Here is a 60,427-nt window from a genome sequence, read left to right as displayed (position 1 = left end):
ACAAATTTTCTGCTGTCTATACTACTGTGTATAGCTTGCTGTAAGTGAGATCCTGCAATGTAATTCTGCATCATTTAATGAGTGATGTTAATATGCTTTGCTTTGGATCTGTCTCTTAGATTTCTGATTGGTTCCACAACCCTAATCCTATCACACAACTGAATTGATCCTGTTGATGGACTTGCTCTGGGTTATCCACTTGAGTCACAGTGAGAAAGATGGACTATATATATTTAAATATAAATCAATGTTAAACATGGCCAGTGTGGCATGGGACCCAGAAGACCCGAGTTCAAATTTGCCCTCAGCTATGAAGTCCCCCCCTCCGTCCCTCTGTCTACCCTACCTCATAGGGCTGTTCTATGGATAAAACAGAGGAGGGGAGATCCTCCTATGCCCCTCGGAGTTCTTGGAAGAGGCGCAGGATTTATATGCAAGAATCATGGCAGCCAAGTTAACCAAATAAAAGATGAATGTGCGTTCAGATATTGCGCATGTGCCAAATGGAGGTTATGTAGAGAACTCAAAAGTAGCTACATGCGGTGTTAGCCTCTTCTCAGAGATTCTTCTCAATTTATTGGAAAGGTAACAAATTCCCCTGTGCTATCAACTCAGAACTGCAGAAAGTATAACAATAATTATTCCTAGAATTTATTTAATATATTTCTGAGACTGAAAGCATATGTGCATTCTCTCTGTCATCCCAACAGCAGCCCTGCGAGGTAGGCTGTTTTGCCATCCTCACCTTGCAGAGGGGTGGGGAGGAAATAACACAGGAAGCTGCCTTGTATGGAGTCAGACCCTTGGTCTATCGAGGTCAGGACTAGCAGAGGCTGGCCAGGGTTGCGAGGTCTTTAACATCACAGCTGCTTGGGGGGGGGGGTGTCACTCAGTGAGGTCATGGCTGAGGTGAGATTTAAACTGTGGCTCATGGCCTGAACCACCATGAGCCATCCTACACAAAGGACTGAGCATTGAGCATCAGTTTTACTTTGCAGAACAGGGAGGGGGTTGTGGCCCATACTGGTCCAGGTGGACCGGCTGCCTGACTCAGTGGACGTGAGCTTTGTATGTGGCCAGTGAAGACACCCCCAGGGTGTCTCCCATGCTCAAGTCTTCTGCAAGGCCAAAACATTTTGTTTAATCGGGCCACGGACTTTTAAAAATATGCCCCTGCTAAGCCACAGATTTTCTAGGGCACACTTCTGACCCATACCTTCCAGTGTTTCACAGGTGGCTTTAAGAGATGTATTTTAATGGTTTTCTATTATTATCTTGCCCTAACCTGGATGGCCCAGGCTAGCCTGATCTCGTCAGATCTCAGAAGCTAAGCAGGGTCAGCCCTGGTTAGTATTTGGATGGGAGACCACCAAGGAATACCAGGGTTGCTGTGCAGAGAAAGGCACTGGCAAACCACCTCTGTTAGTCTCTTGCCATGAAAACCCCAAAAAAGGGGTCGCCATAAGTCTGCTGCGACTTGACGGCACTTTACACACACACCTCTGAGCAGATCTCTGGGGAGGCGGCATATTTTATTTATTTTTAGTTACGTTATTTATAGTCTGCCTTTCTCACTGGGACTCAAGGCGGGTTACACAGAGTGAGTGGATGCTATTGACGGGACAGGACAGTCAGTAAACAAGGAAATAGGATTAGGGTTGTAGAACCAACTAGAAGTCTAAAAACAAAAGAATCAAAGCATATGTATTAATATTTATTCATTTATTTTATTTATACTCCACCTTTCATACTGGCACTCAAGGCGGATTACACAGAGCGAGTCAGTACAATAAAAAGGGATGTTCAATAAACAATGCATTAGGATTGTAGAAGTCTAGAACCACCAGAAAGAAGTGAAGCATATCATAAGTATTAACATGACACATTGTGCAAAAATTACATAACAGGATCCTACTTACAGTAAGCTATACACAGCAGTATAGACCATAGTTAGGGTTGCCAGCTCTGGGTTGAGAAATACCTGGAGATTTTGGGGATGGAGACTGAGGAGGGTGGGGTTTAGGGAGTAGAGGAACTTCAATGGGGTGTAATGCCATAGAGGCAACTTCCAGAAAAGCCATTTTCTTCAGGTGAACTGATTTCTGTTGCATGTAGATCAGTTGTAATAGCGGGAGATCTCCAGCTACCACTTGGAGGCTGGCAACCCTAGTGGGACCAGTCCCTAATCCTTGATCCGTATGTTTGTGAACCATTTTGTACAGTGCAACCCTATTACCTGTGCAGAAAAGATGCAAAATTCCATAGTGGGATCCTACTTACAGCAAGCTATATACAGTAGTATAGACCACAGTTTCTAATCATTTTAGGCATATACATTTCCTAAATAAAATAATAATAATAACTGACCTGTTCCTCTATCCAGAATCACTGCATACACCACCCAGGAACCTTGGAAGAAAGGCAGGATGAAAATATAAAGGGCAAAATTATGAGCCCCTTTTTGCTCCATTGCTGACAGGGCTATTCCACCTGTTATATGCTCTATACTGCAGTTTTAAAAACAAAGAGGGTGTTTGTTTTTCCGGTTAAAGTTATTCTGGGAAAAGATAATTGTCCTCCAAGAATGCTATCAGCAGTTAAAAACATACCACTGCATAGAATAATAGAACACAAGCACAGAGCATGCAATGGCTCTTAGCATTCACGCATGGCCATTTACTTGCATGTATAGCAGTGGTTCCCAACCTTTTTTTGACCAGGGACCACTAGGACTTTTTTGTTCGGTGCAGGGACCCCAAGGTTCAAAATAAAAATTCCGGGAATTTGAAAATAAACTTTAATCATAACTGTTAGTTAAACATTAAACTCAGAATTATATTTGAATATATATATTTTATACTAGAGAACTTTTAACTGAAAATATTAATTTATTATAGGTTTATAACTTTGTTTCGCGGACCTTAATTTAGTTCTCGCAGACCCCTGGGGGTCCATGGACCCCTGGTTGGGAACCAGTGATGTATAGTAAGGGCAACCTTTTCTAGAGACTGCTCCAAAATTTGGAGGGGTGGTTGAACCTGCAGACTGACAAGTTAAATGACATTTGAACAAGGCATCCCTCCTCATGTAAAGGGGGGTAAATTGGGATCAGGTGCCAAAAAAACAAAGCCTCTCCTTGCTCAACAAGGGTAGGAGTCTCTCAACCAGAGTGGTGTTAGAAGCCTAACCAGCCCCGTCTAGCCAGAGCCTTGGAGGTGAGCAGGGGTTGGTCATGGTTAGTGCTTGGATGGGAGGCCACCAAGGAAGACCAGGCTTGCTATGCAGAGGAAGGTAATGGCAAACCTCCTCTGTTGCAATCAGTTGGTCGCAATTTGACAACATTTAATTATTATTGTCAGAGCTGTATAGTGGCTACAATGTTAAATTAGACCAGAGTTCAACTCCCAGCTTGGCATGAACCTTACTGGGTGACCTTTGGCAAGTCTCTTTCTTTCAGCCTAAGCTACCTTACAGGGTGGTTGTAAGGATCACGTTATTTTAAAATATTGATGCCTGACATTATCTCCTTAGAGGAGACAAAATCCATATATACTATGTATCTGACAAAGGGAGCTTTGACTGCAGATAGGGTTGCCAACCACCAGGTACTAGTTGGAGATCTGCTGCTATTACAACTGATCTCCAGCCGATAGAGATCAGTTCACCTGGAGAAAAAGGCTGCTTTGGCAATTGGACTCTATGACATTGAAGTCCCCTCTCCCCAAACCCCACCCTCCTCAGGCTCCACCCCAAAAACCTCCCGCCGGTTACAAAGAGGGACCTGGTAACCCTAACTGCAGACCAACGTGGCTACCCACCTAGGGTTGCCACCTTTGGGCTAGGAAATTCCTGGAGATTTAAGGGGTGGAACCTGGAGAGAGACGGCAGCGGGGTGTAGATAATGCCATAGAGTCCACTCTCCAAAGAAGCCATTTTCCCCCAGAGGAAGTGATCTCTGTAGCCTGGCGATCCACTGTAATTCTAGTAGATCGCCAGGCTCCACCTGGAGGTTGGCAACCCTTCGCCAAAGCCATGTAGTCCCCTCTGGTGGAAAAGCGGGATAAAAAGGCAGTAACTAATAATATAATATGCTGTGGTTTTTATTTCACAAGGGTCTGGGAAAGAGGCAGCTGAAGCTCTCTACATATACATGAAGATGATACTTCAATTAACGCATTAATTTAATTAGTATATGCAAGTTAATATTTTTCTTCACCCTCCTCAGGAGACCAAGCCACAGCCTCTACCCACCCTCGTTTCCAATCATCTTTTCCCTTCTGAGAGCACCCCTCTCTGCCCTAGCCGACTTTCCCCCTCAAGGCCTACTAGGCCTTTCCGAGCCCGGGGCTAAAGTGAGGCTCTGACGGCGCCCGGAGTGAGAGGCAGTCGGCTTCATTCCGCCGGACAACTCCCCGGCTTTGCGCCGCAGCCACGTAGCACGAGCGCCCCTTGCTGGAGGCAGTGAGTAGCCCTGGGCCTTACTTTTTCCCCCGGCGGCCCTCGAAGAAACTACAACTCCCGGCGTGCAGCGCAATTACCATGTGCAAGCCACTTTCATCCTTATCGGGTACTACAATTACCGGCATACTGGTGGGCGGGGAAGGGACGCTTAGCCGGATATCCGGTGGGAAGTGTCAGTAAAGTACTGGGGGGGTGGAAAGCAGTGGCCCCTGTTCTCATCCTGGACGTAAAGATACTATTGCCATGGTAAGCTCTGGGGAGGGAGAGGGTCTTCTCTTGGAAAGGGGGGGCCACTGGGGAGTAAAATAAGGGGGTGCGCATGGGGTCTTCAATTTTTGGGAAAGGGAGGAAGTGGGTGCTTTGGAAGACCCTCAGGTAGGAAGTGGATTGAATAACCAGGCGGTACTTGTTAGTATTGGTATGAATTCACTATGTTTGCTAGCTGTCCTTAATTAACAATAACGTTGCTGGTAGCATATATAAAGTGCATTAGCGTTTGCAACCTGCTTGGCGTATTATCTCTATTGCTGTAAAGAAATAATTATAAATGAGGTGGCTGGCAGCATATTGTTTTTTTGTTTTGTTTTTTAAACCTTAATTCGTTAAGCCCTTTCTGACAAAAAGGGAAATTGAATACTACAAAACGAGAGTATAACATCAATCTACAATTTTGGATTGTTTTGTAAGCAGACTTATAATTTTTTTTTTGTTTAAATAGTGGCACTAAAAGGGCAGAGGCAAAGGGTTTGTGGCGCAGGTAATACAGTTTCTGTGATATCCCTCTCTGTGAGTGTGATAGTTGAATTGTCTGCATCTTGGCCCATCACATTAATGAATTAGCACTTTTACAGCTGATTTCCTATTTTATGCTACATTATAGCAGCCTGAATTGCTCAGACTAGCCCAACCTCGGCAGTGCTTGGGAACTAAGCAGGGTCAGCCCTGCTTAGTACTTGGAAAGGAGACCACCAAGGAAGTCCAGGGTCATGATGCAGAGGCAGGCAATGGCAAACCACCTCTGAACGTCTCTTGCCTTGAAAACCCCATGAGGTGTTGCCATAAGTTGGTTGCAACTTGATGTAACTTTATTATTATTTATAATAATTATTATTTATAATATAGTTAAATATTTTAAAATGTTATTGTGAGCCATCTTGAATACAGTCTCTTCAGTAGAAGAGCAGGGTAAAAAATATTGTCACTGGATTGAGGGAGGGTCTCGTCAGATCTGGGAAGCTAAGCAAGGTTGGTACTTGGAAGGGAGACCGCTGAGGAAGACTCTGCAGAGGAAGATGATAGCAAACCACCTCCACTTCTCACTTGCCTTGAAAACCTTTTGCTAGGGTTGCCATAAGTTGGCTGTGACTTGATAGTACTTTACACACGCATACATTATAAGTGGAGTAAACATTACAGCTAACAGTAAGAAAGTAGATTCCTTTGAAATGTGGTGTTGGAAGAGAGTGTGATGGGTAGTGTGGATCACCAAAAAAACAAATAAGTGGATTCTACATCAAATCAAGCCGGAACTGTCCCTAGAAGATAAAATGACTAAACTGAGGCTATCGTACTTTGGTCGCATTATGAGAAGACAAGAGTAATTGGAAAAGAAAATAATACTAGGAAAAGTTGAAGGCAGCAGGAAAAGAAGAAAACCCAACATGAGGTGGATTGACTCTGTAAAGGAAGCCACAGAGCTCAGTTTGCAAGACCTGAGCAAGGTTTGAATGGCAGGCATTTTGAATGGCAGGGCATTTTAAAGGACATTGATTCACAGGGTCGCCATGAATCGGAAGCAACTTGACAGCACTTAACACACACAAACATTACAGCTTTTAAAAACCATCTTTTGGGGGGAAGGGTTGCAAGTTTTATTAATCAATTTACTCATTAAAGCTTTCCTTGTGGCTCGAGATGACTTACAATAAAAGTAAAAAACATTCTAGTTAAAAAACAATGAAGTAGCAAACTTCAAATCTCTCCCCACCCCCTTAAAAGATGCCTGCCATTCAAACCCCCTCAAAAGTCTTGGCGAACACACAGGCCTTGCAGCATCTCCTGAAGATCTCCCCATACCTCTTCAGGGAGCCCACCTCATGGAGCCAGAGCCATGATGGGAAAGGCCCCGGGCTCCGGTCGATGCCAGATGGGCCACCCTGAGTGGTGGGATAACCAACAGATGGGGACCTGAAGGCTGTAATTGGCGCACAGGGACTTATGGAAGGTGACCGTCTTTCAAATATGTGGGTCCCAGATCATGAAGGGCTTTCAAGGTCATAGCCAGCACCTTAAATTGAAAGTGGAAACAGACTGGCAGCCAATATAGCTGTTTCAAGAAGGGCAACATGCATTCCTGGCAGCTAGCCCCTGTCAATAGGTTGCCTCATTCTGGACCAGCTGTAGTTTCCGGGTTGTTTTTGGGGCAGCCCCACGTAGAGGACATTGCAGTAATCCAACGGTGAGATTACAGAAGCATTGATCGGCATGGCCGGATAAACTGAGTCTAGGTAATGAGAGAGTCAGTGAATCAGATGCAGCTGATAGAAGACCCTCCTGGCCACCATGTCAGCCTGCTTTATAAAGGGCAGGGTCCATGAGCACCCCCAAGCTCTTAACCCTCTGAAAAAAGCCAGTGTCACTCCATCTAGGACAAGTTGTTTCAACCCCTCTAGAATATCAGTCTTCCAGACAGCTTTGCCTCTGTCTTGTCTGAATTCAGCTTCAGGTCAGTAGATGGATTTTGCACAAAGTTGGACTTTTGAGTTTGTTATATGGGGAGGGAGGCAGGCTCTCCCATGGATCCACTGTGACTGTCTTGCAGCAGAGTTTTGTACAAGACTTCTTTTCTTGGCCACTTGGCTTCTAGAATAATGTACAAAATGTTTGTTTTTTTGGCCAAAATATTGAGGGACTTTCACAAGTTTAAGCAAACACTCCAGGATTTGCTTAATAGTATAATTTTAATTTCACCTTCCCCCCCCCCCCCACACACACACACAACACTAAAACTCTACTCTGACCTCGCCACTGAATTGCTAGGGGAGTCTGACAGTCCATAAAGCTGTGGGATTTCTTCTGCAGCAAATTCTTGTGGGGAAAGATCAAGGCCATTTTTGGCTTGAGGATGAGGCCGTTGCGCAACTCCCGCTTCCCTTATCGCTTTTCCGTAGAAGTGCCCCCCTCTGTTACTTGGGTCCAGCAGTTAAACCAGAACAGCTATCTGCAGTGACATTTTATTTTTAATTCAGCCAAATGCAATAGCTTCACTTGCAATTTTAACCCAAGAAGTGAGGCAATTTACTCCCTATATATAGGTCCAAGGCCTATATTTTAAGACTCTTCCATGAGGACTTTTTTTGCTTCTGGAAAGCGGGTGCCATCTGCAATTTCCAAAGAAGAAACTGCATAATTCAAGTAGGGTGGAATGCTGGAGTTGTGTGGCCGGCGCCTGCTTGCCTCTCTAATATTACACGTCTGTTGAGACCCATGGCCCCCCAGCGCCTTTGCTTTTCCCTACTCAAATCTAGTGGAAGGGAGAGATGTATCGAGGATTGTGGGAATGTTAATCCTAGAGTTGGGGCAAATCTCCAATCCTTGCCCTGGGGCAGAAAAAAACTGGAACTGGCCATCTGGACTGCAATCTCATGATCTGCCTGTTAAAAATAACAGATGCTGACATTTCAGAATGACTAAATTCTTGTTTTTATTTTTTGTGGCTCTCGGGGTGGAGAGGGTTTACGTATGTGTCAATTGCATGTAAAATTTTCTGAAATGGCCCAGGCCTTAAGATCTTGGGGTTAGGGGGATAGACTTGGATGTGTTGGCTTGTGTGCATGTGCAGATGTGTGCATCCTGTGTTTATAAAGGTGTGTCTTGATTACCTTGCCAATTCTAATGCATTAATGAACCTATTCTGATGGCTGAAATTGTAGTGCATGGATGATTAGTCTACACATGTGCCAAAAGGGGCACAGGCAGTGAGATTGTAACTGTGAGGAAGTGGTCTCTTGTGTGGCTGTCTTTGGACTGGAGATAAAAAAAAATAAGACCAAGGCTGATGGAATAAATTGGCCTTGGCCTTATTTTTTTTATCTCCTGTGACTGGTGCAGCCCTTTTATTCCTCCTTGTCTTTGGACTGGCACATGAAAGCCTGAGTTATGACATATAATCAGGCTTGCGTGGGCAAGTGGTCATTTTTTTTAATCCAAGGTTGGCTCATTGGAACTAGACATAAAAGTTTGCTAGGGTATAGCTTTCAAGTCTTAACATGTGGCCTCTTTCCCAAAAAGTTACTACCACGAGCACATTCTCTCTGTTCACATGGATGTGTCCCCTGATTAATCAGAAGGTTCATCCACATAAAAGGCACTTGAAAATAATGGTTACTGCAATGACTTTTGTTCATGTTTGTTGGAGCAGATAATGAGTCACTAGTTGCTTTCTCTGCGGATTTTGCTGGGGTGGGTCATTTCCATGTCTTATTAACAGCAAAGCAGAAAGAAGAGCTCTGCACGGAAACCAGTCAGGGAAGTGAAGGCTGTTCGATCCTTCAGAGAATGCTAGAGTATCCCTAGTATGTCCAGGCAATGAATCATGCAGTAAGGGGAAGGAAGCTGTTAAGTTTGGAAAGAGAAGCAAAGGGAGGCAGGAGAGGCATTTTTAATCTGTTTGTTTTTTTACAGCTGTATATTTCCCCCTATTCTTAAGCAGGAATTTCACCTCTGCATATTTTGCGCTGAAAAGACTTTAATTTCTAAAGCTGCAATTCTGTGCCATTGTGGTATAGTGGTCAAGAGTGGCGGACTCTTAATCTGGAGATCCGGGTTTGATTCCCCACTCTTCCACATGAAGCCTGCTGGGTGACTTTGGGCTAGTCACAGCTCTCTTACAGCTCTCTCAGCCCTACCTATCTCACAAGGGGAAGGTGATTGTAAGCAGTTTTGAGACTCCTTAAAGGTAGAGAAAAATCGGAGTATAAAAACCAACTCTTCTTCGCTTGCTTTGTGGTTAGATCCATTGAACTTGGTGGGATTCCTTTTTGGAGTAAATAGGCATGAGATCAACTGCAAGCCAGTAGTTCTTGAAGAGTGGTCTCTGGCACAGTTGGGTGGAATCCATTAATCAAAGAATTAAAGGCTTCTGCAAGCACAAAATGTATACACACATCCATAAAGAAGGCAGCCTGTTCTATCTATGCATGACTTGCTGCTCCAATCTGCTTTGCTGGATACTTCCATGTATTGGGAGTGGTTTGGCTGATTCAGTCAGTGCAGAAATTCAACAGAATTACCAGGAGGCTGACCTTTGTGTCTCTGAATGAGTAATTAATCTGGACTTCTAATCAGTGATGCATGATCAGAACATAGTTTCAGGAGGGTAGCCATGTCAGTCTGCAGTAGAATATCTGACAAAGGGAGCTTTGACTCCCAAAAGCTTAATCCCCCAAAATCTCATTGGTCTCTAAGGTACTACTGGACTTGAATCACAATCAGAATAACTGAGTAGGCTTCCCTGAGGGCAGGTTATTTGGTTCTCTTATGCACTGAGTTTAAAATAAAACCCTTTTGGCTGAAAGAGATAAACAGGGTTTCCTGTTGTAAAAGTGTACCTCCATCATTGCTAGTTTGGAGAAGGAGGGAGGAGCCATGCCTCGGTAGAATATCTGCTTGGCATGCAGAAGGTTCTAGGTTCAATCCCTCCCACCTTCAGTTAAAAGGACCAGGTGAGTAGGTGATTCTCCAGGGTCTCAGGCTGAGACCCTGGAGAGCCGCTGCTAGTCGGAGTAGACAGTACTGACCTTGATGGACCAGAGGTCTGATTCAGTATAAGGCAGCTTCATGTGTGTTCAAAGTGACGTTCTTTTTGTCTTATCCGTATGTTTCCTTTCTCTTTCAGATTCGCTTTATTCTGATTCAGAATCGGGCTGGCAAGACACGTCTGGCCAAGTGGTATATGCAGTTTGATGACGACGAGAAGCAGAAGCTTATTGAAGAAGTCCATGCGGTTGTTACCGTGCGGGATGCAAAGCACACCAACTTTGTCGAGGTAACTTTTGCTGACATTGGTCCCTTCCCATTTCATCGGGGAAGGGGGGTGCTTCTTCCGGCTGCCTCAGGGCCTACCCTTTCCTTCTTAGGTTCTCCAAATTCTTGCTGTGAATGGTCCGTATTCTCAAAATCTGAATCCTAGGAGACCTAACCTATTAAAATCTTGACCAGTCACTCTCTGGTTCCAGCGACTTCCTCAGTCACTGTCCACAGAGTCAAGTTTTTCCTGCATTTCACTTGCTTTGGGGGAGCAAAAATAAAAATGAAGATATTCTGGTGGCAAAGCTGTGCTTTTGTCACTGGAATTCACTGTTGCAGAGCAAGCAAGTCTAACCCTGGCCCTCTTCATGGAGAGCTTCTTGGAACCTTTGGAGAGGTGGAAAATTTGTTGACCAAACAGCTACAATTTATTTCCCCTGCCAGGAAAGTAGCCTCTGCCATCTTGCATGACTTGAGCCTTCTGTCCAAGTCTGGTCTTCTGCAGCAGGCCCCGGCAAGGACCTCTGTACAGTGATGACAACTTTCACCACCACCTCCTTTCTTACAGTTCCGCAACTTCAAAATAATCTACAGACGCTACGCGGGGCTCTACTTCTGCATTTGTGTGGATGTGAATGACAATAATCTGGCCTACCTGGAAGCCATTCACAATTTTGTGGAGGTGAGTATCATCTTGGACTGTGTATCCCTGCATGCACCCACATGATCCAATGCTTCTGCATGTTAGAAGAAAGCCAGCACACGAACCCATCTCCCTGAGAACCCACAGCCAATTCCTGGGGGCATGTTTCCAGTTCCACGTTCTTCCTGACGTGCTGGTTCCTCATGAGCAGAGAATTTTCCTTCCCTACGGAAGCTTTCAAGCCATGTGAATTTTCCCCACCAGTAGCCTGAACAGTAGCAGTCCAGTTGAGACCTGACAAGCTCATTGGTGCTGAATAAAAGAGCAAAGCCCTCAGCAGGCAGAATGGACCATGCCGCTTCAGACTGCAGGTGGTGATCTCTAGCTTTAAAGTTCCCTCTTTCAGAAAAACCGCACTGCAAACAAGAAAAGTATAGGAAGGTTTTGCCCTCTTGCTTGGTGGCTTTCTGCTTGCCGGGAGCGTTTAACGGAGAGCTGGGTGTGCAATGCTCTGTCTGTAGCCAGAAGAAGCGGTGTCTGTTCTACCACTGCATTTCCCCACAAGTGTGAAGGAGGCTGCAGTCACGGCTCCCAAATGTATTATATGTTTGTTTGAAATATGTTAATGTTGCCTTTCCACCCAATCAGGGTCTACAAGGCGGTCCACAAATGTTGCCCTTGCAAGGGCCATTTGGGCTGCTGACTATAAAACCCCAACGTGCCACGCCCTCTTCTACTGTCCTGTTGAATTCTTTAATGGAAAGCCTGTGAATATTGTAGAAGGGGGTCCATCTTTGTGCCGGGCAGACATGCATGGGCACGTCGGCTAGTGTTCCTCATAGGCACACGCGGTTGTTGGTTCCATCAGCTCTTCAGAAATCTGAGTTGCGGTAGCCAGATCTCCTGCAGGAAGATCTCCTGTGTGCAGACCCCTTTCTGCCCGTGGCCCTTCTCTTCTTCACCCAGGCTCACGTCCTTCTCTTTTGTCCAGGTTTTGAATGAATATTTCCACAACGTCTGTGAACTCGACCTGGTCTTCAACTTCTACAAGGTGGGTTTCTACGCCCGGTCCTTCTGTCACATTGGAGTAAGGAGGGAACAATACCCAGTTCCTGTGGCGTGACCTTTTTAAGGCCAGCCCTACCACTAGGCTGCTGCCTCAAGGCAGTGTTTTGCAGAGGGCAGAGCATTTGATTCCGCAGCAGATGGGAGAAGCTTCCCTTTCGTTGGCATTTTCTTGCACCTGAGAGCAGCAGAGGGTGAAAGACGGGTACTGGAAAGGCAGAAGGTAGAGGGCAGGGCACCCATTCAGCAGTGAGAACAGGAAGAGAGAGCTGAGTCGTGGAAGCAGAAATCCCCTAGAACTTGGCCAGGCCTCATACCTGGGAAGGGTGCATGCAGCGGACAGTTCAGCTAAGAAAGCGCTCGTCTGCTGGAGTATGAGGCCTTCCTGGGGTGCCAGAGGCCTGGCAGGATATGTGCAGCAGGGCCTCTAAGCCAGGATTGAAGCCAGCCTGGTCCATGCTGTAGCCAGCAGAACACGCTGAGCAATATCCATAATCTGCCAATACACCACAGGGAGGACACCACGTTGATCCGTTTTCCTTGGGACTAGGGCCAGAGGCTGACTCTGCCTCGCCTCTTGCTGCTTAGAAAGGCTCCCCTAGAAATGAGGACGAGGAGTCCAAATGCATCTTGCTCCTGTCGTCTGCTTCCTTTTGGTTGCCACTTGCTCAGAAGAAACTTTTTCTCACTGCAGGTTTACACCGTGGTAGATGAGATGTTCTTAGCCGGTGAGATCCGGGAGACCAGCCAAACGAAGGTCTTGAAGCAGCTGCTTATGTTGCAGTCCCTAGAATGAGAGACGGAGAAAGAAACCGATCAAGGCCGACCACTCCTTGGCGAGATCCTGCCGCTTACTCCTCCAAGCTCATCTTTCACCCAGTTCCCTGAATCAGTGACTTGCACAATGCAAAATTGGCCACTTACTTCATAGTTGGGAGTGAGGGGGATAAAGCATCTAAAATTGGACGCTGGTCCACATTTCCTGGCTCGCTTTGCCTCTCTCCTCACATGGAGGAAGGCGGAGGATGGAAAGCAGCCAAGGTGGGGTAGGTCTCTTTTTCTCACCGGGGTGGGGGTGGAGATCAGAAGAGGAAGGAGCCCCCGCGATACCACTGCTGACACAACCCCAGCAAACCCCTTTCTGTACAACCAGTTCCCTGCCCCCTTCCCATTCCTGTTAACATGTTATGCCGTGTCCATTGTGGAAGAGGGACCATAACTCTGTGTATGTCGTGAGTGGTGGCAAACGCTTGTGCTGCCAGTGAAGTGATGTACTGAAATAAAGTGTCCATTAATACTTAAAAAAAGACACCTGCCTCTCCATTGTCTCTGGAAGGACAGTGTTTCATGTAGAAGAAGAAGAGTTGGTTTTTATATGCCGACTTTCTCTACCACTTAAGGAAGAATCAAACCGGCTTACAATCCCCAGCCTTCTTGGAATTTTGAGAGTGGGTGATGGGCGCCACTCCAAAATGGCTGCCTCAGGAGGCGGAGCCAAACCAAAATGGCTGCCTCAGGAGGCATTGCTGAGAGCCAGCGTGGTGTGGTGGTTTGGAGTGGTGGAGTCTAATTTGGAGAACCGGGTTCTATTCCCCACTCCTTCACATGAGCGGTGGCCGCTAATCTGGTGAGCTGGGTTGGTTTCCCCACCTGAAGTCAGCTCGGTGACCTTGGGCTAGTCACAGCTCTCTTAGAGCTCTCTCAGCCCCACCTACCTCACAAGGTGCCTGTTGTGGGGAGGGGAAGGGAAGGTTTGCCGGTTTGATTCTTAAGTGGTAGAGAAAGTCAGTGTATAAAAACCAACTCTTCTTTTGAATAGAAGGTCTCCCTCCTCACACTTATGGCACGAAGGGGATCCTGAAGGGGGAATGGAATCATACACGGACTAAGGAAACCTCAGGTGCCTGCCAGTCTTCCTCATCCTCCAGTGGAAAATCCTTTTATTTGAATGAGGGAAGCTGGTAACAACTCCTGTCTTACAATGGCCCTGCGCACTTCTGGAAAGCTCAGTTGGTGGCATGGCACCCACAAGCACCACGTTGGGGAACCCCGGCTTAGACGAAGGAATCTGCCGCTGGAGGCCCTTGGGCCTGAGCGAGGTCAACGGGAGACTGCTGCCTGGTGCTCAGGTGGGCCGAACTGCTGCATCTGTGCCAACAGGACTTGCAGACGGGTCACTCAGTGAGGTAGAAATTGGTGGCCTTAATCTTACAGCTCAGCTCCGTTCTCAAAGCAGCAGGCTTATTGCACACTGGGAACTGAAAGGAGGGGTCTTTGCTCTGAAATCAGTTCATGGAAGTTACCACCCTTCAGAAAACCTTTATTAGCCTGGCTGCCCGCACCGGCTCTTTTTGGTTGTTGACTCTGGGGGGGTGGGATATCTCCTTCCTACCTGTTAAAGAGGACTCTCTTACCGCTGGCGGCCCATGCCTGTCATAGGCATCCCTTCTTCTCCACATGAAGAGCAACAGGTGTTTTGGTACAGCTCGCTCCTTGGGCACGTTAATATAGAAGGCTTGTAGTAAGTTTTGTACAGTGATCCTTTCGCTTCACTAATGGCTTCTGTGTGCAAGGCAGGAGGAAATCACTGTCACGCACCCAGTGCTGGGCAGCTTTGGTTACACCTCTGCTCAATTCCCGTGCAATTCTAGAACGCTTCAAGGTGAGGCTCTCCTGAATTTTTTGCCTTTGTATTTCCAAGCCCTGTCTAAACAGGAAGGTCACGAGGCCCTCCAAATTGCCCCTGATTGCTCCTCTAATGCCCTGTAAAGGGCAGGCTCGCTTGTTATTATTCTATCCTCTTGATGTTCTGCTGTACTGAAGCTATGGCCCAGTCTAAGAGACAGCTGCCCTGAGCTACCGGGGGACCAATGCTAGCTGTGCCACTTGTGCTCTTGCTGACCAACGATGGAGAAAAGCTCCAAGCGGCTGAGCAGTTTCTGTCGGTGGCCACGAGGGGTCAGGATTCTAGTACTAAAATCGACGCCTTAGGAACTTCCCGGGAAGAAAGAATCTTTGCAACGAGGGTCTGTGTGGGATGCTGAACTCCGGGGGTGGGGGGCTTGGTTCAGAAGAGGGACGTGCCAGTATGCCCTTTTCCATAGTTTGTTTTCGTACAGGGTCATTGATGACTTTTTATTTTGCCAGTTTTAGCTGCTGCCACTCTGTCCACTTCTATGCCTTTGGTGTAAAGAAATCAAAATTAAAAAGTGTTTAACAAGGATAACTTGGCACAAGTGATCAGGTGCAGAACCGTAAGATCTTTCCTCACCATCGGGTGGCACGGCCTGCCGCCCAACGGACCTACTGAAGGGTCACATCCAGGAGGTAACAAGTCATCATTTGGTCATCTGTATGGTCCTAAAGGTAAAGGTCCCCTGTGCAAGCACCGGGTCATTCCTGACCCATGGGGTGACGTCACATCCAGACGTTTCCTAGGCAGACTTTTGTTTTATGGGGTGGTTTGCCAGTACCTTCCCCAGTCATCTTCCCTTTACCCCCAGCAAGCTGGGTACTCATTTCACCGACCTCGGAAGGATGGAAGGCTGAGCCAACCTTGAGCCGGCTACCTGGAACCAACTTCCATCAGGATCGAACTCAGGTCGTGAGTAGAGCTTTGGACTGCAGTACTGCAGCTCATCACTCTGCGCCACAGGGGTCCTACCAATTAGGAACAATTATTGGGAGAGAAGCTCACAACTTCATGAGACCTGGGTTCAACACCTGTTTTAAGTTTCTGGAGTAATTTTTCTGCAAAATAATGCTTCTGAGAATGTGCAGGGTGCCTTTCCCGAGTAACCACAAGTGCCCTCTGTGTATGTATGATGAGGGAAGGGCAGGGTTTGCAGAGAGGCAGGCCATGTACACTGGCATTTTCTTATTTTAGAAAACAAGTATTTGAGTGATACTGGATATATACGATTCTTCTAAGAAAGGGGCCCTGGTCCCACCTGCTGCACTGCAGCCACCACCACCCCCGTTATTTCTTTCCAGGATCCTGCCGTTGAGAAGTGGCCCTACTCTTACAACGTCACTCAGGCAGATCTAGCTGAAAGACGGTGACGCTGGTTCTGTTGACAGAGCGCTCCACCTTTGACGCTCCACCTTTGACGTGGGACAAAAGCGTGCTCTTTATCAAGCAGACCGGTTGCGGCTGGGGGAAAGTGATTGGTTCTGCTTCCTTTATCTTCCCTCTGCCCTCCTTGGTCCTGAAGCCAGGGGCTCCTGCAGCTGCTGGTTTGCTGCTTCTGCAGATTGGCAGCCTCCTCCCACCCTGCGAGACTGCATAGGAGTTGAGGCTGAAATGCAACACATCTTTCAAGAGGAGATGTTGAAATTAGGATGTCATCTCATCTTCCTGCCCTGGTTCTTGTTTCCTTTTGAACAGCCTGCCATTCGAACATTAAACAGGTGACGCTGTCCCTATTTATCTCCAGGCCAGGAGTCCTTTCTCTGATAGACAGCTGTGAATGCTACAGGATCTAGAAACTTTGTTTACAACATCTGTATCCTGCCTTTCTGCCCTTACAAGGGCCACCGAGCAGCTAACAATTTAAAACATGCATGATAAAATCACATTTAAAACCATTAAAATTGACACACATCATTAAAATAAAACCAAACACACATCATTAAAATATTTAAAAACAATTAAAATAAGTACAAAACATAAAAACAGCAGTCAAAACATTGGCTAGGAAAGAGGGATCACTGAAGGTATGCCAAAGCAAACAAAGTCTTCTCCCACTGGCGGAACACAGCAACAGAAGGGGACAGATGAATCTCCCTGGGGAGAGCGTTCCGGACCAAGAAGGCCCTCTCCTGGGTTGCCACCCACCTAATCTCAGAAGGCAGGGACACCCAAAGCAGGGCCTCTGAAGATGGCCATAGTGTCGGGCAGGTTCATAAGGGAGTACGCGGTACTTCAGGTATGTTAGTTGCCAACTGTATAGGGCTCTGAAGGTCAAGACCAATAGAAAGCCTATAGCCATGTACCAACTGCAATGTGGACACCAGCTCCTAGTTCGGGTTAGTTGCCTTTTTCACTGTGTCTTTAACAGCATCCTGAAGTTTTATTCCCCCTCCCATAAAAGAATAGGAGGGGGAAGCTTAATCTTCAGTTCAACTTATCTGGCAGCTATTAAAGACACAGAATAGCCCCCTCCCCACCCCCCAAAAAAGTTTCCACCCTTTCTATAACATGCAAACACAATTTTCCCCCTTCTGTTACCAGCCCTGCTTTGTTTTGCGCTCATCATACAGGCAGCCTCAGGGCATGGAATGAACAAACCAAGACTGGAACTGACTCCTTTCCTCCCCCCCCCCAAACTTCTGACCCCAAAGGAAGAAGAGCGAACTTAGCACCAGCTGGTTTGAGCCAGAGAAGCTGTCCAGAGGGCAGAAGACGGATTTGCATGATTGCCTCTCTTGACAGCGTTGCTGCTGCTTCAGCTACTGATGCAATCTGGCCTGGGATTTCGTTCCTGCACTGAGACCAAAAGAAGGCTTCCCCCCCTTTTGCTTTTAAGGCATTGTGCTTCCAAGTAGCCCAGCCCTTCTGCAAAAAAACCCACTTCCTTGATCGGCTGACGCAACTTGCCTGTGATATAACAGCAGCCGCTGCTTCTCAGAAGTGGCCAAAAAGACACCTGAGGGGCAAATGTGAAACGTCTCTTGGCCACAAACTTTCTGCCTCTTATCTTGTGTGCTCTTGTGTAACTATCCAGTGGCCCATTCAAGAACCTGAGTACTGACAACCTTCAACTTCTAGAGGGGCTGAAAGCATTAATACCCAATGCCAAAGCATTGCCAAGGAAATTATTCCCAGTGGTTTACTTAAGGGACGTTGTACGAGTTCCAGAGAGCCAGTGTGGTGTAGTGGTTACGAGTGTCGGACTAGTATCTGAAAGACCCAGGTTTTAATCCACACGTCATGGAAGCTAACTGGGTGACCTTGGGCCAGTCACACTCTTTCAGCCTAACCCACCCCACAGAGTTGTTGTGAGGATAAAATGGAGAAGAGGAGAATGATGTAAACCGCTTTGGGTCCCCACCGGGGAGCAAGGCGGAGTATAAATGAATTAAATAACGAAATAAATTCCAGCAACCTTATTTAACGGGAAATCCTGATGTAGGGGCACCTGTTCTTTATAAACTGCTCAGCTCTGTTACTTCTTAGAGTTGTCATACTGTAGATTCAACTCCTCCTACATCTCTAGAAATTAAATCTCTGTGTGACACCAGCGTTATGCAGCAGTTAGAGTATTGGATTAGGAGCTGAAAGACCCAGGTTCATATCCCCGCTGTGCCTTGGGTGCTTGCTAGGTGACCTTCAAACTGTTGCGCGCTCTCTCGGCGTAGCCTACCTCACAGTGTCATTGTGAGGATAAAAATGGAGGAGTGGAGAACAATAGAAGCCACTCTGGATCCCCACAGGGAAGAAAGGCAGGGCATAAATGAAGTAAATAAAAAAATAATAATGGCACCATTCAATCCAGCATGAGCCAGTGTGGTGTAGTAGTTAAGAGCCATGGACTCTACTCTGGAGACCCGGGTTCGATTCCCCACTCGTCCACATGAGTGGCAGACTCTAATCTGGTGGACGGGGTTCAATTCCCCACTCCTCCACATGAAGCCTGCTGGGTGACCTTGGGCCAGTCACAGTTCTCTCCGAACTCTCTCCGTCCCGCCTACCTCACAATAAAATTGGGGTGTAAGAAACAACTCTTCTTCTTCCAAAGAGGGCATATTTGAATCTGATAATTCAAAGGGACAAGACTCTGATCTGTAGGCGTTTTGCAGTAATCCACAGATGCATTCAAATGTTAGGTACGATGCTACCTATAAACCCAGCATCAGTTGCAAAGCCTACAGGTGGTTCCAGGCAGAGACTGGTTCATTGTTCACCTAACCCAGAGCTGGTCCCTTTATCAGGAAGGCAGAAGTGCCTGGAATGGAAAACAAGGCCCTGCGGAGGGACAGAGCCAAGGTTACGAACACCCTTTTCCACAGTTCAAACTCAAAGACAAAGAGCCTGAGTCATGATTAAAACTAAGCAACCGAGCAAACAGCGTTAGGTGCCAAATGCCCTCCTTTAATACTATCACCACGTATGTCAGCATGGTTTATCTGTAATGTATTTAACGTTTTCCCATTAATGTCTTTGGAGAAAGGTTGTTTTCAAAGGAACAAGACCAGACAAGCTGGACAATGTCCTCTTTTTCCTGGCTGCCGAGGTAGCATGATTGCTAGTGATGAAAAGTTCTCGGTAGCTGGACATGCTGGTCGATAAAGCAAGAGTTGGACGGACTTTGGAGGAAGGATTTGGAAAACTGGGGGTTGTGGATGGTAGCAGAGCTTACCTTTCCTTTTAAAAAGGGGGTGGATTGCTTGGGATGTTTTTTTTTCTCCTTTTGTGCCACCAGCATGCGTATAGGTTTGAATGCCAACACAGGCCCTGTGGATCTTTGAGACCCCCATGCTGAACTGAGCCGCATGTGAGGTGACTTGACAAAACAAAATAGGTTTGTTTGTTTATTTTTATACCCCACCTTTTTCCCTAATGGGGACCCAAAGCGACTTACATCCTTCTCCTCTTCTCCATTTTATCCACACAACAACCCTGTGAGGTAGGTTAAGCTGAGCGAGTGCGACTGGCCAAAGGTTCCATGGCATGACCTTCCACAGCACGAACGGGGATTAGAACCTGTGTCTTCCAGATACTAGTCCGACAAGCGTAACCACTGCACCACATTTATCACGCTCCTCTTGTGTCTCCACACCTGGACGGTGATGGATCACAAGTTCTACTGGCCTGCGGTAACACACACCCACCCACACACACACACACACATGCACGGGTCCCTGATCCAAAGAGAATACATGCCACATTTTGACTGGAGCAGGAGAGAAGGAGGATAACAAAACAGCAAAAGGAGGGAGGGATGTGAGGAAATACAGAGGCAAATACTTTTGACTTTTGCTCAGTAGTGGATAAGTCTGTGTGTGTGTGTGGAGGGGGGGTGGTTGGATGAAATCTCACCTGCAATTGCAAAACAGGAAAGCTGAAACGGGATTGCAAATCTACCTTCCTGAACTGCCAGGGATCAGTTCAGAAAGATGGTGCAGCCCTTTGGAACTGCTTTTTGGCTTTTTACGTGTATGCGTCGACAGCAGGAGACGTTCTCAGAAGGGCATTAAATGGCACAGAAGACTTTGGCTGGAGCCAAAGCTTTCATGGAACTGGTCCCCACAGCTGTCTGCAATGTCTTCGCCTCGATCCTAAAATGTGTAGGGAGTGTACAGGCTACAGTTATTTGCTGTGGGAAAAGCCAAGTACACATACTCAGACATGTTCCCTGATTTCCCCCCCTTTGACATGTTCAGAGATGCGATCTGCCTCGATTAAGTCCTAAAGAAGGCTTTGCTATTGTTAATTATAGAGGTGCTCCATCCACAGCCCCTTTGGACATTGGCATTCTTCTGAGGATGATCACATCCACCCAGCCCCTCGGAAGTGGGGCAAGTCTCAGCATGGCAATATGACAAGGGGACCAAGGTTCTCAAGTTATAAAGAATCCTCGGCCCTCCTCTCCCCCCCCCCCCACACCACGTTTTTCAGGAAGAGGCTTGTAAGATCAAGCATCTGTGCTGAGCCTCAGTTTTAATAACTTTTTATTATGAAAAAACAACAACTTTCAATTAAAGGGATTTAATTTGCTCTCCACATCCCGTTGGTGCCTGAGCATTAGGGAACTGCAAGGCCAGGGGTGAGGCGGCCACGAATGAACGCGCTCGTTTGTGGGTTGCAGCAAAGAAGAGCCGTGTCCTAGCAAGAAAGGGAATGCTATTGCGGCCATTGTGTGGTGGGTGTGCATTTTTTCATTATTAAATTAGAAATAATTAGGGGGGGGAACACTTCTTGCTCTGTCTTGTGGAGAAAATTTCCTTGTCCCCGGAGCTAGGGCAAAGCTGGCAATTATGAAGGGGTTGTGTAATTATTGTGAGAATGTGGGCAATTAGGCAAGTGGAGGCCTTTTCGGAGCTCTTGGCAATCATGCCTTGATGAAACGGTCTGGCAAGGTTCACTGTGGACTAAGGGGAAGATGTCCCAGAGAAACCCATTACAATCCCATCGCTCCCCCCCCCCCCCCCCGCAATTTGCTAAGAATTCAGATTCTTTCCCTCAAAGCTTTGGGTCTCAGGGCTTGCCAGGTAACAAGAGGCGACCCCAGGTGGTTTAAAGGTTGAAAGTTGCAACTAATTAAATGGAAGAGTTGCATGGCCGGAGTTGTAAAAGGAATAGCTGTTTTTCTAACACTTGTCATAAGAACATCTGAAGAGTCCTGCTGGATCAGACCGGTGGTCCATCCAGTTCAGCATCCCGTTTCACATGGTCGCCAACCGGTTCCTCTGGAGGGCCGTCATCACAGTGCAGAGGCAGAGGCCTTCCCCTGATGCTGCCTCTGAGGGAGACACATGTTCGCCTATGGCAAAATAATGCAAACATATATAAGTATATATACTGAGCTTTGCATTTAGATAACAATCAGTTAAACTCCTGTCGGGGAATCCCGGGAGAAGAGAGAATAAGGAAGCTGGAAACAGGCTAAAAAGCATCACAAGACCTACAAACATACCCCAAATGTTGTCGAAGGCTTTCACGGTCAGAGTTCATTGGTTCTTGTAGGTTATCCGGGCTGTGTAACCGTGGTCTTGGAATTTTCTTTCCTGACGTTTCGCCAGCAACTGTGGCAGGCATCTTCAGAGTAGTAACACTGAAGGACAGTGTCTCTCAGTGTCAAGTGTGTAGGAAGAGTCAGAGAGGGGTTGGGTTTGAGCTGAGTACTGTCCTGCAGACATAATGTGCTAATCATTGTCCTGTAAGTATCAAGATAATGTCCTAATGAGAGTGTGGTATGTTAATATGGAAGCATTGTATCCTGAAATGATCTGGTAATGTGTGAAATCCAAAGCTAATCTGCATGGTTATTGTTGACGGTAGCCTTTGTTAGTCTGGAGGTTTTGGCTTCCTGCCTTGAAAAACCTCCAGACTAACAAAGGCTACAGTCAACAATAACCATGCAGATTAGCTTTGGATTTCACACATTACCAGATCATTTCAGGATACAATGCTTCCATATTAACATACCACACTCTCATTAGGACATTATCTTGATACTTACAGGACAATGATTAGCACATTACGTCTGCAGGACAGTACTCAGCTCAAACCCAACCCCTCTCTGACTCTTCCTACACACTTGACACTGAGAGACACTGTCCTTCAGTGTTACTACTCTGAAGATGCCTGCCACAGCTGCTGGCGAAACGTCAGGAAAGAAAATTCCAAGACCACGGTTACATAGCCCGGATAACCTACAAGAACCAATACCCCAAATGTTTCGGTAACAGGCTTTTTGCAAAGGTTAGCACAATTAACCACAAGATAACAGGTCAAGAACAGTGCAACTGCAAAAGGGACCTGCACAGAAAACATATGAAACATTCATCAATAAAACCAATGAAATAAGGGGGTGGGATAAGGGATGGGACCGGCCGGGAAGGTGTGACCTTTTTCTTCTAACCTATAAAGGGGAGGGACTAGCAAGTCAGGACTTTGTAGGAGATAAAAGACAGCCTGTCTGAACCCCTCGAGCTGATTGATGGAAAGGTCAGCTCCCTCGTTTCATTGATCAATAAACTTGTTAAACAGATTTCTCTGGTCTCCAGCGTCTCTATTCTCAGGTAATGGCTATTTATAGAAGAGAATAAGAGTGCTGATTATTCCTGACACCTCCTGTCACTGGGATTCAGAGGCTGACTGCCTTTGAATGTGGAGGTTCCCTTTACTCACCATGGCTAGAGGCCACTTACAGGCCTCTCCTCCACGAATCTGTCTAATCCCTTTTTAAAGCTGTTTGTCCCTGTGGTCATCTCTACATCCTCTGGCAGCCTGTTCCACATTTGGTCAAACTAGTAAACGCTACAAAGAATTCGAGGAAGGCAGAACGATGGACAGCGAGCAAGAGGAAGACAAGGGGAGAGAAAAGAAAAAGAAGTAGAGAGATGGGCAGATGAAAGCTAACGGGCAAGATATAAAATTAACAGGGGGGCAGGGCCCGTTGAAGTCCACTGGTTTAAATCACACTATGATTCCAACGAACCTCATGCTGTTTCCAAATAGCAGATCGAGGAATGACGGGGTTGCCAGGATCTTTCGGAGGCCGCTGAGCCCCTTGGAACTGTGCGTGCCCCGCCCTCAGGGGTCTCTTTCGGCACCAAAGGGAAGAGTGTTGGGCAACATCAGAGCCTGCGATCGACAGGCACCACGAAACCTCGGTTGGCCAGGCTTGTGCTACCTTCCTTCAGACCCCAGGACAAGGTGCTGACCCTGGGATGGAGTCAGAAGGTTGCCGACTCTGGCTCGGGAAAATCTGGAGATTTGGGCTGTGGGGGGTGGCTACGGAGAGCAGAGCTCGAGGCGGGAGCTCAGCAGAAATGCCATTCCCTCTAAAGTTACCCTTTCCTGTAGTCTGGAAATCGGTTGTAATTCTGCGAGAACTCCAGTCCCCACCTTGAGATTGGTAACCCTAGCCGGAGAACATAGCCACTGCAAGTTCAGAAACTCTCCGTCCCAGATTTATATGGGCAGCGCAACAAGGGAACTTCAAAGGCAGGATGGTGGAGTCAGCCAGTTCTGGAGAGCAAAAGGGGCCAAAGCTACGTGCCCAGAAAGTGTTTGCCTGGCATGGGCTGCAAGTATTAATTAATGAACAATTAACTCTTCTTGTTAATGCCTAATGGTCCCTCTTTGCCACTAGCAGGAGGTTTTTTAGGCAGAGCCTGAGGAGGGCAGGGTTTGGAGAGGGACTTCAATATCATAGAGTCCACTTGGCAAAGAGGCCAGGGGAATTGATCTCTATCGGCTGGAGATCAGTTGTAATAGCAGGAGATCTCCAGTTAGTACCTGGAGCTTGGCAACCCTACTGCACAGCCTTGCTGGGCAAAAGCCCCACCTGGCCCTGCCCACTTTCTAAAAGCAGTGGGCAGGCACCAGGAAAGGTGTCGGCAGACACATGGCGCCCACAGGCACCATGTTGGGGGTCCCTTGGATTTAGAGAGTGAGAGATTGCTGAAGATATAATACAACCAAACAACTGAGGAACTAGCAATGCCACAAACCTGTCAGGGTCTGACTAAAGTCACCTGAAGAAGGTGTAATGTATGGGCATCAGTTAAGACCATAGCGAAGGAAGCCCAGGAGCTTGAGTCTTCAGGTCAAGTTCCTGGTTCACAAACTCTGTGTATAGTTTCTCATCCTGCTATCCTGTTATTCACTCAGCCTGCAATCCACAGCTGTTGTATTGTCTACCTTGCCCTGGGAACGGTTATCTCGGAATTGTTTCACTTTGTTTTCCTTTCTCTGGCTGGAGTGCTTTTAACCATGTCTTCTACCCGTATCGTGCCATTAGCAGCCGTCTTCGTTCTGTAGACAGTCAGTCCTTTTATCTACCTGAATGCTCCTAATAAAGTATTAGGCTCAGTGGCATCTTCACGCTACAAACGGTGACATTCTGCAAGTGCAGAAAAGTGGAAACCAGCCGGGAGCCCAACAAAACCTTTCTTGTAAAGAGGGCCTTTGAACTCTGCGGAAGTAGAATGAAGCCCTCTCTGCTCCCTCCCATTGAAGCCATTGTCTCTTGGGTGGGGGGATGGAAAGCGGTAAGGCAAGAGGGGTCTTGGCAATGTCACAAAGACTTTTGAATTGCTTTCTCAGTGGGCTCTGCTGGGAGCCATCAAGTGATGAGTGACCCAACAACTAAAATTCCACTCATGTACAAGCACATGATCGCCAGCTCTTTGCTGATGTGTCTTAGGCTGGGATTCCCAGGTGCTTTTCTTTCTATTGTCTTTTATTTCAAGATGCCCTCTGTGTCCTTGTGATACTGTTGTGTGTTTTGTGCACACGTGCAAAGATCAGCCCAGGAATAAGTTTACTCCTGCCCATGACTTTAAACAGCAAGCTGGGATAGCAGATTTCGGTGCAGCCAGCTGCTCCAGCCTCGCTTTAAACATCGGGCTTTGGTGCGAATTTAATTAGGAGCCGGCAGGGTCAACCTGAGAAAAAAATAATAATTGCCTTGCTGGATCTGACCAAAGAGCCACGTAGTTCTGCACTTGGTCTCCATCAGTGGGTAGGCTGTATGACTCTTTAAAGGGAAAGCATAATGTTTATTTCCAGGGCCTGGAGCTCAAGTACACTACCTTTGAACATGGAGGTTCCATTTAGCAATCATAGCAAATAGCCTGTAACTGGCATATCAACCATTCACTTGTCTTACCTTTTTTTTAATAAGCCATTTGAGACAGTGGCTGTAATCTAGTGGCAATTAATTCCATAAATTAATCAGGCTTTGTGTGAAGGATGCATGGTAATGCCTGTCCAGCAGTATGTGTAATCCATGGGGTTTTTTTGCTCTGATATTCCATGAAAATGTTCATACCACATGGCTAACACAGAGGCCTTGAAAACCAGCTCTCCAGTCTGCTCACCCCATCTGCCACAAGGCACCATTTCATGTCTTCTTGCTCGCATCTCACGGCAGAGAAGAAAGCGCACCTGCAGGATCTGGATCGGATGGTTTCTTCTGTCAGCACCTGCTGCTGGTTGAAATGGGGTCTCCATGGCAACATGCGCTGAACCTCTCGGCTCATGTTTCTCCGCTTGGTTTTGCTTTCTCCCTGCGGAGAAGCATCTGAACTGCTTGGGCGCATCTAAGATAAATACATTTTTGCAATAGAAATACCATTTATTTGTCTTAACCTACAGACTAGCCTCTATTCCTGCACCGAGATCAACACAACTGGGTCTCAAACAAAGACATCCAGAATGTCTCCACTGCTGGAGAGGCCTTATTGGAAACCCACCCTCTGTTATCTGATGGTTTGCAACTCCGTTCAATACCTGTTCTCCTGTGCTGCTTCTTGAACCGGGAAAAGGCTCCCACCCTTAAACATCTATGGAAAGCCACCTCTTACTTGCCTCAAAAACCCTTCATGCCAATTCACATTTTCTTTTAAACCTGTGGAACCCCTAGGGCTGCCAACCTCCAGATATTAGCTGGAGATCTCCTGCTATTACAACTGATCTCCATCTATGTACAAGTACAGGAGCCGCAGCTAGAGTTGCCAGCTCCAGGTTGGAGATTTTGGAGGTGGAGCTTAAGGAGGGTGGGGTTTGGAGAAGGGAGGGACTTCAATGCCATAGAGTCCAATTGCCAAAGTGGCCATTTTCTAACGGGGAACTGATCTCTGTCACCTGGAGATCAGTTGAAATAGCGGGAGATCTCCAGCCACCACCTGGAGATTGACAACCAGGTGAACTGATAGAGATCAGTTCACCTGGAGAAAATGGCCGCTTTGGCAATTGGACTCTATGGCATTGAAGCAATCCTACCCTTCCCGTTACAATCTCCCCATGAAGCAATCAGGTTTGTGTACCAATATGACAAAGAATCCGATGTTGACATCGAAGGCAGATGCATGAATCACTTGCGTTTTATGCTAACAAAACTAAGCTAAGCAAGCTTAACAAAACAAAGTTCAGGCTCGCCCGTCTTCACAGTCTTTCTATGCTGGCAAGTCACCAGAACAACATCAGGAGAGCATGACATGTTAGCATAGGGCCAACTTGGTGCCCATGGGCATCATGGGGCAGGCTGAGGCCTTTCCTAGTGGTGCCTGCCAAGTGTTTTTAGAAAATAGGTGGGGCTTTTACCCAGCAAGGTTTCTGATTGGCCTTTGGAGATTTGATTGGCTGTGCAAATGTCTTAAAACATTGCTTTGACAGCAGCTGCCACCACAGCACAAGGATCTTCACTGGGTAACTGAAAGTATGCTGCAGCAGCCATTTTGTGGCTGGCTCCGCCTCCTGGGGCAGCCATTTTGTGGCTGTGTCCACCATTGCTGAGTTCGAATTACAAAGGTGCCTGCGGGCACAAAAAGGTTGGGGACGCCTGACATGACAAAAAGGGGGCTTGCTTGTCCTGCTCTGACACAGGAGTTCTGCATAGGGACAAATTCCTTTTTGCCTTTGGGGGCTCAGTTGTACTAGGGTAATTCATAGGGTTGCCAGCTCCGGGTTGGGAAATACCTGGAGATTTTTGGGGCGGAGCCTGAGGAGGGCGGGGTTTGGGGAGGGACTTCAATGCCATAGAGTCCAATTGCCAAAGTGGCCATTTTCTCCAGGGGAACTGATCTCTATCGGCTGGAGATCAGTCGTAATAGCGGGAGATCTCCAGCTACCACCTGGAGGTTGGCAATCCTAGTAATCCATCCCTTCCTTAATGAAACTTGGCCTAAGTATGTGTTACTGGGCATGTGCATGTTCTTCTTGTCAACTGTGCCTTGGTCTTCCCTTCTTTCAAAACCGAAAGCTTCCCAAAACAGGAATCCCCTCGCTCTCTCTCTCTGTAAAACACCACCTATATCAGTGATGGCGAATCTTTTAGAGACCGAGTGCCCAAACTGCAACCCAAAACCCACTTATTTATCGCAAAGTGCCAACACCGCAATTTAACCTGAATACTGAGGTTTTCGTTTAGAAAACTAAAAAGTCCTGCGATGGACTTTTCCTCCAGAAATTTGTCCGATCCCCTCTTAAAGGCATCTAGGCTAGATGCCATCACCACATCCTGTGGCAAGGAGTTCCACAGGTTAATTACATGCTGGGTAAGTGGGTGTTCCTCTTTTAGTAGGGGATTTTCCTGAAAGGTGGACGCGCCACAAAGCCCGTGCTGTGGCCCGAGCGCTCTGCTCCCCTCCAGCGATGCCACGCTGTGAGCTATGCTCCCCTCCAACCTAGCTCCTCTCCAACCCCAGCACGGGAATCACCTTCGCCACAGACTCAACAGGCTGCCGTCCGTGCCGCACCCTCACGCCGCACGTGAGCTGCCCGGCACGTGAGCCGCCCTGCCGCATGTGACAGGGGAGGGAGGAAGCGCTCCCATTGGGCTGCTGGGCAGAGGGGCAGGTGAGGTGAGAAATGCCGTCAGGCACACGTGGAGAGGAGCGTCCCTCTGGCTTTCTAGTAACGGACTCAGGTGAACTCTGTGCTGGGGCGTGCCCACAGAGAGGGCTCTGAGTGTCCCCTCTGGCATGCGTGCCGTAGGTTCGCCACCACTGGCCTATATGGATGGCTCTACATAAATATGGACTATCCGTTATGATAACAGAGTATGCTGTGGGAGGGCAAGCACTTCCAAAATCAATGAGACCCCTCAAACTTCTGAATTTATTTTAATATATATATTTTTTCAATTTATGTTACTTATAGTCCACCTTTCTCACTAAGACTCAAGTTACACCGTGTAAGTGAAATACAACCAAACAGGATGGACTATCCAATAAACAAAGCACCATGGTTTGGACTGTGGAAATCTGAAAACAGAGCTGAAACAAAGCTTATGCATAAAAGCAGTTTTCTTGTTCTTTGTTCACCGCCTTCTCTCAACACCATAAATTTCTCCTGTAAAATTCATACAGGTACATCTTTTCTGAATTGGGGTCTGGGGTGGATTTTGAGCAGAGGTCAAATGAGAAACGTCTGGTAGAACAAGACTCGAGCTTACGTGTTATTTTACAGCACCTCGTGCTGAGTTCACAAAACTTCTCGTGATCTTAAGGGTGAGGATAAGTGAGAGGTTACGGTCTCAAATTACTGCTATATAAAGGAGGTAACTATATAGCCCCGACAGAAAGAAGCGCCTAGTAGAAGAGGGCTTGCACATTCAGCAGCAGGATGTATGACCTGTGCAAAAAAAGGTTGTAAGTAAATGAGGAATTAATGGCATAGTGCAGCATGTCAAAGAGGGCTGGCACACAACATTTTGGTGCCTGAAGGGGAAAGAATCCAACTAGAACCATCCTGCTCCACCCATGATAATTAACTCTACTGTGCACTTATGTTACTTCTGCATTTCCGTGGGGCTTGTGCAAGAGAGCTTCCCCCTGGATTGTGATCCAGAGGTCAGATCCAGTGCCTCTTAATGCTACCTAAAGCTGTCTGAGGCAACCATCTCCCTTGCCTTGAGAATAAGTATTAATTATGTACATCATGGCACTTTCAAATAGGAACATCAACAAAAGATTGCTCTTCCGCCTCAGGGAGTTTACAATCTACATTTAGACAGACTGTGTGGGAGAAAAAAGGAAGGAATTGATGGGGGAGACTGGTATACCATAATGGCTAAAAGCATGGGTCCCTAACGTGGTGCCCGTGGATGTCATGATGGCCGCCAACACTTTTCCTGGAGCCTGCCAGCTGTTTTTATAGAAAGTGGGCAGGCAGGGCAAGGCGGAACTTGTGCCTAGCAGTACTTCTGATCGCCTGTGTTTAACAGTGCTTCTGCCTTAAATGCTGAAGAGTTACCATGAGAGTTATGCATAACTTTGCGACATTTTGTGGTTGGCTCCACCTCCTGCGGCAGCCATTTTGTAGCTGTGTCCACTGCCGTGTGTCAGAATTCCAAATACGCCCACACTTTGACTGGGGACCCCTGGCTAAAAGAATGAGATGCAATCCAGCCTCTGAACTCCACCTGTGGTGCAGGAGGTTGATAAGAGTAGTCTTCCCCTTGACAGGATTGTGATGATATAATACATTCACAAAGCGCTTTGAACACTGAACAACATGGGAAGAATATGTACAAAGGCATTCATGCATGTGTGCATTACTTTGATGGAAATGTTTCAGTTTTGCAAGGTACTTAGGAGTGGTTTCTTGGGGGGCACGGGAGCCACAATGGCTGGGCTGCTTTTTCCTGTGGGATCCTTCCCACAGCAATGTGAGGAATGTAAGTTAACGGTCCTGTTAAGGAAACCTGGTGCCTGCCTTGTGAAACATGCTATCTCGCATCCTATGTAATGGGAAGGAGGGCAGCTGACATTTCGCCTCAGCAACACTCTCTTAGTCAGGGGTGGGGAACGTCAGGCCCGGGAAACCATTTGGTCTGGCCCTTCATGGGTCCTGGCAGATCTCTAGCTCAGAAGGATCTAAGACTGGCAATCCGCCCCCTCCCGCGGACAGGAATAGCCTCTATTCAAGGCGGATGCGAGTTTGTTTTGCTGAGAAAAGGAACCTTTTTTCCCTCTTGCAGAAGAGTCCTTAGCTATGGAACTGCTAGGACCGCCCAAGAAACTGTGTTAACCCTTTCCCATCCGGGCCATGGAGAAACGTATTCCCTCTGTAGTACAAAAGGGCTGGGGGCAGAAGTGGCGACAATGGAGGGGTTAAAAGGGGCAGGGCCAGAATGTGCGGGGTGGGGGGTGGGGGAGTGAGTTCTTAGCCAGTGTGTCCTCGTTTCACCCCTGCAGGCGGAGGTAACAGGATCCAGCTGTAGAATCCGGCCCCGACCATGCGGAGCAGGAGCAACTCCAGCGCGTGGCTGGACAGCTACACCCGGCTGGTGCAACAGACCATCCTGTGCCACCAGGTGGGCAAGTGCGACACCGGTTGGATGCCTGCCTGCGCTGGGGGGGTTTTTGGTCATCTGGGGCAGCTGCCTGCTTGGGGCTTGGTCGGCTAATTTTTAAGTTGATAATTTTGTACGGCCCCCGAATGATGTTATAAATATCCAAATGGCCCTTGGCGGAAAAAAGATTCCCCACCCCTGCTCTAAGTAGTGGGGCTGAGGTAGAAAAAAAAGTGACTATTTCCTCCTCAAAACCCCACTACAATTCCTTCAGTTTTCAACCTGGGATCATGAGACTGGCCTCCTCCACAAGATTGTTGTGAGGCTGACGGAGAACGTGAAGCGGCTGCGTAAAGATGCAGCGTGGTCGTGAAAGACACGGTTCTCCCCCCCCAATAGTTGAAGGCTCTTGCTCACTTCAGTGGCTTTTATTACACAACCAGAACGTGGCACCTAATCTAGTTTAATTAAACCAGAGTGGAAAGGCGGGGACATGTTTATGCGACAAAACTGAAGTAAACGGCCAGAAGTAACGAGGGGGGAGGGGAGAGAGACGCCCATGGGGGCGGGAAACCCCACAAGGCTTTCTAGCCCCGCCCCTCCCGACGCGTCATCGGCCACGCTTCCTCCGGTTGGCTTCCCGCCCGCTTTTTTTTTTTGTGACAGCCCGGGGCGAAATTCCTTCCCTCCTCCCCCTCCTTAAAGTTTCCTTTCCTCCCTACTCATTATTGCGTCAGCTCCAGCCAATCCGGCGCCGAGCTCTGCTTCCTCGCTCTCCCGCCCTTTCCCCGCGGCCAACCCGCTCGCGAGCCGCCGCCTCTAGCCCCGCCCTCACCCGTGGCCGCGCCCCCAATCCCTTTCGTGCACAAAAGCAAGCGCTCCTGCCGCGCTGGTCCGGACATCGCGCGTGCTGGGAGTGCGGCCACGTGGAGCCGGAGGGCTTGCAGAAGCGGCTCGCGCGGAGGGAGGAACAGCCGCCCCGCCGGCAGCTGGATCCCCAAAGCCGGGGAGAAATCGGCGGGTCTTGCCCGGCAGGGTCCGCTGCAGGAGCATCGCGTACCCGGCTTGGCCGTCCTTTCTTTAGGGTCAATTTTTTTTGCTGCCCACGTGGCGTTTGGTGCTGGAAGGAAACAAAAGCATCTGGTGCGCTTTGGGGACCTCGAGGGAAAAAAACAACAGCTTTGTTTCTGGTTCCAGCTGTGTCGTGTCCCCGCGCCTCCTTTTGGAACAAGCCCAAAAAGCGAATAAAGTTTGGACTCCCCGCCAGAAACGCGACTGCGGATTAAAGCACCGGCCGCGGTCCTCCTGCCATGGCTGCGGAGAAAGGCGCCCCCAACGGGGACCTGGGAGCGGCCCGGGAAGAGGGGCCCGGGCCGGGCGCCTCCCGGCTGCGGGGCTGCCTGCGAGCCAACCTGCTGGTGCTGCTGACGGTGGCGGGCGTGTTGGCCGGCGTGGCGGTGGGGCTGGGCGTGCGGCAGATGCCCCGCGAGCTGAGCGCGACCCACGTGCTCTACTTCTCCTTCCCGGGCGAGCTGCTGCTGCGCCTGCTGAAGATGATCATCCTGCCCCTGGTGGTGTGCAGCCTGGTGGCCGGGGCGGCCAGCCTGGACCCCGCGGCCCTGGGGCGGCTGGGCGGCTGGGCCATGCTCTTCTTCCTGCTGACCACCCTGCTGGCCTCCTCCATCGGCGTCGTGCTGGCCTTCATCGTCAAGCCCGGGGAGGGCGCCTCGCCCCCCAAGCAGCTGGGGCAGGCGGGGGAGATGCCCCCCTCCAAAGATGTGGCCGATTCCTTCCTGGACCTGATCAGGTGAGGGGCCCCTGGCAGGGATTCCCAAAGCTTCACATGCACAGAGGCACGTTTCCAGTAGCACCTTAAAGACTAACAAAAATATTTTCTGGTAGGGTATGAGCTTTCGTGAGCCACAGATCACTTCTTCAGATACCAGGTATCTGATACCAGATACTTCAGGTATCTGAAGAAGTGAGCTGTGGCTCACGAAAGCTCATACCCTACCAGAAAATATTTTTGTTAGTCTTTAAGGTGCTACTGGACTCTTGCCCTTTTTGACTACTGCAAACAGACTAACACGGCTACCCACTGTGAATTAGAGGCACGTTTGTTCGCCTTTCCAAGGGGTGGGGTGGGGCGACTTCTGCCCAGTCCCTGCCCACTGAGGCATGCTTATTTGCTTCATTTATACCCCACAATGGGGAACCAAAGCGGCTTACGTTCGTCTCCATCTTATCCTCACAACAACCCTGTGAGGTAGGTTAGGCTGAGTGTGTGAGACTGGGCCAAGGTCACCCAGTTAGCTTCCATGGAAGAGTGGGGATTCGAACCTGGGTCTCCCAGATCCTGTACCACACTGGGAAAGGCTATGTGGTTTTATCCCCCACTCTTGTGAAGCCATGACACATATGTTTGTGAGAATGAACCTTTGCAGGTGAATCTCCACCTGGAGAAGTTTCCTGTCTGCTGGTGCAGCATTTCTCAGCCAGGGATGTTCAGAGGGGTGACTGAGAGTTACCCAAGGGGGAGCTGGTGTTCATGTGGGAAATGTTCCTGTGGTGCTACTTGAAATTTATTGTAGGCAACCTCTTCCATGCCTGGCTGAGGTTAACCCCAGGTGGAAACCCAAAGGCCAGTGAACGATGCATGAATTTTCTGTGCCCTGTCAATAGCACAAGTCTTACTTTGCAAAAAAAGGGGGGAATTAGCAGATTTGGCTGCTGCAGTCCTGCAGCCTGTCAGGTTGACCAATTATCAACTCTGTATGTTGTTTTTCATTTTTAAAACCCTCACAGTTCACCCCCAAAACTGCTGAGTGTCTGGATGGATCTATTCCTGGTTTTGCTTTTAGGAAATTGGGGCTGTGAACATCTGGTGAGAACCTTTGGAATCTGGTGGCATTCAAGGACACACTCCACCTCTTTCCCCACCCCATAAGTTTTTCTTAGATTTGTTTATTCCCATCTGCCTTCTTTTCCCACATCACGCCTTTTGCGCATTTGAGAGGGAATATAATCCTGCGTCAGAGGATTGTGTTAAACGATGGAATCAATTTGTAGCCGTTCCTCTCCTTCCCGGAGAAATAAACATTTATTTTTTCCCCATCTGTTCTAAATACACCCGCCCTAAAAAGGCTACTGATTAGTTAGTTAATTTTCTTGCTGGCAGAACATTCTGTCCAACTGAGGGGCAGCAGCATCAGGCCCAGCTCTTCCCAAAACGACTGTGTGTGGAGGGGAGGAAAAAGCCACCTGGGACATGAGCCGCTGGTTGCGTGGGAAGGGGAAGCCTGGAGCTTGCTGGGACCAGTCCTGGGTCCCTTGGTGGACTGGGAACTTGCAGGGAGATGAGCAGTGTATCTGAAACATGCAAAGTTTGCAGTGTGACTGTGCTGGTCAGGGAGAGAACTATGCAAAAAAAAACCACTCCTTTGTGTGCGTTTCTGGAGGGATGTGGAGGTTTAGATATTGTTTGGGTGAGACAGCCCAGAGGGGCACTTTAGCTCAGCATCTGCCAGGGATGTGTAGCCTGCTAGATAGCCTGGGCAAATGATCAAAAGGGTGGCTGGAATCTCTGATTGCTTCTTCTTATCATTTGGAGATGCTCTTTGAATGATGGAGATGGTTCTGTAGCAGTTGCCGTTTTAGTAGTGGCAAAATAAGAGAAGCCCCATAGCATTTTAGAGGCATGACAGAATTTATTCCCGCAAAAGCATCCAATGAGGTGAACCTCTGATTCACAGAAGCTGTGGCTGGAATAAATTCCATGAAGGCTCTAAAATGCCACAGGACTCTTTTATTTCCTATGTTGGAGGGAAGTTCCGTTCCAAGAGAATTGTGTCTACCATCTGTCTTTGTCATCTTGTCTAATTTATTTTATTTATTTGTCTTCCTTATAGCCCGCCTTTCTCACTGGGACTCAAGGCAGATTTGCACAGAATGAGCCAATGCAATCAACAGGATTGGGATACTCAGTAAACGGTGCAATAGGATTAGGGTTGTAGAACCAACCAAAAGTCTAAAGACAGAACTGAAGCAAAGCATAACTATTAACATGACACATTGAATGATGCAAAATTACATAGTAGGATCTTACTTACAGTAATCTGTACACGGTAGTGTAGACCACTGTCCGCAATAATTTATCTAAGTAACTTTGTGAACCGTTTTGTACAGTGCAACCGGGTTGCCTGTGCAGAAAAACCCTCTTGAATTATTAAGTTTTGCGTAGTTTGCAGAAAGCCAGGAAAGTGGGATCCTTCCCGACCTCCTCAGGCAGGCTGTTCCATAAGGCGGAGGCTTATCCAATGTTTTAAAGCCGCTTGTGTTTTCTGGCCATCATGGCACAGATACAACAATGAATTTTTATACGGGAAAGGTGGCTGTGAGAAAAATAACACAGCAATATAATGTGCTTGCTCTGTAGGTCTGGTTATCACAAGGAGAATTTGAGACTTTTGCTCATGTCTCGGTTACCATCCCAGCTAGAAAATGAGAAGAGCTGCTTTTTTGTTGTTCTTCAGTAGATCTGGTTTTTGCAAGGATCGGACCCCTAGAATCAGAATCTCCTGATAAAATCAGGATAATTTCTTGTAGTGGTTACCCTAAGAGAATGCTGTGTGTACTCAAAGAGTCATTGACTGCAAGAGGGGAACTCCCAAACATGTCTCCTAACTTGTTATGAATGCACCAATGTTCTTTGATCTAGGTCACGCAGGCTCTACCTGGTTGTTGTTTTCTTCCTCTTGGAGCTTGGGTATGCTGACTTGGCACAAGGTACCAAGGTGCTGGCCTGGACCACAGGATTCTGAGAAGGGGAGGGAAAAGGAAGGAGTCTTTTCTCCCCACTTCCTCTGCCTGAGCATGTGCTCCCCATCTTGGATCTGTGGTGAGATCTTTTTCCATAGCTTGGAGCTGTGGGTGCAGTTGGCATTTGGTGCCAGCGTGGTGCTGTGGGTGTAGCTTGTTTTGGTGCCAGCTAGGAGTAATCTTCTCCCCACATTACCTGGAGATCTTTAATTAGTGTTGGCTGCTTTGTTAACATTCCAATCTGGAACAGAGGATGGTGTTTTTGCATCTTCCCATTCAAAGGCTAGTAACTAATGTGTACACAGTGTTGTCAGTATGTAAGTTGTAACCAGGGAGGAATGACAACCACACCTTTCTACAGTTGGGGTTGGCAGTGTTCCTTGCTCAGGTTTTCCTCTCTTTGGAAGGTACTTATTTACTCCAAACCCTGCCTTTCTTCCTAGTAGAGACCCAAAGCAGCTTATATAATTCTCTGCTCCATTTTGTCCTCACAACAACCCTGTGAGGTAGACTAGGCTGAGAAAGTGTGACTGGCCCAAGGTCCCTCAGCAAGCGTCTGTGGCAGAGCAGGGATTTGAACTGGCTCTCTCCGATCCTAGTCTGACGCTCTAACTACTACACACCTTTTGATCACCACAAAGGTGGCTCCTTTGCTAGAACACGGAAACATAACTCATGTAAGGAGCAGAAATTCTGCCCAAAAAATCTGGAATTTCAAAGTTCTGCTTCAGAACCTTGATCTTAAAATGTAATTTTCAGGGGACACTTTTTTGCGAAAACTAAAATAATATTCATGGGGTAGGAAACATAAGCAAGGATTGCCACTGTGTATGGTTTCCTCTAATTTCTTCCCAAAAGGCTCTTTTAACTGAATGCTGCAATAAAATTAAAACCAGTTGAAAGTATCTTTATTTTTAGCAGCTAAATTAAAACTCATCCACCAACTCCCTCCGGTTTCAGTTCTCTAGACTTTCCCCCTGAAAGGCTTTCTTAACTCTCACGTGGGCATCTTTTGTGGAAACGGCTGCATGAGGAAGCTGACTGGCTTTCTCCTTCCCTACCCTGACCTCACCCGCACATGTGCATTGCCTTTCCACATGACCCGCATGCTGCTCCTCAAATGCTGGGGTGCCTCTAGCTTAACGGATGCTCTAAACAATCTATGCTGTGATCAGAACAAGCTGTCTAAATTCCAGCAAGATTTCTGATTTGGCATGACTCAAGGGCTCAGAAAAATGTATGACAGTGTGTGGAGGGGAGGGGGGTTCCCTTTTATCTCATGCAATAAGGCAGTTTCAGCCTGCCCTTCCCTCACAGTGCATCTTCTTTTTCCTTCTTCCCCCGGCTTTGCACAAACTTACATCTCCTTTTCCTCCTCTCCCTCCTCTGTCTTATCTAGTCGCTTTGTGCCCATGCTGATCTCTAGCAGACTCTTTGCTGACCATTCATTGGCCTTCCAAAGGAAGCCTAGTTTTCCACTCTGTGAAATCTGGGCAGCCCCCTCCCCCGCTGCCTTTGTCCACCTTCTGTCCTGAGTCAGAGGGGACCATCGTCCTTCTTGGCTTTTCCCCAGTTGGAACTTCTCCAGGACCGAGGGGAAGGGAAGGCAGGAAGACGCTATTGTTGTGCAACCACTTCAGCTAGGAGGGTGAGTTGTCCAGCGCAAGTTACAGTGATGGTCATGATTTGAGCTGTTTGCTCGCCAGCCAAACAAGACAGCTGCCTCCCTCGTCTTCAGTCGTCTACTTGTTCCTCTCTTCCAGTAAAGAGAACAGATGTTTTCTGAGTTTTGCCAAACTTCTGTACTGGGAGTCACCTGCAGGTCCAAAGGTGGAGGGGGGCTGTGGCTCAGTAGAAGAGCCTCTGCTTGGCACGCAGAAGGTCCCAAGTTCAGTCCCCGGCATCTCCTGTTAAGGGTCAGGTCGGAGGTGATGTGCAGCTGTTTCAGGATCGTCTTTCATCTGTAGGTCTTGAAACCTATACTAGCCTGTGAAGCAATCTTTCATTTGCTTTGTGCTTGGGTGTACCCATACTGTTAGCGTCCCTGGCGGTCCAGGAGAGTTGAGCCCCTAACCCTTCACAACAGTGGAGGTCCCTTTCAGGCCGACCTGAATCCAAGGGTCTTGGTTAATAGGCAGATAGTAGGTAGTTGGAGCCAGTGTGGTGATTAAGAACAGTAGACTCTAATCTGGAGAACAGGGTTTGATTCCCCGCTCCTACACATGAGCAGCGGACTCTAATCTGGTGAACTGGGTTGGTTTCCCCACTCCTACACATGAAGCCTGCTAGGTGACCTTGGGCTAGTCACAGTTCTCTCAGAACTCTCTCAGCCCCACCTACCTCACAAGGTGTCTGTTGTGGGGAGAGGGAAGGAGATTGTAAGCCAGTTTGAGGTTCCTTAAAAGGTAGAGAAAATGGGCATATAAAAACCAACTCTTCTTCTAGAACGGATGGGGAACCTTTTTTCCGCCAAGGGCCATTTGGATATTTATAACATCATTTGCGGGCCATACAAAATTATCAACTTAAAAATTAGCCGACCAAGCCCCAAGCAGGGAGCTGCCCCAGATGACACCCCCCCGGCGTGGGCAAGCAGGCAGACATCCAACCGGTGGCGCACTCGCCCACCTGGTGGCACAGGATGGTCTGTTGCACCAGCCAGGCGTAGCCATCCAGCCACACGCCAGAGTTGTTCCTGCTCCGCATGGTCAGGGCTGGATTCTACAGCCTGCTCCTGCTACCTCCACCTGCAGGGATGAAATGAGGACACGTTGCCCCCCACACGCATTCTGGCCCTGCCCCCTTTAACCCCTCCATTGTCGCCACTTCTGCCCTCAGCCCTCTTGGAGTACAGAGGGAATACGTTTCTCCATGGCCTGGGTGGGAAAGGGTTAACACAGTTTCTTGGGCGGTCCTAGCAGCTCCATAGCTAATGACTCTTCTGCAAGGGGGGAAACGGTTCCTTTTCTGGCAAAACAAACTCACATCAGCCTTGAATAGAGGCTATTCCTGTCCGCGGGAGGGGGCGGATGACCAGTCTTAGATCCTTCTGAGCTAGAGATCTGCCAGGACCCACGAAGGGCCAGACCAAATGATTTTGCGAACCTTAAACGGCCCCCGGGCCTGACATTCCCCACCCCTGTACTACAAGGAAGGATACTGAGGGCAAGGGTGGTGGCAGTCCAGTTCTCTGTTGTGAACTGCCGCTATCCAGAGTTGCTCTGTGTGTAGATGGATCTATCCCTGGTTCTCCCTGAGCTTAAAGAGGTGAGGGGCTGTGGCTTAGTGGTAGAGCCTCTGCTTGGCATGCAGAAGGTCCCCGGTCTAATTCCCGGCATCTCCAGTTTAAAGGACCAGGCAGTAAGTGATGTGAAAGACCCTCAGCCTGAGACCCCGGAGAGCCGCCACCAGTCTGAGTAGATGATCTTGACATTGATGGGGTCTGACTTGGTAGAAGGCAGATTCATGTGTTCATGTGTCCCTATCCAAAGGTGCTTGCAGTTTGAGTCAGTGTGTGTGTGGGGGGGAATGGGATGGAGGTGAGCAGCCCTTTCTGGTGAAGTCCATCTTTCCAGACCTGTTGGGTCACAGCCATAACATCCTTCTGAATTTTCTCCCTACGCCCAGGGTGTCAGGTTTTCCTCATTTATGACTCACATAGCATTCACTGGCATTTAAATTTTCCTTAAAAACGCCCCTGGCTTATAAAACTTGGTTTGGGTGCCTGCAGATTGACCAAGAACCAGACTGGGGGGTGGGGGTGGAACGGACTGCAACACTCACCGTCTCTTTCACTGTCCGCCTCGTAAGGGGAGTTCCCGGACTGCGGTAGAAAGGGGAACCGGCAGCAATATTTCTTGTGACCAGTGCTGCTATTTCTATGCTGTCTGGCTCTTTCAGTCTTGATCTGTCTTGAAAGGGGTGGAGCAGAGTAGGTGGCGTTCTTGGAGTCTGATGCAACTGGCGCAGGGTATTGAGTTTCCTTAGCCAGTGTGGCAAGGCTCTCTCTTCTGGGAAGGCCTTTTAGGAAAAAAATTAGCCGTCTGGTGTCTGCATGAGAGCTCGTTGGGGCTTTTTGTGGGCTGAGGGGGGAGGGGGAAGCCTTTGGCTGCCTGGACCTCAGCAATCTATCCTTGTCTGGGCCAAAGAACACCCTTTTAGGGGTTTGTAGGCAGTGGAGTGAAATGGTTGGCCGGCTGTTTTGGATATTCCTTGTTTTGGGAACTGTCATTCTGGCTCACTGGGTTGGTTTGACCTTTTTTGCAGGCTCTTGGGGTAAATTTGTTAGCTGTAATCATAACCCAGGGCTTGGAGAGAACTGCACAAGTTACTGCTTTGGGGGCCTCTGTGGCAGTGACATTGCAGAATGTGTATGGCAGCTCACAAGGAAGAAAACAATCCCATCAAACAATTTTAAAATATAGATTATCAGTATTTACATGGGACCAAAACTGAAAAGTCCAGCTGCTTTTCCATTCAGAATTTTAAACACTGGATTTCCCACATGGTTTGCTTCTTCAGTGGGTGGTAGAAATCTTGACCTCGTCCTTTTTTTCCTGTTCTTGGGAGGCGTTCGTAACATGCACTTGGGGTAGATCTCCTGCTATTACAACTGATCTCCAGCCAACAGATCAGTTCCCCTGGAGAAAATGGCCGCTTTGGCAATTGGACTCTGGCATTGAAGTCCCTCCCCTTCCTCCTCAGGCTGCACCCCAAAAACCTCCCACCGGTGGCAAAGAGGGACCTGGCAACCCTAACTTGGGTAGCAGGAAAACAGATAATATAGACTGACCACAATATATGATTGGGAAATACCTGGAGATTTTATTATACACAATAATGGATAATAACACCAATTATATATACACATGGAACACCTCAAATTCTGTGATACATCTGCTGTGTGTTTCTTGCTGCAACAGGTATGTTGTTGGGGTTCTTCAGGGAGGAAGAGAACCGAAGCAGGCCTGGGTTCCAGGGATTAACTAAGTATTAATGGGTCCAGTGGAGTCATAGCTGTTCAGCATGGTTTTTTTGCCTTAATCCTGGCAAAGATCCCAGAGGTACAATCAAACCATGGTTTGGCTTGCTCAATTAAGTCTTGCTGTAGAGAGAATGTGTAGACCAGGGGTCCCAAACCTTTCTTGAGCCTGTGGGCACCTTTGCAATTCTGACACAGGGTGGTGGGCGCTGCCACAAAATGGCTGCCACGGGAGGCAAAGCCAACCAAATGTTAGAGAGAGGTTATGCATAACTCTCATAGTAACTCTTCAGTGTTTCAGGTAGAAGATCTCTTTAACAGGGTGCCTTTTTAAATGAACTTACTGTTGTTTTTTCTCCATTGCACAAAGATTATCTTCAGTAACAGTGACGATCATTGTTCTGTGGTGGCAGCTGCTGCAGGAGCAACATTTTTAAAGATCTGCATGCCCAATCGGAAGTCCTGCTGAACAGAGCTCCCATCTGGCCCCACCCACTTTCCAAAAACACTTGGCAGGCACCAAGGAAAATGTTTGTGGACAACAAGGTGCCCATGGGCACCGTGTTGGGGACCCCATGGTATAGACAGACAAAAGTGAGACTTGCCTGTTGCCTTGGGAAGAGAGAGATAAGGAAGCTGCCTCAGAGGCAGGGTTGGTGAATTAGTTTCTGACATCAGAACATAGTTATGGTGGAGAAATGGAAATATGGTGGAACTGTAACAGTGGCTGGTCAGTTTTTTCATGGACTGAGACCTACAGAGATGGCAATCTAGGTCTTACAGCCGTAGAAGGACCAAACTAAGCCACAGAACTGCTGTTGGTGGAAATACCAAGCTAAAAATGTGAGTTAGCCCTGGGGGCATGCTGTTCTCTTCTCTCTCCCCCCCACCCCAAGTTCTGAAGGTGATTTTTTTAAATCCGGGAGGCAGCATGGGGAAAATGTTGGGATTAACAGGTGACTTCAGTGATCATAACCTGAATGTAGATCTACCTCGGCAGTCAGCCAAACTTTCTATGTACGATGAAAAATATTGTGGCATAATTAGATAGGTCATGCAGATGGTAAGAAGGGAGTGGCCCTTGAGATCCATTGAGAGAGGGAAGTGTTGCTGAACTACCCGGGAAAAGCAATACACAAGTAAAAATCCTGTTAACAGTACTGTGGGGGGAGTGGGTCTTAAAGAATGGGGAAAATGGTTAAAATCAGGTTGAAGGGGAGAGTTCAGAAGGTCTCTCCCTTCAGGAAGATTGTGGTTTATTTTTTAAATCATCTTACTCTGCTATACCATGGGCGTTAGAAAGCCAAGAGGGATGCCAGCATGGTTAAACTGCCACACTTTCAAAGATAGACCTGAGGTCCAAATTGGAATGGGGTGTGTGTTACAGATTCTATCAAAAAAAAAAAAGCAAGTCAGTGATAAGGTAACAGAAGGAGGCATGTGAAGAACTGGCGGCGTGTGCTTTCAAGGCTGAAGCGGTGGCCAAACCAGTTTGTGGAATCGACGTGGCAGAAGGGCTGTCTGCCTGCGTCACTGTTGACAGAGGAAAGCCGTGGCTGACTGAGGCTTTACCGGCTCTTCCTTGCTTTGGTCCCTGCCAAACAGCTGGCATTGCTGAAGTCTGTTTACTGTTTCCAGAGGGGCGGGGTGCATCTTTGGGTAACTCCCCCCCACACACAAATCTCAGTCCTGGGCTCCAAGGGAAGGGTGTCTGGGGCACGCTGCTGACCCCCGGATCCAGGTCTCCAACTCTCAGACTAGGGCTGGAAAACTGTTTCTTTTCCCTATCTTAGAACTGAGCTTTTCTCCCCCCTCCCTGCAAGGTTAGGGAAGATACCAGCATCTCTAGATATAACCCGGCGCTTCCAGTTTCTCCAGCCTGCGGTTCGAATCCCACCTCAGCTGTGGGTTCACCCAGGCCAGTTTTCTGCCACTTGATCTCGCCTCCTCTTGGGTTTCTTGGGCACGAGTTCCTTCGAATCGCCGTCACGCCCACCCTGTTTGAAAGTGTGCGAGAAAGAAGAGTATTCAGAGCAGTCACAAAGAGAACACTGTTTTCGGCATAGGCCATGCCGGGGCGGAACAGCTGCTCAAGGTTTTTGCCTTAATCAGGTGGGTTGTGTCTGCCTGTGAAGGGGTGGGTGATATTCCCTATAATTCCCTATTTGAGGATGGGAATTAGCACAGCAAGGGGAGAGCCGCTGGCCCCTCTTTCCCCGCTAGGCCAGCTCCCTTCCAGCATTGAATTGGTTCTTGCCTGTTAAATGTAGGAGAGCAGTTCTTAAAACTGTAACCTGCAATCTGAACCAGCAGCGTCAACTCCTTGACCTTTGCCTGATTCTGCTGTTCAGTTTGTCCTCGAGTGATGGATGTGTAGCGACGGGTTCTCTCTCTGCGCTGAGTGAACTGTGAATGTGCCCCAAGAGAAACGCTTCTTCCGTGTGTTCTGGGACCTGTCACTCTGCAGAAGGGCACATAAGAAGTTTTTTCTTAAATGTAGGGCTGTCCCTGCCCCAGGGCACTTTGGGAGCTCCCCAGAAGGCAAGAAATTCTGATAGAAATCCTATTATTTGTTGGGGGGGGGGGTTTTGTTGAACTGCCACCCAAGGCTCTTTTTACAAAAAGTGGCACTCCTGCTGGTGTGGCACATCCCTGCCTTGTGCTGGGTTGGGAGCTTGTCCTGACTTGACAGGGTGGCAACCTTAGTGTGTGTGTCCCCGTAGCATGCCCAAGATCACACGCTGAAGGTGGGGTGATAGTTATAAATGGCAGGCTGATCCAGAAGGAGGGGGGGGTCCTCTTAACAACAAGGTGTGCAAGCTTACTCCTGATTATTTGCAACAGATTGTGTTACATGTTGAAGCATAGTTGACGTAAGAACTGGCTTTAAATAGAAGTTCTGTTCAGAGTCTTAAGCTGACCCTCCATGTATAGAAGCAGTGTACCTTTCAATAGCGGGTGCTAGCGACAGGGAGTCGTTGGGCAGGGCTTGTTGTATTTATGCCTTGCTTTATATGCCTCGTGGGAGCATGGTTGTAAATGAGGTGTGGACTGGGTGGGCCCTGATCCTAATCCTAATCTGTCAGGCACCTACTTACTTTCTCAGTGAGAAGATGCATCACCTCTGGGGTGCTTAACCTGAAGTTTGGTTCATTCGTATGCTGTGCTTGTGAAAATCAAGCGAGGGAAGCGGTGTCTTGGCCCCAAGCCAGGAAGTTTCGTTCTCCTTTCCCTGAGGCTGCCAACCTGATGTGTGAAGAGTTAGACGTGCTTGAGACTTGCCAGGGTCATACAGGGTGCCATCTGCTCGCACACAAAATTGGCCTGTCTCTTCGAGGTGGCAGGGGCCGTCAGTAGCTTTCAGATGCGGGAGACGGGTCCTTCTCTGAATCCTCCCTCAAGTGGGGATAATGCCTTGCTGAGCCAGCAGTGCCGCTCTTGACAAAAGCCGGGTCTCCCTTCAGGCTTGCCTGCTTGGGTGGCAGGGGTGGTCCCTGCAGCCATCCATGAAAACCCAACCCCCTGGCCAATATAAAACATCTTGATATTCTTCAGGTTAAATTTTTTAGAAACTTGCTGGGTATTCCGCGATGTATCTCCTCCTCCACTCTGCAGTTAGAACTGGGGCTCCCAAACCCTTCATATATCTATTTGTCACTGAATTTCGGTTCTCCTCCTTTGAGCCATCCAGCAGCTTCTGATATGTTTCAGTCGATATCTCTGGGTCCACCTGGACTAGTAGGTTAGACAAAAGATTTTCCCTCCCAATAGAGCGACTGAAAGCTGCAAGGAATAGTATTCGGAAAGCAAGCTGTAAACAATTACAAAATAAGATCTTAAATGAGGATTGGTCCTTCGTGTTTAAGGATGCAAATCTTTAATATTCACCTCTCCTCTCTCAGAAACCCTTTGACAGAACTTCTTCCTTGCCAGACTGTGTCCGCTGGTAAGAAAGCTTGTCTAAATTTCTAGATTTCTAATTGGCAAAGTGTAATGCCTTAGACTCAGTTGAGACACAAGGGAGATACAATAAAATTAATGCAGGAGAACACAAATGTCCATTTTGTCCAGATCAAGTAAGACACCCTAACCCACATTGTTTTAGCATGTTCACAAAATAATATTGCATGAAATAAATATATCACTCCCTGGATAAAACAGCTATTGACACTTTCTGAGAAGCGGATACTGCATTATCTGCTATCAAGGAGGTTGGTGGATTGCATGAGGGACCTGGCAACGTTTCTCTTTATACTGGCAAGAAAAAATTAATCATTTCCCCCCCTTTTTAAAGTGTGAAACGGCAGATGAATGAATAGCCAATGGCTGTTAAATCTGGGGAGAGGAAACCCAACCCCCGTGCTTTTCTGAAGCAGGTCTCAACTGGGAAAGGGTTGCAGCTCTTCCATGTGAGGGGCGGCTCATGTTCCCCTCCCAGGGTGGTTTCAGGACAGTTGCTTGGAACGCTTGGTTGGAGGAGGATGGAGGGGGGGAAGGCGCTCCTTCATCTCTAGGTCCGGCATCCTCTGCCTCTCGATGACCCGTGAAGGAACATAACACAAGAACCCCAGAAGAGCCCTGCTGGGTCAGACCAGCGAGGGCCCATCCCGTCCAGCATCCTGTCTCACACAGCGGCCAACCAGTTCCTCTGGAGGACATAGAGGCCGAGGCCTTCCCCTGATGCTGCCTCCTGGCTCTGGGATTCAGAGGTTGACTGCCTCTGAAGGTGGAGGTTCCCTTTAGTCACCATGGCTGGTAGCCACTGAAGGACCTTTCTTCCATACGGCGTCCCTTCCCTTTCCCTCTGCCACCCTCCTGGCTTACGAGTCTCTCCTCACTGGGCCATACTGCCACTGATGCAAAATGGATTCAGACTGGTTGCCAAGCTCCAATTTGCCTAGTCGTGTATTGGCTGGTTGCTGTTTTTTATTCTGGCTGTGGGGAGGCCCCCCTTGCTGGCTCGTGACCTCCCCCTCCCTCATGTGGCTGAGTAACTCCATGTCTTCCACGAAGGCTGAGGATACTGAACTGGGGGGAGGGGGCTAAGCCAGGGCACCCCCCGGATCTTTCTTCCTGGGGGTCCTTTGCCCATCTGATATGCGTGCCCCTTGCAGTGATATCGTGGTGTGCCGGTGCCCCATAAGGCAAGATGGTGGCTGAGGCTGGGATTGTTGGCGGAGAAAACTGTATTTGGGTGGCGAGGAGAAGGGGCAGAGACTTGAGGAATGCTGGGGGTTTACAGGATACCTGTTGGAAAGCAGAGGATACTTTTGGCTTATCCTTTTATTTTTTTAGTAAATTAGAGTGGCAAGAACATTTTTTTTTGGCACCTTGTTTCCTATGTGGAGTTGTTCTGAGAGGTGCATCATCCCCCCTGTGCCCCTATAGCAGCTACAGTTCAGTTGAATACTGCCCAGCGCCAAGAGAGTGCCCCCCATCCCCCCCCCAGCTGTAGAGCTGACAGTCAACCGGCTTAGGTTAAGGGCACAGCGTTTGATGCCAACCACAAACCGGTCTGGCAGAGCTCTGGGGGTAACTCCCTTCGTAAAGTGGGACAATACAGGGATTAGCAGGTAATCTGGTTTGTGCTGCCCGGTCGATCCTCTGGCGAGTGTCCTGCTCTGAACTCGGTGAAAGGGGGGGCACAGTGTGGCCCAAAGGGGATTAGGCCAGAGAGAAAGCCAGGTGCCAGCAGGTGAGGGCTTAGAACTGTGACCGCTGAGCCGTTCAGGAGCCAGGGCCACACTACGGGCTACTTTTGAGCAAGGCTCGGATAATTGGAAGCGGCAAGCTGAGGGGGGATGCATCTTCGCTTTGAGAGCTGGTGTGGAATAACTGTGACGATGGGTATGTTGTGAGCAGGGAAGCCCCTGACCTGGCTAGTCTTGGCTGGTATTCTTGCTGACGTTATGCGAAGCTACTTTAGAGCAAGGTTCCCCAATGTGTAACCTGTGGGCACCTGAGCACCAGCCAATGCCTTTCCTGGTGCCCACCAAGTGTTTTTAGAAATTGGGTGGGGGGCGGGCAAATGAGGTTCCTGCTCAGTTGCCGATGGGAAATCTGATTGGCTGTACAGGTTAAAATAACCACAGTGTTGGTTTTATTATCTTGCTCTTTCCCAGTGTATTTTTAAAAAATTAGTCCTCTTGTACCCCCGGGCACTTGGGCTTCCTCTGTGTGTATGTGGGTTGGCTCCTTGTCCTGCGGTGGTCGCTGTGCCCACCACCCTGTGTCAGAACTCCAAAGGTGCCCACAGGCTGAAAAGGTTTGGGGACCTCTGCTTTAGGGTGTCCAATGCACAAAATACAATCACGTTTAGAGTAAGGCTTCTAAATAGTTAGTCACCAGTGGCCGATATGAACTTGCCTTCAGGCAGGCCTTGCAAACTGGGGTGAAAGGATTGGATCACACAGATCTGTTGCGCTCATGGAGGAAATTTCCTATGGCAGAGGGAAGGGTCCCTTGATGATCCCCCTACAACCACTAGTGGAACTCCCTGCCCCAGGATGTGGTGATGGCTGCCAACTTGGGAGGCTTTAAGAGGAGTGGACAGGTTCATGGAGGCTATCCACGGCTACTGGTCAAAATGGATACTAGCCAAGATGCATACCTATTCTCTCCAGAATCAGAGGAGCATGCCTATTATATTAGGTGCTGCTGAACACAGGCAGGATAATGTTGCTGCAGTTATCATGTTTGTGGGCTTCCTGGAGGCACCTGGTTGTCCACTGTATAAACAGACTGCTGGACTTGATGGGCCTGGGTCTGATCCAGCAGGGCTTTTCTTGTGTTCTAACCACGGGCTCTGCAAGGATAACATTCCAGACTTCACAGGGGCCGGTCTGGCGTGTTTGTTCACACATGAGAAGGGGTTTCTTCTGGTTGTCATGAGGTGTGGCTAGTCTTTTGGGTGTGTACGTGCCGGACAGTCACAAGTAGCCAAAAAAGAACGTAGCTGAGGTTGTCTAGAAGGGTGCAGGTTGGGCTTTGGCTGAAAGGGGCATGGCGCTCCCAGATGAGTTAGCTGTGTGTGGTGGATAGAAGAGGGCAACGGTTCCCCCGCATCAGCATGGTGTAGTGGTTAGGAGCGGTGGACTCTGATCTGGAGAACCGGGCTTGATTCCCCACTCCTCCACATGAGTGGCGGAGGCTAATCTGGTGAACCAGGTTGGTTTCCCCACTCCGCATGAAGCCAGCTGGGTGACCTTGGTCTAGTCACAGTTCTCTTAGAGCTCTCTCAGCCTTACCTACCTCACAAGGTGTCTGTTGTGGGAAGTGGAAGGGAAGGTGATTGATTGTCAGCTGCTTTGAGAGTCCTTAAAGGTAGAGAAAAGTGGGGTATAAAAACCAACTTTTCTTCTATCACTCCTGACCTGATTTCTTGTTCTCCTCACAGGAACATCTTCCCCTCCAACCTGGTCTCTGCTGCATTCCGATCGGTGAGTGGATTTGGGTTATCTTCTTCTCCTCCCCCTTCAAGAAACCATCCATTGCTGGGAGAGGGAATGGCCTCCAGTTGAATCCCAGGCATTGAGTTGGCCTCAGTGGCATCTTGACGCGTGCCCCTTCCACACCCTCCGCCGTTTAAATGACCTAATGAAGTTAATCTTTCCCATCTTGCTGTTTATCTACTGCTGTTGAACTCCTTTTCAGACGCAGCCAGGTTCAAGGCAGGAACCAGTTTGGCTTAGATGTTCAGAAACCATGTTAATTTAAACAAAGGCAAATCCGCAAAAAGAGCACAAGGATGAGGGAAAGGGAGGAAGCTGGAAGGTTTTCAGGGAACGTGGCCTCCGCCTGTGTGTTCGAGGCAGGCGAGTTCCCCATCATTTAGTGTATACCTCCATGCGTACCAGATCAGATCCACCCCAGTACCCCTTTTCATTCCTTGTTACAGAAAATAACCAGATCCAAACTAGCCTCCAAGTATAGATGTGTCACAGTGGTGGAGGAGGAAAGTGCCATGAAGTTGCAGCAGACTTACGGCAACCCATTTGGGTTTTCAAGGCAAGAGATGTTCAGAGGTGGTTTGCCATTGCCTGCCTCCGCCTAGCGACCCTGGAATTCCTTGGTGGTTTCCCGTCCCACTATTGGCCAGGGCTGACCCTGCTTAGCATCCAAGCTATGACAAGCTCTGGCTATTTTGGGCTATTGAGGTTGCTGTTGCACTAGTGGATTAATCTGTCTGGGGTCAGTGGCTGAACTGCAGGTGGAGATACGATATTTTCCTGGCCCATCCTTCCACTTCCAGCTTGCAAACAGTGGGATGGCTGAAAAGCATATTGCGTTGTTTTGATTCTCTGGATGCTTCCAAGTCAGGTAGATAAGAAAGATGCAAAGCCTGGGTAGTTTGGGATGTATTTGACACTCTGTTCTGCTTCTCCTCCAGTATGCGACTACTTACGAGTTGCTGCCAATTAAAAAGAACTTAACGGATGAGCAGGGTGTCACTGTTGAAAATGACACCACGCTGAAGGTGAGATGAGCTTCAGTGATGAATGAGTGCGCATCGGGGTATGCTTTAGTTGAAAAGTGAAGAATATTTATTTTTATAAAGATAATGTATATGTGAATTTATAATTTTAAAATGTTTCTTTTCTCAAAAGTTATTTGATATACTGGAAGTTTGAATATATTGATTCTATTTTTATTGGTCTTGGACTGTATTAAATGCGTTTATTTATTACATCAGGGTGTGCTTTAGTTGAAAAGGGAAGAATATTAGCATTTCGGTTATTTCTAGCCATCATGGAGCAGCAGGGGTAGTAGGCAAGAGCTGAACATGGGGTGCTGGATGGAGCCAGCAAAGATTTAGGGATGTCCTGATAGTGAAACTTTCAGAATCTTCTCTGTCTGGCCTCTAAGAGCCATGTTATGTTCCCTGTTGATTTTATTTGTTTAATTCATGAATACTCCGACTTTCTCCCCAGTGGGGACCCAAAGCAGCTGACATCATTCTCCTCTCCTCCTCCCTCCATTTAGAGAGCCGGTGTGATGTAGCAGTTAAGAATGTCGGGCTAGGATCTGGGAGACCCAGGTTCGAATCCCCACTCTGCCATGGAAGCTTGCTGGGTGACCTTGGGCCAGTCACAGCCTTTTAGACTAACCTACCTCACAGGGTTGTTAGGAGGGTAAAATAGAGAAGGGGAGAGAGTTGTAGCCTCTTTGGGTCCCCATTGAGTAGAAAAGTGGGGTATAAATGAAGTAAATAACTATTACCCTGTTCTTTCCCCCCCTGCCTACTTGCAAGTCACATTTATGTGTGAAGTTGGGTTCTTTTTTTGTTGTGTTTGAGTTGCCCTGCAAGATGCGCCCATCTCATTTGCCTGAATCACCCCCCTGGTTGTTACAGCCCAGGAAGGAATTCCCTGCTTGGAGCTCTTTGCCCTCTCTCTCCTCCTTGGGAATAGCAAGGAGATGGGGTTGCACAGTGAGAACGGCAGCTGGGGTAACTGCCTGGTTCTTTTCTCAGGTTTGGGGCTGCCTTTGAGGAAAGGGTATGATAGCAATGGTGGTGGGAGAGGCACAGACAGGTGATGAAGGGCAAGGCATGTATTCTGTTCTTTCAGGTAGGACAGGGTGTCAGCGTAGTAAAGCAATAAAAACCTTTCACCTGGTTGCTTGAGGACAACCTCTCCTCCTCCTCCTCCTCCATGAATAGTCAAGTGCCTGTTGGCTGTGCTTCCCCACTGCCCCGGGGGTTTCTGCTCCCCAGAGGGTTTCCCTGCCCCGACTCCTTCAAGTGAGTCCCCCCCACTTCCGCCTGCCCCAGCCAGCAGCTCACATGGCACTCCCTTCTCCCTGCTTCCTCAGGTCCTCAAAGGCGGAGAGGTCGAAGGGATGAACATTCTGGGCCTGGTGGTCTTTGCCATCGCCTTTGGGATCGCTCTGCGGAAGCTTGGGGCTGAAGGGGAGATCCTGGTCAAGTTCTTCAACTCCTTCAACGAAGCCACCATGGTGTTGGTCTCCTGGATCATGTGGTAAGAGATCACGGCACTGGGCTGGATAATGTCGAGACTCAAAGGGGGAGGGACAGCACAGCCGGTGGGAAAGGGGCTCAGGTGTCAAGGGAATGTCCAGCACTGTGAAGCCCCCTTGGCTTTGTAGGATTTTGTGGTGCTCGACAAAATTCTGTAATCTTCATCAAATTGGAGCACGTTTGTGTGTGTTTTTAAGTGCTATATATTGCTAGCTGCTGCAAGGGTAAAGAGCTGTGATAAGCACTGAAGGCCTGACCACTGGAATGCTTCCGGCTTCCCAGTTCTTACCAGACGCCTTCTGTGTGTTTGCAGCTATGAAGGCTAAAAGGTTGGGGTGGGGCAGTTGCAGTTCTTTAACAAAGGCCTAGACGCTTCCAGAAAGCAGAAGTGTGTGCCCAGTAAACCAGTCTGTGCCTGGTTTGTGCTGTTGTGGAATTGTGTGTGTGTGTGAACACCCACCACCTGAGCAACACACTGCTTTGCGGGGGTTTCAGCTCCCCTCCGACTACACAGGATTAGAGGCCTGCGTTGTACCTTTCTGGTTCTCCCCTTCTAGGTACGCCCCCCTGGGTATCATGTTCTTGGTTGCTGGCAAGATAGTAGAAATGGAGGATGTGGTAGCTCTCTTCACCAGCCTGGGAAAGTACATCTGCTGCTGCTTCGTGGGCCACGCCATCCATGGCCTCCTTGTCCTGCCGGCCATCTACTTCGTCTTCACGCGCAAGAACCCCTATCGGTTCCTTTGGGGCATCTTCACTGCCTTGGCCACTGCCTTTGGTACTTCCTCCAGGTATTGAGAGATGGGGTGTGACTGCGGGGGAAGGCTGGGTAGGGAAACTCCCCTACCTTTGAAGAGGTTGGGCAGCCAGAAAAGGAAGACCCGCTGGGCGCAGGCTCTGTAACAGTGATGAGCTCAGTTTTTGTTACATCAGGTTCCTTGTGCATCTCACTTCTGCCATCTCGTTCCCCTACACACACCCCAGTTCTTGTGATGGTTCTCCCAAATGCCAGAAATGCTGCGTTGCAATTGGCACATTGGATTCGGACTAGGAAGAAGAGGAGCTGGTTTTTATATGCCAACTTTCTCTACCACTTAAGGCAGAATCAAACCAGCTTCCCTTCCCCTCCCCACGACAGACACCCTGTGAGGTAGATGGGGCTGAAGAGAGCTCTAAGAGAGCTGTGACTAGCCCAAGGTCACCCAGCAGGCTTCATATGTAGGGGTGGGGAAACAAATCTAGTTCACCAGAGTAGCCTCTGCCGCTCCTGTGGAGGAGTGGGGAATCAAACCCGGTTCTCCAGATCAGACTCCACCACTCCAAACCACCGCTCTTAACCCCTACACCACACTGGGGCAAATTTCCAGTCTGCCCAAAGCTTTGGGGGCAGCTTGGGGCCAGTCATTATCCTTTGGCTCAACCTCTCCCAGAGATAATTTACTATAATAACAGTTCAAAAACAGAGTGCAAACATCCACAGGCAGTAAGCCGAAACAAAGTGCCTTACGCGTTTCAGCAAACAGCCTTCACTGGCGGCTCACGGTAGAAACATAATTAGTCCAATCTCATCCCATTCATGCGCTGGAAAATTGTCATAAACCACAGTTAGGTGACCCAATAACAACTTGGAGTATGTTATGAACTCTTTATAACAAAATCACCAGGCTTCAATAATATCATTCACATCTGGGTATTGCCGGTCAAAATATCAGGACCAATATATCGCATGGGTTGTAGTAAAGATAAAGGAGAAAGGCATTTCTGCTGCTCTTTGAAAGAAGAGTGAGATTTAAAATATAAGTTTACAGCAGAATGGGTTGGGCAGCTTCAGCACACCTCATAGGGAAACTGAGGCTGGTGACTGGCTGGCCTTGCCTTGCCACTTCCTGGATTTCTGCACCACCCCCACCCCTGGCCCCAAAGGTTCCTTGCTTTTGGGATCTCCCTTCTGCCAACAGCACATGGCCCCTGAGGACTCCTGTCCTGACTTGAGCATCCTTGGCCCTCTGAACTCCCAGCCACTTCTAGCCCCCCAGTACTCCCTCTGTTTCACGTTTCATTACTAACACTGTTCCCTTTGCCTCTGGGCTCCCCACTGTGCTTGTATTTTGAATTAGAAGCCTTGATTCTCCCCCTTTCCCCCAAATTCCGTCTCAGATGCATAACTTTCTAAACCGTGCCTTTGATTTCCCCGCCTCCCAGCTGAAGACCTTTCACATCCCTGCTGAGTGCACCTGTTTGTTAACATTCTGTTGCTTCCAGCTGAGGGCATTTTGAATGTTCTGTGGCATTGCAGCAGCCAGTGTTGGTGTGGGGCAGGTTGTAAATAGTTGCATGAGCGTTAAGAGAATGCAATGCAAATATTCCTGATTCAGAGCTAGCACTTGTTTTAAAAAACAGAATGTAACATGCCGAGGGGCAAAAGGCTTTATCTGATATTCCATTCTGCACATATACAGGTTGAGTATCCCTTATCTAGATTGCTTGGGACCAGAAGTGGTCCGTATTTCAGATCTTTCCGTATTTTGGAATATTTGCATATATGTAATGAGATATCTTGGGGATGGGACCCAAGTATAAACACAGAATTCATTTATGTTTTGTATACACTTTATAAACATCACCTGAATGTCATTTTAAACAATATTTTAAATAATTCTGTGTATATCGAACAATCAGAAAGTAAATTGGCTTGCTGCTGTGAGTAATGCCTGCATGCCGGCTCAAAAAAGTCTGGTTTTCGGGTCAGTCCGGATATTGGATGTCCGGATAAGGGATACTCAGCTTGTGTTGTTTGTCTTGGTACACCCTTGACCTTTCTGCCTTGACCTCACTCCTTTCCCCACCACAGCTCCGCTACTCTGCCTCTGATGATTAAATGTGTCGAGGAGAACAATGGCGTCTCCAAGCACATCAGCCGCTTCATCCTGCCCATCGGGGCCACGGTCAACATGGACGGGGCGGCTCTCTTCCAGTGCGTGGCCGCCGTCTTCATCGCCCAGCTGAACAGCATTCCCCTCAACTTCATCCAAGTCATCACCATTCTGTGAGTCCTGCCGGAAGGCCCCGTGCCCTCTCCTGGGAGGGGGCGTCACCCGGCTGAAGAGCTGTTGTGGGCACGAGGGTGGGAAAACCCTGGAGGGCCCTAGAGAGCGGCTGCTGGTTGGAACTGGTAGTGCCAAGCTGGGTGAGACGAAGGCTTGGCTCCGTATGAGGCAGCCTTGGACCAGCTACCCACTCTCAGGCTAGCCTACCTCACAGAGTTGTTGTGAGGGTAACAGAGAAGGGGAGAACATCGTAAACCCCTTTGGGGTTCCCATTGGGGAGAAAAGTGGGGATAGAAATTAAGTAAATATATATGTGAATGTTACAAAAATGTCTCTCCCCCTCCCCCCTTGTACTAGAGCATGCGCTTGGCATGCAGAAGGTCCTGAGTTCAATCCCTGGCATCTGCATGCTAAAAAAAAAGGATGTCAGACAGCAGGGAGGGAGAGAGGCCTTTGCAGATCAGTTAGTCGGAGCAAGTGAGGCCAATTAGAGGAGGAACTAGGGGAAGGGCTGTGTCTCCGTGGCAGAGTATCCCAGGTTCTATCCTTGGCATCTCCTGTTAACGATTCTGGCAGGAGGTGATGTGAAAGCCCCTTCTCTGCCTGAGACCCTGGAGAGCCGCTGCCAGTCTGAGTAGACAATACTGACCTCAATGGACTGACGGTCTGACTCACTATGAGGAAGCTTCATGTGTGACCATGCTGAGCAGAATAGACATAGGGCAGCTTCCATGGCCATGTTAAGAGAGGCCTCCTCTCAGTTCACCCTCCCGAAACTGCCGTATCCTCAAGAAGACGTACCCTTGGGCGTGGCCCCCTCTGTTTTTGAACGGGTTGTAATTTTCTTAGGAAGAAAATAGTATTACGAGGTTGTAGGAGAAACGAAGGGAGGATTCATGTCACCTTGTGCCACATGGGTGGGGCAGTGGGCAAGAGAACTACAAAACATTCCCGTAAGAAGGGATCTCCGTGTGGACAGAAGCTGCGGCTTACTGGGTCAAATTTTAGAGCAGGGGTCTCCAACATGATGCCTGTGGGTGCCATGGCACCTGCCGACACCTTTTCTGGCACCCACCAAGTGTTTTTAGGAAGTGGGTGGGCCCAGCAAGGCTTCTGATGGACTGTTGGCGATTGGATTGGCTGTGCAGATTTCTTAAATGTTGCTTTAGCAGCAGCTGCCACCACAGCACAAGGATCTGCACTGAGTGAATGAAGTTAAGCTGTGGAAATTGGTTTTTTTTTGTGTGTCTAGCTTTTCCTCCTGTGTCAGCCATTTTATGGTGGCCATTTTGTGGCTGCACCCACCGTGCCGGGTCAGAATTCCAAATGCTCCCACAGGCTCCAAAAGGCTGAGGACCCGTGCTTTTTAGGGAGTACTCACAAGGGAGCTCGTATTAGCCGAGCTGGACTTGAACAACAGCCATACGGAGCAAGAGTCTGGTTGTCTTGAGGGCTAGGAATTTGTCTCATTTTTGAACAAAAGCTGAGATTTATTCAGGAAGGCTGATTCTGCACTCAGCATAAAATTCTTAAGAGGATCCACCCCAGCCTCACGTATGAAGCATAAAAGATGCATGTATTTTTCCTCAGATAACTTCGTAAAAGATCCAAGAGATGTCATAAACTCCTGAACTCATCTCCTTTGCTGGAGAATGCTTCTAGTTCTCAGGGTTTCTGCGGTGCGCTCTTAAGGCTGAAAGGGTTTTTTTTTTGGTGGGGGGAGGTTATGTTGGGCGTCCCAGTGGTTATGTGAGTCTGTATGTGGCCTGTAGTCAGATTTTTCTTCCCAGATGTTCCTTCTGCCTCCCTCTTTTCTCCTTCCCCTGTCAAAATGCCAAATCTTACAAAAAATATTTGGTTTGGAATAAAGCTGTGGTCAGTAGCTAGACTGAGCAGCAGGCTAATGCCAAAAAAAACCCAGCAACCCATCTTTCTTTTGTTGCCTCTAGAGTTTAAACTCATGAAGCTGCCTTATACTGAGTCAGACCCGTGATCCATCAAAGTCAATATTGTCTACTCAGACTTGCAGTGGCCCTCCAGGGTCTCAGGCAGGTTGTCTTTCACCTTACCTGGTCCTTTTAAACTGGAGATGCCGGGGATTGAACCTGCGCCCTTCTCCATGCCAAGCAGATGCTCTACCGCCGAGCCACAGCCCCTCAAATTTTGCACACTTTAAATGTGCTGAGTAGGGATTTTGCTCCCTCCAGGTGACTCTGAACAAAGTGCAGGCTTCTTGTGTTGCAAGAGTATTTTTCCCTCCTGGCCTTCAGGTGCTTAGTCATCTACCAGGAAGTAAGACCCTTCACTGAGACACTGGGCAGCAAGAGAACTGCATGCCTGGTCAGGGGAATCAGCTGGTGGGCTGGAAGGGGAAGGTGCTCTTGGTGACTTCTGCTCTACCGGAGGGGGTAAACTCAAAAGGCCAGTCAGCCCCGGGAGTGGACTTGCTCCAGATCTCCCTGTCTTGTCCGTGTTTGCTCACAGGTCTTGGGTTTAAAGGGCAGCCTCCTCTTCCAGCATCCCTGCAAAACCAAGGTCCAGTCCAGCTCGTCTCTAACAGCAGCAGTGTTGCGTGACGTGGACATTGGTCTCAGACTGTTCTGTTGTCCGGGGCCGGCTCTGCCACGGGGGTGGTTCACATGGCCGCTTGGGCCTGCGATGCTTTTAGGGGCCCAGCCAAGCAGTGCAAGAGTTAGCGTGGGAGTTACACTAACTCATGCCGAGTTAGATCCTTGGTCCATCGAACTTAGCATGGTGTACTCTCTGGCAGGGGATCTCCAAGGCATTTGGGAGAATTGCACCCCCTCCCTACTGTCTTCGGAAGACCCTGTTTTCATGTGATGCAGTGGAAGGGAAGGGATCGCTGTTCAAAGGGGAATGAAACCCAAAATGCAGGCACCGGACGTAGGTGTTTTGGTCTTGGTCTTGGCATCGTGCTTTTGAAAACTCTGGGCAAGACCTTGGCATTCCCACATAGCTGGTTGTTTTGGGGGGACAAAATTCTGGGGGCCCACAAAGCCGGGCAAGCCGTCAGACCTTTCGTGTGATGGGGCTGTGTTTGAGTGGCACGGGGGGCAAAAGCAGCCTTTGTCTGGGTGCCCTGGGTGATTATCAGTAGCTTTGGGTGGCAGCTCCCAAGTGAGAGCAAACGGCAGAGGGACAATTCCCCAGCGGCACCCAAGAGAAGGAGTCTGGGGCAGCTGCCGACCCTGTGACTCAGCCCCATGAGTTGGTTTGTGGCTTTATGGGGGAGATGAGGCTCTCATGACCAGCATATGATCTTCCTGCCCAGCTTCTGCCTAATATCTAGACGGCTCTTAGTAATCACATCCATCCTTTCTAAATCTTCTCGTTTTCTAATTTATGTGCTTTTATTTAAAGCATTTCTCAGCCACCTTTCTTCCTTATGGAGCATAAAAATCTATATATCTAATTCCCACAAGTGCCCCCTGCCTGTGGATACTTAAATCCGCAGATGGGGGGTACACTCACCCCAATAGGTGTTTTTTCAAACTTGGGATAGTCCCCAAGTCTGCAGAAAGTTCTGAAAACTAAGAAAGAAATCAGAAGGTTTCAATTCCCCGGTTTTAAAAAAAGCGTTGTCTGCGCTTGCCAGAAGCTGTTCCAGGTGAGTGAGCGGGTGGGCGAGTGGGTGGGCGAGGCCTCCCCCTGGCTCTCGCCGCCTTGCCCAAAGCCCCTCTGGGCTGGCAGGCGAGCCAGCTAGGGAGGCTATCCTCCCCCCATACTCTCGCCAGCTCACCTGAAGCCGCTTAGAGTGGGCAGGCGGGTGAGGCCTCCCCCCTCCACAACCCTGCTCTTTTTTTGTTAAAAGGTAAGTGGTTGGGGGGAATGGGATTCCCCCCCCCTTCCCATGAGTTTTGCAGGCCCCCACTTGTAGAATACATAAAAACCGAACTTTAAAATCACAATTTAGTACTGCTGGTAAACCTAATCAACTACAATTCTAAATAAGACCATCTTCAGCTGCTTCCTAAAGATTGAAAGTTGTTCCATAATGGCGGAGCTGCCACCAAAAAGGCCCCCTCTCCCTACCAAATGAGCTTCTTTGATCTATGGGGCTGTCAAGAGGGCTTCTCCCTCTGATCTTTAGTTCCTGGGCAGGAACGTATGGGAGAAGACGGTCCTTCAGATACCCTGGTCCCAACCCATGTAGGGCTTTTTCTTCTGTCAAGTACGGCACATGCTATCTGGAGACCTCCACAACAATAGTCGGGGGGGATGACCGGCAGCCGTCTCGCTAACCTGCCCATTTGTGGCTTTGCAGGGTCACTGCGACAGCGTCCAGCGTTGGGGCGGCCGGGATTCCTGCAGGCGGCATCCTGACCCTCGCCATCATCTTGGAGGCTGTTGGGCTGCCCACCAACGACATCTCCCTCATTCTGGCAGTGGACTGGCTTGTGTGAGTACCGGGGGTGGTAGAAGGGGTGGCGTTGGAGGGAAGAACTCACCGCGGGCATCAGCTGCAGATTGTTCGCTTCCCCCCACGTTGATGCTTTTCTGCTGCCATTCTTCAAGTGTCTCCCTCTCAACTTGAAGGATGCAGAGAAGGACACTTTTAAATAACTCGAGCAAGTAAGCCAATCCTGGTACTTTTTCCAGGATCACTGCTTCGAAAGTCAGGCATCTGGAGTGGGGAAACCCCCCGTCTTTTTTTCCTCATCATGGCCCCAAATGCTGTCATCAGTCATGACTGCCTCAAAACCCAGCCCTGGAGCCCTGCAAGCCAAGTATGAGCCCCAACCCATGGCTTGACCATCAGTTGTGCTGTAGTCCTGGAACATGCAGAACAAGGCCGATGGCCTGTGTTGGTGGGCCAAATGTGTGTGTTGGTGTTTCCTGCCAAGGTCCTGGGCGAGGAAATGAGGAGGCTTCTTCAGCTGTTGCTGCCTGCCCTAATGATGCCCAGCTGATATTTGAAGGGCTGTTTGTATACATGACAAAGAGGGCATCTCTCAACAGGCTGGTCTGGTGTGGCTGGCCGGGCGTGTGCTGACTGTGGAGTGGGCCCCTGGGGCATGGGAGGGAGAAAACCGCCATGGCTTCCACTTAAGAGTGCTGCCTTGTGGAGGCAGCAGCATAGGAGGAGCCCTGCTGGGTAGACCACAGGTCCATTTAGTCCAGAGTCCTACTTCCAGTCAAGGCCCCTGGGGAACTCAGAAGTGAGTCGCACAGGCTCTGGTTTCTCCCAGTGCGTCTTGTGCTTTAGAGAGATCTGCCACTTCCGAAATGGGGGGGTGCCACTGGGGCTCTCCTCGGTATCCCTGATCCCTTTCTCTCGCTTCAGGGATCGCACGTGCACTGTCCTGAATGTGGAAGGGGATGCCTTTGGCGCTGGCCTCTTGCAGGCGTACACAGAGAGGACGGAGGGCCGGATGGAGGCGGAAGAGCTGATGGAGATTAAGACGGACGTGGCGGACGGCGTCAAAGGGGTGCACACCGAGGAGGGGTCTCCGCTGATCAAGAGGGGCGGGCCTCCCCGTTTGGTGCGCATCAACTCTTGTGAAAAGGAATCCGTGATGTAACTGGGTGACAGAGCATGGACTGCCTGGAGACTTTTTTTTTAATGTTTAGGGTTCAAATCTGCCCTATCCTTTTAAGACTTGAACTTCGTGCAGCCGGTAATGGGGACTCTTTTCTGCCGCTGCCTCCTCGTGTTCGACTGCTCAGGCTTCACACAGCGTGTGACTCGGAAAGCTTACGGGTGCTGGGGCTTCATCCCGCCTGGGAACGGGGTCCTGGAAACCTCGCCCTTCTAAGGAGGTGGAGGTGGCGGCGGTGAGGGGCTTCTTCAGTGGCTTACTGGTGAGAGGAAAAGCATTCTGCACATCCTCAGACAATCTCTGCTTTGCACGTTCCAGACTGGTGTCCCCCCCCCGTCCCACCCACCCACCCACACACACACAAGCAATGTAACTCTGGAATCCACAAGACGAAAGTTGGCAGCTGGGTCTGGAGGGGCCTCTTCCCCCCCAAAAAATCACTTGTTTCTCCCCGACCTCCAGCTGTCTTGCTGCTTTTAAATTTTATTTTAAATATATTTTTGGACCAAACAAGCAAAGAGAAGCACATCTCCAACTCTTTCCTGTGTTTAATATTTGTGTCTTGTCTTATTTGTCTTGCTCATGAGCACCACATTAGAAAACCTCTGCCTTATAGCTTCCTGCCGGGTATTCTGGCCTTGAGTGGAATGACTGCAAACAAACAAGGTCAGCCTGGCTCCAGAGCATGCCCCTTGCAGAGGAGGTTGGCAGCGGGGACCCACGGCCCAAATCTGCCCTCTGGGTGGTCTGCTAGAAGCAAGCCAAGCAATCCCTTCCCAGTCCTTCTCCACTGGCTCCAGACAATCTCTGCAGGCAGTTTGTGGGGACGGAGGTGAGAAGCCAGATTCCCCCTTCCAGTAGGGAAGCTACGTATTGTACACGACTTTCTTCCGTAGCGAAAGTAGCCCCCTGTTCCCGCATGTATACATCCACTTGGATCGCCCTGTAGAAGAGCCGTCTTCGCCTGCTCGCCCTGGTGGGGATCTTCAAAGCGCCGCTGGAGCGCTAGCATAAAGTCATCAAGACTGCGGAGGGCACGGGAGTGCAGTTCATCTGTTGAACCATCCAGGCTGCCGCCTCACCTTCCAGTAGGGAAGCTACGTATTGAACACTACTTTCTTCCGTAGCGAAAGTAGCCCCCTGTTCCTGCAATGTATACATCCACTTGGATCAAGAAATAGGTTTTTCGCTGGCCCCACTAAAGGTCGCCTTCAACTCCCTCCGGGGAGGAGGCGGCGGTAAGACCGGCTGCACAGGTGGTGCAGGCTGTCCCCCTGGGATTGGCTGCCCAGGAGCTGGCTGCGCTGGGGCCGGCTGTCCTGGCTGCCCGGGCACCGGTTGGCCGGGAGGTTGCTGTCCCGGCGGTCTTACC

The 60,427-nt window shown here is 48.9% G+C and overlaps 2 protein-coding genes across 2 annotated transcripts; both read left to right on the top strand.

The window, feature by feature from the left end:
* Positions 1 to 4,653: 4,653 nt before the first annotated feature.
* On the top strand, positions 4,654 to 13,015 carry AP2S1 (adaptor related protein complex 2 subunit sigma 1). Its single transcript, XM_056847015.1, has 5 exons — positions 4,654 to 4,707; positions 10,358 to 10,507; positions 11,057 to 11,170; positions 12,123 to 12,182; positions 12,891 to 13,015. Exons 1-5 carry the CDS (start codon positions 4,705 to 4,707, stop codon positions 12,990 to 12,992), a joined length of 429 nt encoding a protein of 142 aa, XP_056702993.1. The 5' UTR covers positions 4,654 to 4,704; the 3' UTR covers positions 12,993 to 13,015.
* An 18,964-nt stretch (positions 13,016 to 31,979) lies between these two features.
* Positions 31,980 to 59,037, top strand: SLC1A5 (solute carrier family 1 member 5). Its single transcript, XM_056845920.1, has 8 exons — positions 31,980 to 32,476; positions 47,865 to 47,907; positions 48,858 to 48,944; positions 50,282 to 50,448; positions 51,005 to 51,238; positions 53,299 to 53,493; positions 57,780 to 57,914; positions 58,800 to 59,037. Exons 1-8 carry the CDS (start codon positions 31,980 to 31,982, stop codon positions 59,035 to 59,037), a joined length of 1,596 nt encoding a protein of 531 aa, XP_056701898.1.
* Positions 59,038 to 60,427: the final 1,390 nt, after the last annotated feature.

The sequence above is a fragment of the Euleptes europaea genome, chromosome 3, assembly GCF_029931775.1.
Source record: "Euleptes europaea isolate rEulEur1 chromosome 3, rEulEur1.hap1, whole genome shotgun sequence".
Classification (NCBI taxonomy): Eukaryota; Metazoa; Chordata; class Lepidosauria; order Squamata; family Sphaerodactylidae; genus Euleptes; species Euleptes europaea.
This window is presented reverse-complemented; position numbering and strand designations above follow the sequence as displayed.

Excerpts from the sequence above, each read along its gene's own strand:
- AP2S1 (XM_056847015.1), top strand. Across the intron at positions 10,508-11,056 it reads AGCACACCAACTTTGTCGAG|TTCCGCAACTTCAAAATAAT; the intron begins GTAACTTTTGCT and ends CCTTTCTTACAG. Across the intron at positions 11,171-12,122 it reads CCATTCACAATTTTGTGGAG|GTTTTGAATGAATATTTCCA; the intron begins GTGAGTATCATC and ends TCTTTTGTCCAG.
- SLC1A5 (XM_056845920.1), top strand. The coding sequence starts at position 31,980 with ATGGCTGCGGAGAAAGGCGCCCCCAACGGGGACCTGGGAGCGGCCCGG. Across the intron at positions 47,908-48,857 it reads TCTCTGCTGCATTCCGATCG|TATGCGACTACTTACGAGTT; the intron begins GTGAGTGGATTT and ends CTTCTCCTCCAG. Across the intron at positions 51,239-53,298 it reads GCCTTTGGTACTTCCTCCAG|CTCCGCTACTCTGCCTCTGA; the intron begins GTATTGAGAGAT and ends TCCCCACCACAG.